Raw genomic sequence first — 72,089 nt, forward strand, 5'->3', positions numbered from 1 at the left:
CAAGGCAACGATAAAGAAAATATATCCATTTCCAAGGATTGATGACCTACTCGATCAAATGCAAGGTTTAAGATTTTTCTCAAATATCGATCTCAGGTCAGGATATCATCAGCTGAAGGTGAGAGAACAAGATAATTATAAGACTACATTCAAAACAAGATACAGGCACTATAGTTTCTTGGTTATGTCATTTAGACTAACCAGTCCTCCAACAACATTTATGGATTTGATGAACATGGTTTGTAAACCATTCCTCGATAAATCTCTGATAGTGTTCATAGATGACATTCTGATTCACTCAAGGAGCCATCAGGAGCATGGCAAGCACTTGTGAGAACTGTTAGATGTTTTGAAGAATGAGAAGTTGTATGTAAATTCTCCAAATGTGATTTCTGGATTCGAGAAGTCCAATTCTTGGGTTATGTGGTTAACCAAGACGGAATAATGGTTGACCCAACAAAGATTGAAGTTGTGATGAAGTGGGAATGACCAAAAAGTCCCACGAAGATTTGAAGCTTTCTGGGATTAGCTGGATATTACCAAACATTTATCCAATGCTTTTCTTCGATAGTTGGTCCATTGATATCTTTGACCCATAAAGGAGCGATGCATATGGAATGAGAAACACGAATAATCATTCGAGAAGCTAAAGAAGAAGTTGTGTGAAGCACCAATAAATTCTTTACCTAATGGAGTTGAATAATTCGCAGTCTATAGTGATGCATATGGAGTTGGGTTAGGTTGTGTTCTGACCTAGAGAGATAAGGTGATAGCATATGCATCTCAACTATTGAAAGAGAATGAAAAAACATTCCCCTACTTATGATCTGGAGTTGGCAGCGATAGTATTCGCATTAAATATATGGAGACATTATCTTTACAACATGAAGTGCAAAATATTCACTGATCACAAGAGTCTCTAGTATCTCTTTGATCAAAAGGAATTGAATAGGAGACAACGACGCTTACTATAGTTACTTAAAGATTACGACTGCGAGATACTTACCATACTGGTAAAGCAAATGTTGTAGCTGATGCTCTAAGTCGAAAAGTAAACATGGAAAGAAAAGGCCGAGAACGTTAAGAATTGAAGTCGTCTTAGCGATTATGGAAAGCAACAAAAATCTTCGGAAGAAGCTTTAAAGAAAAATGACCGAAAGGAAGAACATTTAGGCAAAACATTGGTGTTTGGTATGAATAATCAAGGATTGAAGGTATTCCAAGATAGGACTTGGGTACCTAAGATGGGAGAAATAAGAAATCTTCTGATGGAAATAGCTCAAAAGACCATGTACTCAATTCATCTCGGCAACACTAAGATGTATAGGTATCTGAAACCCTACTACTAGTGGCTGACGATGAAGCTCGATGTTGCAAAGTATATGGTCGAGTGTGTACCATGTGGGAAAGATAAAGCACAACATCAAAAACTATATGGGAGTTTAGAACCTTTACCTGTACGCATGGGTAAATGAGAAGACATCACCATGGATTCTGTGACTGAATTGCCTAGGACGAAGAACGGTCACGACATGATTTGGGTAGTCGTGGATTGTTTCATAAAGAGTGCACACTTCATAGAAACCAATGAGAGATGGTCTATGAATAAGATCGCAAATGCTTACATGAAGAAGGTAGTAAGACTTCATGGTGTTACTTTAACGATTGTATCAGATCGTGATAGTTGTTCACATCGAGGGTTTGGAGGAGCCTATAAGAGGAAATGGGTACGAAATTGTGTTTAAGTACAGCCTACCATCCACAGACTGATGGTCAGAGCGAAAGACTGATTCAAACACTGGAAGATATGCTAAGAGCATGTAGCCTAGAATTCCAAGGTAACTGCTATGGGGAACTTACCCCTGGTAGAGTTTTCCTATAGCAATAGTTACCATTCGAGCATCAAGATGGCACCTTATCAAGCTTTGTATGGACAAAAGTGTCGTACATCGTCTTGTTGGCTTACGACTAGAGAAAAGTAGTTTATATGCCCCAAGATAGTCCATCAGATTGCTGAAAAGTTGAAAGTGATTAGAAAAAGAATGTTAACAACTCAAGATCGTCAAAAGAGTTATGCTGACAAGAAGAGACGATCGACGACATTCGAAGTTGGAGATTTGGTTTTGCTGAAAGTCTCACTGTTGAAGGGACTTATAATATTTGGAAAGAGAGGAAAGTTGAGTCTTAGGTTTATTGGACCATTCAAGGTTCTTTAGAGGAATGGGAACCAAGATTACAAGACGGAACTACCTGAAGAATGAAATGCTATTCATAACACTTTCCACGTGTATTATTTGAGGAAGTTTACGGGAGAAGTGCCCGATATATTTCCACTTCCAGAGTTAAGGATGGATGAAAATATGAGGCTAATCGAAGAGCCTGAGGCAATTGTTGACCATAAGAGAAAGAAGTTGCGAAGCAAGTTAGTTGACTTAGTGATTGTGTGATAGAAATATACGAATGGGCCAAACCTCACTTGGGAAACAGAGAGTGACATGATGAGTCGCTATCCACATGTGTTTGTTGATGCATGATTCCGGGATGGAATCATCCTAAGGAGGAGAGAATTGTAACGTCGGTGTTTCTAGGCTAAACATTATTATGATGATGTAATAGGTAGGGTCAACAATTGTAACCTATTTTGAAGTAATAAAGAGGAATTATTTGAATATTATGTTAATTATGTGATGTTACATGCATTATACTCATTTATAAGATATAATAAGTTAAAAATAAAAATAAGCATCAAACATAAAATAATAGATAGATCCAATATCTATGAAGAAAGTTGTAGTGGTCATGGCAAGGACTCCGGAGATATAAAGAATGCATAAATCCGAGTTATAACGAAGAAGTTATGGCATGTCGAAGTTTTGCGACAAAACTGACACAATGTTGTGTGATGCAAAAAGTGAGTTTATGATAAAGTATTTTTTAGCCTTAGCAATCTAAACGAAAGTCGTAGTATACGTTAAACTGAGAGCGTGCATAAAAAGAACGTCCAAATCTGACTTCGTATGAGGAAGTTGTGATTTTGCTAAGATTTGACATAACAGTATATAGCCCAAAATTCGAATCTTAGATCGACTGATTTTTAGCTGACATAACCTAAACGAGAATCGAAGATCTCGTTAAAAAGAGCTCAATGATAAAAAGACAGACGAAAACGGAAGTTGGTTAACAAAGTTATGAATTTTTAACGGTATTTACCCGTCTAGGCCTGTTAAAATATAACTTTAAAAATAAATTCAAAATTAACTGACAAAGTCTAAAAGAAAGTTGTAGAGTACGTCTCCACCTATGTGTGGATATAAAGAACATAGAAAACGGAGCTTGTATGCGAAAGTTACGGAATTTAGAAGTCGAGATGGGCTGTTGCGAGGGTACAAATGTACGCCCTACGTACATAACCTGTACGCCCCACGGTCTCGCAACGCTTGGATCCGGAACAACCACCTTGTCCCATTTGAAACACAACATGTGACCCTCCTCCATGCAGTACGCCATACGTATCGAAGAACACCTAATGTACTTGCAAGGGTACGTCCAACGTAACCGAGGACTGAGGCCTATATAAAGGGTGTGAGGGTCTCCTTCATTTCTCACACCATAACTATTCTCTCTCTTTTTCTACCCTCTCTCTAAAACCTTCCCAAAGCCCTAGTAACTTTTAAGTGCTAGAGGAAAGCCCTAGAGCGCCACAAGGCTCCGAGAAAAAGAGCTTTTCGACTCGGAAATTCATCCCCCGCAGAGCCCGGTTCTTTGCCAAACCTCTTGGTAAGTATCTTTTGCTTGACCTACTTTAAGTATAGCTTATGTTTAAGTTTATTATTATTATTATGAACTTATAAAAAATATAAATATTATAAAATATAATATATAAAGTGTTATTATAATATCTTTTAACTACTTGCGGTACAGAGAATCTGGTTTGAAGGGCCGCATAGGGTTGTTGGATTTTAGAAGTGCTATAATGCTAAAATGGGCATGCCCTCCGGTGTTTGATGTATGACCTCTATCTGTACATAGTAGTTGAAAAGTATCATTTAACACTTATAAAACGATATCGCTCGTAAATAATCGCGATAAATATTAGACTAAAATCTAGTGGTAATAATACTAGGTTTTGTCGAAGGAAATTATATTGTTAGAAGCGAAGCACTGTCCGAGTTGGAATCACCACTTTAACAAGTGAATGCATAGTTACTTTCATCTTACACATAGATATGAAGTATTTAATATAAATTGCGTGCTACATGTGCATATTATTTGTGTTCCTTGTATATGTTGAATGAACGATTTATACATGTTTTAAAATGATTTAAACTTTATATGTATTTTATATCTACGAATATGTTGGGTACAACAGGTGTAGATGAAATAGTTGATGTGTGATGAATTAAACTGATGAGATGCCTCGATGTTTAAGTTGACTTAGTCATCTAGCGGAGTATAGATGACGACCACATATTATTGTAGACAGTACAGTGGAACGCTGACCGACTCGCAACCTGTAGGTGATATTGAACGATGTGTTCACCAGTGTACTTCATCCCCCTCATGGTTGCCTTAATGACATATACTGCTGACGAATCCCCTAAGCAGTATTGTCATCCCGATGATGATCCTTAGGCTAGGTCTCCTAATTTAAATGTTTTAAGGACAGAAAGTAAGGATAATGGGAATGAGTAATCGAGTTTATTGATGTGATGAAATTAATAAACTTAATAATTATGGATTGAAAACCCTATATAATTATAAAGCTCCCAAGCTTGACCCACTCAATTTCTTGTATACAGGTAGTGGCACGAGAGCGTAGTTGTGATGATCTGATTAGGGATTATGGATTATAGGCCAGTAGAAATAAATAGATGTTGTAAGGTTTATGTTGTTTCTATTTATGCTTTTGAGCTGTATTGATAATGACATCTCGAGGTTTTTAATATAATTAAAATATATTTCTTAAGAAATGTTTTGATAAATTTTTATCATATTTTTTGGAACAAATTCCGCAACATATTTCTTTAAAAATGATACTCTGATTTTCAAATAAATCATAAACAAATCGGTCTTTTCTGACGTAAAATTGGGGATGTCATAACTATTGAAGATCAATTACCGGATCGAATCTTGTATCTTTAGTCATTAGGATTTACTAACGGGCCAAGGGACGTAGAAATCGGCAAATAACAAATAAAATCCGTTGCACGACATATCAATTAACCACTTATGAAATATGCAATAAAGTCTAAGAAGAGTATCTTTAGTCATCTATTTTCCATCTTTTATTTCTTTATTTGCTTATTTCGTTTTGTTCATGGTTTAATAAATTGCATCTCTTATTTTGTTGTCTTTAGTTTAACTAATATAATTGGATTTTCTAACACTAATTCACATTATTGTCATATAGTTTTACATCATTTCTTATCAAAACTATATAATATGATATGACTGTGTAAACTTGTACATATATGTTTTAGTCCCTCGTTATGATGAAATTAGTTATAAATTTAAAATTGAATGTAACATATCATATAAGTTAGTTTATCTATATAACAACTAACTTTTTATCTGGTACCCAAAACATAACATTTATATAGTAGAATTGACGTTTTAACTATTGCGTATTCATACAGATTTGATCGAAAATGAAATTTAAAGTTATATTTATAATTTCTCTGAAAATATTATATTATTTAAGAGTGTTATTATATGGTAACCCTTCATGCATATAAATTGTCTAATCATAAGGATACACATATTATTCCACTCATAGCTTTAGATACACGAAAAATTTTAGGGGTAGAATATTTCATAGTAGTGTTTCTTTTAAAGTAGTGAATAATTTATTTAAACGTCTCTATTATTGCATAGCATCACTTTGACATATTTATTTACAAAATTTCATAATAGTGTTTCTTTTAAAGTAGTGAATAACTTATTTAAAAGAAGGCACGTTTAAAAATATATGTTCCTCCACTTACACCAACTAACAACTGAACCACTTACATCAACTATCAATAATTTGAACAGTGTAGCCACCTTTGAAGTTCATCTATTCTTGGACCTACCTCGATTTCGACCTTACTCAACTTGTACTCAATTAAAAAATTTATATATTTTGGGGTTGTAAAGAGTATGGACATAACATAATTGTTTACTTCACATATATTTAGAAAATATCTATTTCACTCATCTATAATAACAAAATATTTCATCCCTCTTACTATATATATATATAATTTTTTGATAATATTATTTATATTGAAAAGGTTTGATAATATATATATATATATATATATATATATATATATATATATATATATATATATATAATTAAAAATTTGAGAGAACCCGATACCTCCTATTTATTGTTTTTCAAAACAAAAACGTTCTCAAACGCTATGTCTAACCAATATTTAGGTTCAAAGACTTTTTTTTTTCTGGAAATGTGCATGTATGCATGTTTCAATGTCCATACATGTGTATATATACACATTTCATATTTTCTTTCTAATTTTTTTTTTCAAAACCAACAAAGCAATGTAACTCTAATATTAGCGTTTAAGAGAATTGCAACTCCAAAATGTCAAATACCAAAAAACACATAAATGTGCATGCAAAAACATTCATAAATGCACATTTCCACACAAAAAAATAGTTCGTCAAATCTTTTTTTGAGTCTGGATCTCACGTAGACGTATCATTTTCAGTCCCATGTTGGTATTGTTTTTGAAAAATGCTGAGCGGATTAGTAGTTTTCAGGTCCTTGCAAATCTTTAAGTTTTCAAAAGAAATTTTGTATGTATGTGTGTGTGTGTGTGTGTGTATATATATATATATATACAGAGAGAGAGAGAGGGACAGTTTTATTGAGATTCTGAAAAAAAAAGACATATTGAGATTCAAGCTCAATCACATATTTCTCATTTGCAATCCTAACGCACCATCGTACCGGTACATCGTGATAATGCCTAACCATAAATGATTATATGATGAAAATGTAAAATAATATATGCTTATACAAGTTTATACATATATGTCTAATCATAAATAATTATACATAAATATCTATTCACACAATGACTAATCATATATCATTATGGTATTTGGTGACATAAAAGATGGTGGTGCCATTGATTGGGTGGTATAGGTGACAAATGTTGTAGTGGTAGAGTTGATAGGTGGCAGAGGTGGTCGTGGCGGTGGTGATTGTAGTGGTAGGGAATGTGACAAGCGAAAAAGGAATAGGTAACACTGTATTAACATTTATTATTATAACTCTCTCGTCGTGTCGATACACTGGAGCTCTAGAGCAGAAAATAAAAGGTTACATTATATATATATATATATATATATATATATATATACATTATTTATTTTTTATTATACTTAATCGAACTAGTTTCATTATGTACGCATGTTAATTGAACATGTCTTTAAATTATATGTTTAGAAGAAGAAAAAAGTATATACAAATAAATATATGAAAAGACTTCAGGTCCACGTGGTTTCTAAATTTTTTCGATAGAGTCCCTAAGTTTAAAAACTTCGTTAAGGGTTTCTGTGGTTTTAAAACTTTTAACATATAGTCCTTTTTTCTCACTTCGTTACTTTGGGTCCATTAAATTCCATTTGATTAAAATAATAAGAGGGAATATATGTCATTTTACTTGTAACCTGCAATTAATCCAATGAAATGGTTATGCCCAACGTAATTGATCATCTTCACGACAACTCTAAAAACCATTCCCTATTCGAAGAAAATACATACATTTTCTTCATCCAACCTTTCGATTATGGGAAGCAAATTTGGATTTTGGGATTTATTAACAAGGATTTGACAATGGTCCTCATAATATGGACTGTGCAAATAAATATTACAACTTGAAGGAATTGCAAGGGACATACGTTATGGTTCTTCATAAAATTGAGCTTTTGTTTCTTAGTAGGTATTCATCAAAGAATATCATTGTGTTTACCCTATCAGTTATTGTGTTAGTAAAAGGATATGAAAATCATTCATATTGAAGATACACTATAGTTGTGTCTTCACCAAGCCAACTGTAAGAAAATACATTAATGGTATTGTATCATACATAAACGATGTTGACACTGATCTATTTTCAATACATGAACTTGATGACATTGTTTGAGAATTTGGGTACCAAAATGAGCACACCTTATACTACCATTTATGTATCATTTCTTACTCCTTAGACTATGGCTTATTTCCTTTAAGGAATAACTAAGATATAGTTAAATTGGTTTCATATGTCCCTAAACATAGATTTATAAGAGTGTACATTGAAAATGGACAAACCTAGATGCCAACTTATGTTACTTCTCCCTCCAAAGTTGTTATTGAGGGGATGGACCCTAACATTGTGTCACCCAAACTAAATAACAGGTTTCCTGGTAAAAGTGAACCGGGATCATGTAGTAGAAAGAATAATTGAAATGAACAATTCAATTATGTAGTTGAGTAGTGATACATAATAGATATGGATGTAGGCCATGATTATTCAAAGACTATTGTACTATATATAATATCAGTTGTTATCCAATAAAGTCATGTTAATGATGCTCAAGAAGGAGTGAACAAGGGTGAAATTGATTATAGTAAGCGATTGGTTGAGGAAGATGAAACTGAAATTGAGGAAGAATGTGTGCAAGGGTAATTTAGTCAATCATGAAGTTGAATCTCAAGAACCTGTTGAAAGTTACCATGTTTATTGTAACTTCCAAAATATAGAGGAACGAAGTCAATAACCTGATGGTGGAGTACATGGTTGGGGATTTGATAAATTTGAACCATTTTTTTAAGATTATACAGTGATGGTGACTTTGATGTTGAATACAACGTTGAAGATGTATTTGAAGTTCAAGTAGGAATAGATATTGTTAAGGTACTAGTTGATGATGATAGTGGAAATGGTTATGATAATGATAGTGGATATGGTTTTTATGATAGTGACTGCAATATAGTGGAGTCAAGAATACTATATAATGTGGATGTGGATATGTGTGAGTTTCATAGTGTTGTGGATGTAGATAAAACATGAAATTTTGAAGAATCATACCACAAATTCAAGGGATGACATAGTTGATGAAGATTTGGAAGTTACTTATAATGATGTTTATCAGTTTACAGGTTTACATGAAGATAGAAGGAAGAGAATGCTTAAAGAGTTAAGTAGATCAACTACATGCTCATATGGGAGGTTCACAAAAAACATTTAGTTTGGGTCAGACATTCAAGACAAAGATGGATATTAAAAACATCGTGAGTTTACATGATGTAAAAACTATAAAGGCCCTTTTGAAATACCTATATGCCATAGAGTCATTATATATTAATAATTGCTAATAACACATGATTATATAAGGTCACGCCTTATAGAAAGTTACTAATAATTAATTATTTAATAGAGTAATTTAATTAATAAATATTATCAACATCTTTATTTAATTGGAAAATTATTATTTTATGAAAATAATATTTTAACAACTAATTAGGAATTATTGTTTCTGGAATAATAATATTAAAAAGTAACAAAAACTAGTTATATTTATATGGTATGAATAAATAGGTTATGTACAATTTATTTGGACACTTTGAGTAATCATCTATTTGGTATATAACTATCTAGTTAGAAGAAAAAAGTGAAACTCACTTCACCATCTTGTATCTTATCTTCTAACCATGACTTTCATGACTAGTGGGAGGTAGAGCATGGTGTTTAATTTTTTCATCATATACTTCTTCATGACACTGCCTTGAGTTGATTAAAGGCATGTTGCATTAGTACATATAACATAGTATATTAAGAACGATATGTGAGAAAAACTATTTAGTTTTTTCCCTTACTAATTCTTCTATTTTTTCCCATAAGCTCTTAGGGTTCTATGGTACTTTCCTTCATATCTCTTGCATTGTGTAGTGTAGAATTAAGTGTTTAAGTTGCTTCTTATTTTAAGGATTATTTGGTGTGTGTTCTTTAGGGCTTAAGAACAACTTACTACAAGTGAAGACTAGCATTTTGAAGTGGTTTACTATCTTTTTGTGGATACCTCTAAAGAGCTTCTAGTTTGGAGTATTTTGTATATTCATCAACATCCAACATCCATGAGAATCAAAGTCTTCAAAGGTTGTAATCATTTCTTTCGATGATTGATTTAATCATTTGCAAAATGATGCTTGGTGGGTTAAAATGGTTTTAAGTTTGTTCATAATTTTAAAGCTTTCGCTTCCCTTTTAGTGTTTTAAGAAATCGGTCTTTGAATAAAATGCTATAATTAGTATCAATGCCATTTTTGCAAGCATGGTAAGATTAATAGATTATGTGGTATAATTTTTTTGGAAAACATGAATGACTTTCTTTTTATAAGAAAATTTCATATATATTTTCTAGGACAACTTTAAAATGTTTATAGTAGTTATTTTTATGACTGAAAGTTTACATGCATCTTTTTAATCATAAAAGTTGTCTTAGGAAAACAAATTGTGGTCACACACACACACACACATATATATATATATGTATATATTATATATATATATATATATATATATATATATATATATATATATATATACTAGCCATGGAACATTGTGTTGACTTATCAAAATGGTTGTAATATTTATTTATTTATATGAAATATAATAATTAAATAGATAGTTTTTTATTTTGTTTATTTTTGTAACTAATTTTTTAGTTGTTAGAATAGTTAATTTTTATAAAAATGTAAGAAGATGAAGATGAAGACCATTTTAGAGGATCAAATGTCACTCTATGATTTTTATAAAATTTATATAACTTTCATAAAATTATTCTACTTACTGAAGGATATGACAATTATTGCATGTTGAAGATTCACTATATTTGTATCTTCACTAACCCACCTTCAAGTAAATACGTTGATGGTAGTATATCATACATACACGATGTGGAGACTGATCTATTTTTAATACATGAACTTGATGACATGGTTTGAGAATTTGGTATCAAAATGGACATACCTGATACCACCATTTATGTATCCCTGATTACTCCTTAGACAATGGCTTACTGCCTTTAGGTAATAACCAAGATGTACTTAAAATGGTTTCATATCTCCTTAAAAATAGATTCATAAGAATGTACATTGAAAATAGACAAACATGGGTACTTACTTATTTGAGGTCTCCCTCTAAAGATATTATTGAGGAGCTGGAACCTGACACCGTGTCAGCATAACTGAATAGAAGGAATCTTGGTAAAAGAGAAGTGGGATCATGAAGTAGAAAGCTTGATTTAAAAGAAAATGTCAAGTATGTAGTTGAGCAGTTATATGTGATAGATATGGTAAAAGCCATGATTATTCCAAGACTATTGTACCATACATAATGTCACAGGTTACCCAACAAAGTCATGTAAATGATGCTCAAGAAGAAGTGACCAAGAGTAACTTGGACAATTATAACGCCCCGGTTTTCAGGCATTTTCAAATTCATCTCTTGGTTTTAAAGTATGCCATTTTGGTCCTTGTTTTGGGAGGAAGTGGTTGCAAGAAGCACTAGTGGTAAAATCGTAATTTTGGGAGATGGTTTGTATGCTAAGTGTACATGTGAGTATGCTAAGCATACTAGGATGTGCCCTAGTACGTTCGGTGTACACATATGTACGCTAGGTGTACTCTTGTTCGAAAGAAACCCTACATTTTAGGGTTTATGGGGTATTTAAGCACCTTTATGGATCATTTAGCCTCATCTTTTTAGCCTCCAAGCCCTTGAGTCGTTTTTGGCAAACCCTAACCCCATAAGAGAGTATCTTGAGCTAAAAGTGTGTTATTTATGTGCTTAATGAAAGGGAGTTGTATCAAGGAGATTATTAGTTGAAGCAAGCTTGTGGATTTTATATCATCACCTTCCTGGGAAGCTTCGAAAGGTAAAAAGTTGCTACCTTTATGTTTTGTTTGTTTGGATCTCATTTTGGTAGCTTTATGATGTTCTTTTTGTCCCAAAAGTCCCATTGTTATGCATGTATGGTTTTAGTCGTTTTGGGTTGTCCTTTCAGACCCTTAGAGGGGTTCTAAGCCATAAAAACGAGGTCCCTTTAGCTAGTTTGACTCGATACTTCTTGTAGAAGGTCTTAATGGATTAAGACCTTGCATTAAGGACTTTTTGGACGTGGAAAGTCATAAATTTGGGAACTATATGACCCTAATATGCCTCTGGACCTTGGATCTGAAGTATGAGCTCAAGTTCTAAATCCATTAAGCACTTATGAAGAAATTGAGTCTTGTGTGGGTAAACACCAGGTAGGGACGTGTATGCCCCACATACCCAACATGATGCTCCGATGATGGATTCTATGCAACCTTGTGTATGCTAAGCGTACTTTCGGAGTACGCCCCGTATATGCGACAATTTCGGGCCTATTTGTGTTGGGTTTCGGCTTTGGGCTCGGATTGTCTTAAGCCATGTTAGTCCACCTAGATTTTATGGTTTGGGATTTCGTTTTGTTGGACCTCTTTGGATAGAGGATCACAAAAGGAATTTGGCTCAATTTGGAATACCGGGCCATATTTGGGCCTTAGATGTTTATTTTTGGATTTTAGGCCTTTAGTCATCTAGTTTGGGCCAAGCTTGTGAAAGGGTAAAAAGGTATTTTTTTCCTAAATTGGAATCATAGTATGATTCAAGAACTAGTTGTTGATGGGTTTTCTTTGTGGTATCTGATAGTGTGTGGATTTTTGCTGATCTGCAGTGAAAGATTATTTGTGGGATCGACTGTTGATGGAGAGTTTTCTCGATGTTGGTGGTTCAGTATCTGTCAGCCAACAACTAGGGATCATTTGTATGATTCGGCAGTGTGAGGTGAGTGGTCCTCACTATAATTACGGGTCAAAGACACCAATGTCGGCCCATTGAATTCATATCATGTTATGCATGTTGCTACGTTGTTTTGATCTGTTAGATCGGTATCCTGATAGATAGGATGTTGTTATGTTGTGGTGCTTTTTAAATTTTTTTGGATTAGGTGTCTAAGCCCACAACTATAATTGGGATGTACTTGACCCGATAGTAGCATGGTCCTTTTGGGTCGCCTTCACATTGGTGACTAGACAGGATGCCTGTTAAGGAGAGAGGATGATTTATTATTAAGAATAATGAATTGGGGCATAAATATGATTTATTAATATATTATAAGAATAATATATTAATTAGAAGTCACATTATTAACTAGTATTTAATCAGAAGTTAATTTGGAATTAATTTTGGGATTAAAGGAACTAATTAAAAGTGCAGGGGCTATTTTTTTAATTATTTGATAGTTGAGGCTTTGGGCAATTGGATCACCTTATTAAGCACGAGGCCAAAAGTCCCTATAAGGCTCTAGGAATTTTCGTCCAAGGCTAAAGGATAGGAGGTCCATGGACTTTCTTAGGCCCTAAGATAAGGAATTAAGGTTTACACCTTGAAACCCTAACTAGCCTTAAGTATAAATAGACCCCCTAGGCTCTAGTTTTGGTCCATCCCTTGGAGAAACCCTAGAAGAGCTTATTTCTAAAGCAAGACATCATGTCTCCTTACTCTCATATTCATCCTCTGACTCAAGTGTGTTTGTGAGCCATTAAAGGTACTATAGTTGTGGTACTTATTCTCTAGACCAAAGGAAGTTTAAGAAACTAGTTGTTATTACTATATAGCAACAAAGGTATGTATTCTACTATTGGATTTGTAATTTTTGAAAATAGTAGATGCATGCTAGGTTTTCTTTTGTGTTAATATGTTGTATGTCTAATAAAGAAAGCATAGATCCAAAACTAGAGTTGCATGCACACATAAAATTGTTTGTACAATGCCTATCAGTGGTATTAGAGCATTTGGTTGTTGTTTTCAATTAGATTTGATACAAAAGTATGAATTTGATAAATTAGGTTTAATGGAAAATAAACCCTAGGGCTTGGACTTTCGAAATTAGGGTTTCAAAACCCTAGTTTTCGAAATTTGTTAGGGTTTCTTGAACCCTTTCCTTTGGCCTCATATTTTCGATTTTAGGGTTGGTTAACCCTAGGGTTTTCGAAAATACCCTCCTCCCTAAGATTAGATTTCAAAAGTTTATGGATTAGGATAATGTTATCTTTGGTAATTATATCAGTAATTGTTTAAGTAGATAATTAAAGATTTTGAAATAACCCTTCCTGAAATTTCAAAACATAGGGGATAAAGGGATTAAGTTAAATTAATTATTTAATTTAATGGATAATACTTTAATATTTAGTAAGTTAAATTTGGATAATTATTAAATCAAATGTTTTAATATTTAAGATTTTAAAATTAAAAGGTATTAATTATCGAAAATTTTAAATTTGATTACAAACCCTAGTATTTTGAAATATTTAAAATACACCCTTATACTATTATAATATTAAAAGCTATATATATATATATATATATATATATATATATATATATATATATATATATATATATATATATATATATATATATATATATATATATATAAGAAGAGTCAATCTTACCGTTAGTAGGCCTCATTCACGAAGCCGATCTATAAGAGGATATAAGGAAACTGCCTATAAAATGACAGTTGAATAGGTGTCCACTCTCACCCACCGCTTCCTTGATTGGTTGAGGATCGTTAGCCGAATGGGTAGGATATGACAAACTAATTCCTTATTAATAAGTATAATGATATGATAAAGTAACTAAATGTTTTTCATAAATTCCCAATCTTAGTTACTTTAGGAAAAATGTGAAAATGATGCTATTCCATGAAATTGCACTTTGCACCTTGCCAAGTCGTTAGTGGAGCATATGTGGTTAACCGTCATACTAATTTGGGACTATCAAGGGTGAAAAGGGGTAGATTTATGTTTATCATAGATCAATGGAGCGTGTGTGGTTAACCAACACATTGATTAGGTGATAAATGAGATCGAGAGTACCAATCACAGGGTTATTCACACCTTGTTAATTATCCTCGGTATCCTAGTCACAAACTTGAAGGGCATAATCAAGATCGAAATATGTGACAACCCGATATTTCGATTCTATGTAATGACTTAAAAAGCCAAGTATTGTAACCACTTTTGAAAATAATGAAATTAACTTTGAAAATAAAATGTACAAAAGTCTCTATTTTGGTTACCTACTATGTTAGATATCATTAAACCGCGAGGGTACATAAAAAGAACGTCCAAATCTGACTTAGTATAAGGAAGTTATGATTTTTCCAAGTTCGGTATAGTGGTAGACAGCTAAAAAGTCGAAACAGAGATCGAGTGACTTTTGGCCGGAATGACCTAAATGAGAATCGAAGGTCTCGACAATGGTATTTCAACGGTAAAAGTCTGGAAAAAGCAGACATCGGATAAAGAAGTTATGGATTTCTAACGAACTTTTCTTACCCTAACCTTTTAAAAATAAATAATAAAAATAATTTCAAAATTTGTTGACGGAGTCTAAACGAAAGTTGTAGAGCGTAGTCTCACCTACACGTGTATATAAAGAACGTCGAAAACGGAGTCCGTATGAAGAAGATATGAATTTTTGAAGTTTACTAAATAATAAAAATCTAAAATTTAAATCAAATTTAAGTATTATCTGAAGTGAGAGTCACCGGCCCAATCCAAGTTACGCCGGGCGTAACAGCGTACGCCCAGCGTACTTGAGGACTAGGCCTCAGATCGTCCACGTCACCCCCTATGCAAAGCTATGCCCCGTACCATCCAAGCTCCGAGGCAATCGAGCATGCGGTCACGCATGACGCACGTGTACACCCAGCGTAACCACGTACGCCCAGCGTACCGAGGCGGTTCCCAGCCCCTATAAAAGGGATGCGAGGGTTCTGTGGAAAATGCTCATTTCCTCTCATCTTTCTTGCGTTTTTACCTCGTTTTTCTTGCACGTGATATCACGAAGCCCCGGTTTCCATACTCAAGCCCCGAATTTCATTTGTGCTCTCGAGATTCCCGAGAATCCTGAGAAAATCCGCTTTCTCGAGTCAAAGTTCTGCTCGGTTTTCATCTCGCCTTCTTCGATCTTTCAAGTGAGTTCATACCCTTATAAACTACACTTTTAAATGTTTGATAAATGATTTCTATACAATATTAAGGGGGAAGGGGGGGGGGGGGGGGAATGCAAGTAAAACACGTGGTTATTATCGTGTGTAACATAACGATTCACTATATAAACTTTTTATCTAAGTAATCATATGTGATTCATAAACTAATAAATGAGTATTCTCGTATAATATACATATTTTTGATAACACCATGTCTTGTGGGAATAAAACGTGTATATATATATATATATATATATATATATATATATATTTATATATATATACGAATCAAATGCTCCATTTTTACATTAAGTATATGTGATCAGTTATATCACTTTACATATTATACTTTACATAACGAGTGAGCATTACACTAAGGTTTACTATATGAACGAAACACACTTTGAAAAACTATAATAGGTATAGTTTACGAGAAAATCACGAACAACTACATACTAGGAATACTATATCAAAGAGATATTTTCATATACAAGAACAAATGAACATTTTTTTATACGTAAATCTGTTTTATACTAAATTTTGTGAGACATTTCACGTGCTTTCGAGTATGCATTTTAAGTCCTGTATTATATACCATAATCCCTTGTAGGGGGAGCATGATACTTGTGTATAGATCTGTACAGGGTTGACAAACTCACACCTAAGCTGTTAGCTACAACTAGGCCAACCGGCCTGGGGTGACAAACATCATAACTTTCCAACGCCTGAAGAACGTTGTTATAGGCATCCTGGTCAAATAGTATGGTTATAAGACTCACATGGAGTATTAAAAACACATTGATTTACGCGGTTTTTCAAATGCCTTAACAATTTACACATAACACTACTTTTTTAGGCATGAAAAGCACTATAGCATTACAGTTTTGAAACAATCAAACTACCATCTACTATAGTAGAAAATATGAGATTTTCTTGGAACATTTAACATGAACAAACCATTTTCATTCTTTTTCATATAAACATTGTCACTAAATAATTATGAACTCACCAGCTTAAATGCTCACATACTCTTCCAAAGCCACTTGTATTTCTCAAAGATTCAATAATACATGTAAGCTGCAGCTTTTGAAGAAGGGACGCTGCGACGTTAGTTTAATTTCATTTTAAACATCATATTGTAATGTCTTTTGAAACAAGTACCTTTCAACAATGTAAACTTTTAAATTATATATGTTATGGTCGTATTGCTTTCTTTACTATGTATTCAATTGTTACGATACTACATGTCGACTGGATAGGTTACAGGATGACACCCATCTCCGCGTCGATGCATTCCAATCACAAATGATTGCAGCCCTCACGGAGATGAGGGAACATCAAGCTGCCTTCGATAGGCGTCTTATAGAAGCAAAGCAATCAGACGCAGAGTCAAGCTCCAAGCGCAACCTACGTCGCAAGTAGTGCTTGCTAAAACCCAAAATTTTGTTATGGATTAGGAACCCGGCTAAAAGTCTTACTTTTCTTTAACTTCTGTATCGCAGATCCTTAGAGGGGTCGAAAATTTTCCTAACTCCAAATGTAACTCGGCATGTGTTTAATATATATGAAAAAATTACATTGTGTGTAAATTCCTTAACTACCACTCAGATTCATAAGTTATCTAACACTATGCAAAATTTTATTATGAGTCAAACACTAAACCATGGGTAGTTCAGTCGAATTTATAAATTGATAAAAATGACAAATTTATTAACACACTAAAAACTTATGTTCTTCATTCTATTTCTTTATCAGCACAATGTCGCCCCGTAGATCTACACGCCGTGTCAACAACACACCACCTCCATCACCACCCCCTCCCATAACGGAAAATGGCGCATTGATAGCTGCTGTAACGGGTGCAGTAACAGCGGTAATGGTCCAAATGAGCAACAATGGTTCTGATGGGGGAGTAAATAGTTCTACAAATGACCAATGTCAAGGTCGCCCAGGGGATTGTACATACAAAGATTTCATGAATAGCAAACCCATTACTTTTAATGGGACCGGAGGGATAATGGCTCTATCACAGTGGATAGAGAAAACTGAAGCGGTTTTTAAAATTTGTTCTTGTCCGGAAGGGAACAAAGTAAAGTTCGGTGCCTGTACTTTCTCTGAGAGAGCGCTGACATGGTGGAATGGCCATGTCAAGTCACTAACTCTAGTAGTGGCTAACTCTATGGGCTAGGAGAACCTAAAACAAATCTTACTGCAAGAGTCCTGTCCACGGGGCGAATTGCAAAAGCTCGAAAAGGAACTTTGGGGCCTTACCATGGTAGGCTCAGATATCACGACCTATACCAACAGGTTTAGTGATTTGGCAATCCTTTGCCCAGAAATATTTGCTCTAGAGAGCAAGAAGATCAAAAGGTACATCTGGGGACTGTCACCCCAGATTCGAGGAGGTGTTCTAGCTTCCAAACCAATCACCTTCGATAGCGCCAAACCGTTGGTACAAGCTCTCGTAGACCATGGGGTTTGCCAAAACTTCGCAACTACCGCACCGGAACAACCCCGAGGGAGCAACAACAACAACGACAATACCAACAACAACAACAACAAGAGTTTCTTAAACAAAAGGAAGAGTCAACCTCCACAGGAACCTTCCAAGAAACAATAGATCGTGGCAGTCCATGACGCTACTGCCCCCACTGCTGCTCTAATTACCACTACACCAACAAAGCCATATGCTGGAAACCTGCCGAAATGCAGCAAATGCAATTTCCATCACAACGGAAATTCTCGGGAGATGCATTGCAACAACTGCAACAAGAAGGGGCACACTGCCCGTTTCTGTAGAGCACCAGCACAACCGATCACCCAAGTCCAAGGAGCCGGTGTAGGCCAGGCATGTTATGGATGCAGTGAGGCTGGATACTACAAGAGAGACTGCCCTAAGGCAAGGAATGTTGGCGGCATAGGAAGAGTGTTGGCAATAGGGAAGAACGAAGCAATAGCTGATCCCATAGTGGTTACGAGTACGTTTCTCCTCAATAACGCTTATGCATGCATACTCTTTGATTGTGGTGTGGAGAGGAGTTTCGTGAGTCATAAATTCAAGCATATACTAAAATAGAACCCTAAAACACTCAATAAGATATTCACAGTAGAAATGGAAAACGGTAGAACAGAAAGCACAAATGATATGTCCATAGGCTGCACACTAACTCTAAACGAACATTCATTTCAAATCGATCTAATGTCGATCACTATAAAGAGATTTGATGTCATCATCGGTATGGATTGGTTAAGCCTACACCATGCCGATATTCTTTGTCACGAAAGGGTCGTTCGCCTGAACCTGCCAAGCGGCGAAACTCTTGTCATTTATGCTGACAAACCCGGTACCAACTTACAAATCATCTCTTGCGTCAAAGCCCAGAAATACCTACGTAAGGAGTACTATGCCTTCTTAGCCCACGTGGTAGATAAGGAAAAAGAAACAAAGAGCATCAAGGACATTCCAGATGTCTGCAATTTTCACGATATCTTCCCTGAAAATCTCCCAGGAGTCCCACCAGAACGACAAGTCGTGTTCAGAATCGATTAAATTCCCGGAGCTACCCCAGTAGCTAAGACGCTGTATCATCTGGTGCCTACTGAGATACAATAATTATCCAACGAATTAAACGAACTGCTCAACAAAGGTTTCATCAGGCCAAGCTTCTCACCTTGGGGAGCACTGGTCTTGTTCGTAAAGAAGAAGGATGGATCTTTCTGCATGTGCATTGATTACCAGGAACTTAACAAGCTTACTATCAAGAACCGATACCCGCTACCCCGCATTGACGACTTGTTCGACCAACTCCAAGGAGCGAGTTATTTCTCAAAGATCGACTTAAGATCCGGGTATCACCAACTACGAGTCTTGGAAGGAGATGTTCCCAAAACAGCTTTTCGAACTCATTATGGTTACTACGAGTTTGTAGTGATGCCCTTTGGATTAACAAACGCACCGGTGGTGTTAATGGACTTAATGAACCGAGTGTGTCGTTCATTTTGGACAAATTTGTGATCATGTTCATAGACGATATACTCATTTATTCAAAGAATAATGAGGATCATAGTCAACACCTACGACAAGTCTTGGAAACGCTAAAAAAAGAGAAGCTATACGCAAAATTCTCCAAGTGCGAATTTTGGATTCGGAAAGTAGATTTCCTAGGTCACGTGGTTAGCAAAGACGGAATACACGTGGACCCTTCCAAAATCAAAGCAATCGAGAATTGGTCAGCTCCAAGAACCCCAATGGAAATTCGACAATTCTTGGGCCTTGTTGGCTGTTACCGTAGATTTATACAAAATTTCTCGAAGATTGCTAAAACACTCACCACGCTGACATAGAAGGGTGTAACGTTCAATTGGGAAGGAAAACAAGACACTACATTCCAAACGCTTAAACAAGAACTATGCATCGCACCTATATTATCCTTTCCAGAAGGAATAGAAGACTTCGTAGTCTACTGTGATGCATCTAATCAAGGTCTTGGATGTGTTCTAATGCAACGAGGTAAGGTCATCGCTTACGCCTCAAGACAACTCAAGACGCACGAAGTCAACTACACTACCCACGATCTTGAACTAGGAGCAGTTGTTTTCGCACTAAAAATTTGGAGACACTATCTTTATGGCACGAAATGAATGATCTTCACCGATCACAAGAGCCTTCGGCACATCCTTAACCAAAAAGAACTCAACATGAGGCAGAGACGATGGGCTGAACTACTGAATGACTACGAATGCGAGATTCACTATCACCCAGGAAAAGCGAATGTAGTAGCTGATTCCCTTAGTCAGAAAGAATACTCGGGTCGCCGAGTGAAATCCTTAACCATGACGATCCATTCACATCTATCAACACAAATCAAGGAAGCTCAGAGGGAAGCCTTGAAAACAGAGAATGTGGCAGATGAAGCCCTAATAGGAATGGACAAAAATCTTGAAGTCAAGGGTGACAGAGTTCACTACTTCATGGATCGGATCTGGACACCGAAGTTGGGTGGATTCAGAGATGTAGTCATGAACGAGGCTCATAAGACTCGATACTCCATGCATCCAGTTTCGGACAAGATGTATCTAGACCTCAAGAAACTATATTGGTGGTCGAACATGAAAGCAGAGATCGCTACCTATGTGAACAAGTGTCTGACTTGCGCTAAGGTCAAGGTAGAGTACCAAAAGCCATCGGGATTGCTGAAACAACCCGAAATACCCGAGTGGAAGTGGGAATGGATAACAATGGACTTCATAACCAAATTACCCAAGACATCAGGTGGACTAGACACCATCTGGGTAATCGTTGATAGGTTAACAAAATCCGCGCACTTCTTGCCAATAAGAGAAACCGACAAGATGGAGAAGCTAGCTTGAACCTACATCCGAGAAATTGTGCAAGTACATGGTGTACCAGTATCCATTATCTCCGACAGAGACAGTAGGTTCACCTCGCGATTCTGGCAATCGTTACAAAAATCTCTAGGAACGAGGCTTGACATGAGTATTGCCTACCATCCACAAACCGACGGTCAAAGTGAGAGGACCATACAAACCTTGGAAGATATTCTAAGAGCTTGTGTAATCGATTTTGGTAAAACGTGAGATACCCATTTACCACTAGTCGAATTTTCATACAACAATAGTTATCACTCCAGCATTAAAGTTGCTCCACTTGAAGCCCTCTACGGGCGGAAGTGCAGATCACCATTGTGCTGGACTAAAGTAGGTGACACACAACTAGCAAAGGGACAAGTACCCGACAACACTCTCACTGGCCTAGAAATCATAAGAGAGACAACCGAGAATATTGTACAAATTCGGGAACGACTAAAAGCTTCAATAGACAGACAAAAGAGTTATGCAGACAAAAGACGGAAACCCTTGGAATTTCAGGTAGGGGACCGAGTGCTATTAAAGGTCTCACCCTAGAAGGGGTTAATACATTTCGGAAAACATGGGAAACTAAACTCGAGGTATATCGGACCATTCGAGATCCTTGCAAGGATCAGCCCGGTAGCCTACAAACTTCGTCTACCTTAGGAACTCAATAACGTATACCTTACCTTTCATGTGTCAAAATTGAAGAAATGTTTGTCCGATGAGACCCTCGTCGTCCCTCTAGACGAAATCGAAATCAATGAGAGTCTCCATTTTATAGAAGAACCAATTGAAATCATGGATAAGGAAATTAAAAGAACAAAACAAAGTTGCATACCCATCGTGAAGGTTCGCTGGAATGCAAAGTGAGGACCTAAATACACCTGGGAACATGAAGATCAGATGAAACACAAATACCCACATCTTTTTCCCTAATCCACAAGTGTTTTTCTTACGTTAAATTTCGGGACGAAATTCCCTCTAACGGGGGGATGATGTGACAACCCGATATTTCGATTCTATGTAATGACTTAAAAAGCAAAGTATTGTAACCACCTTTGAAAATAATGAAATTAAGTTTGAAAATAAAATGTACAAAAGTCTCTATTTTGGTTACCTACTATGTTAGATATCATTAAACTGTGAGGGTACATAAAAAGAACGTCCAAATCTGACTTAGTATAAGGAGGTTATGATTTTTCCAAGTTCGGTATAGCGGTAGACAGCTAAAAAGTCAAAATAGAGATCGAGCGACTTTTGGCCGGAATGACCTAAATGAGAATCGAAGGTCTCGACAATGGTATTTCAACGGTAAAAAGTCTGGAAAAAGCAGACATCGGATAAAGAAGTTATGGATTTCTAACGAACTTTTCTTACACTGACCTTTTAAAAATAAATAATAAAAAATAATTTCAAAATTTGCTGACGGAGTCTAAACAAAAGTTGTAGAGCGTAGTCTACGCGTGGATATAAAGAACGTCGAAAACGGAGTCCGTATGAAGAAGATATGAATTTTTGAAGTTTACTAAATAATAAAAATCTAAAATTTAAATCAAATTTAAGTATTATCCGAAGTGGGAGTCACCGGCCCAATCCAAGTTACGCCCGGCGTAACAGCGTACGCCCAGCGTACTCGAGGACTAGGCCTCGGATCGTCCACGTTGCCCCCTATGCAAAGCTATGCCCCGTACCATCCGAGCTCCGAGGCAGTCGATCATGCGGTCACGCATGACGCACGCATACGCCCAGCGTAGCGAGGCGGTTCCCAGCCCCTATAAAAGGGATGCGAGGGTTCTGGGGAAAATGCTCATTTCCTCTCATCTTTCTTGCGTTTTTACCTCGTTTTTTGTGCACGTGATATCCCGAAGCCCCAGTTTCCATACTCAATGCCGAAGGTTGTTTTTGCTGCCGAGAATCCCGAGAAAATCCGCTTTCTCGAGTCAAAGTTCTGCTCGGTTTTCATCTCGCCTTCTTTGATCTTTCAAGTGAGTTCATATCCCCTATAAACTACGCTTTTAAATATTTGATAAATGATTTTTATACAATATTAAGGGGGGGGGGGGGGGGGGGAATGCAAGTAAAACACGTGTTTATTATCGTGTGTAACTTAACGATTCACTAAATAAACTTTTTATCTAACTAATCATATGTGATTCATAAACTACTACATGAGTATTCTCATATAACATATATTTTTGATAACACCATGTCTTGTGGGAATAAAACGTGTTTATATATATATATATATATATATATATATATATATATATATATATATATATATATATATATATACATATACGAATCAAATGCTCCATTTTTACATTAAGGGGCTGTTTGTTTTTTTTTGTGAAGAGCTGCGCAACCACTTTTGTCTGCGCCGCGCAGACATATGCCCTCGCAGAGTGTTTGTTTTTTGGAAGTGCGCAGACCAAAAAACGTCTGCGCGAGGTCTTCCTGGCGCAGACATGAGCCACTGTCTTCAAAGGTCTTCAGACCTCATTTTAACCAAAAAAAAAAAAAAAACACCCGTTTTTTTTCTTTCTCTTTTTGCTGAAAATGCATTTTTAATCGTTATGACATGAAATTAAGTTTGAAAAATTAATTTATTTCAATAGCTGTAGACGTTAAAAACAAACAGTTTTCTTATTGCAGACTGCAGACATTTGGTCCACCTCTTCTGCCGCAGAGGCTTGCAGATGTGGTCCGCAGACTGCAGACATTTTGGTTACAAAAAAACAAACAGCACCTAAGTATATGTGATCAGTTATGTCACTTTACATATTATGCTTTACATAACGAGTGAGCATTACACTAGGGTTTACTATATGAACGAAACACACTTTGAAAAACTATAATAGGTATAGTTTACGAGAAAATCATGAACACCTACATACTAGGAATACTATATCAAAGAGATATTTTCATATATATACAAGAACAAATGAACATTTTTTATACGTAAATATGTTTTATACTAAATTTTGTGAGACATTTCACGTACTTTCGAGTACGCATTTTAAGTCCTGTATTATATACCATAATACCTTGTAGGGGAGCGTGATACTTGTGTATAGATCTGTACGGGATTGACAATCCCACACCTAAGCTGTTAGCTACAGCTAGGCCGGCAGGCCTGGGGTGACAAACGTCATAACTTTCCAACGCCTAAGGAACATTGTTATAGGCATCCTGGTCAAATAGTATGGTTATAAGACTCACATGGAGTATTAAAAACACATTGATTTACGCGGTTTTTCATATTCCTTAATGATTTACACATAACACTACGATTTTAGGCATGAAAAGCACTATAGCATTATAGTTTTGGACCAATCAAACTGCCATCTACTATAGTAGAAAATATGGGATTTTCTTGGAACATTTAACATGAACAAACCATTTTTATTCTTTTTCATATAAACATTGTCACTAAATAATTATGAACTCACCAGCTTAAATGCTGACATACTCTTCCAAAACCACTTGTATTTCTCAGGGATTCAATAATACATGTAAGCTGCAGCTTTTGAAGAAGGGACGATGCGGCATTAGTTTAATTTCATTTTAAACATCATATTGTAATTTCTTTTGAAACAAGTACCTTTCAACAATGTAAACTTTTAAATTATATATGTGATGGTTGTATTGCTTTCTTTACTATGTATTCAATTGTTATGATACTACATGAAGTCAACCACCCTCGAACGATTCCGCCGTTCTGGTTTAGGGGTGTGACAAAATATGTCATTGAAAAGTTCAATGAATCCCAAAGGAATCTAGGAATTTCAATTCATTTAAAATTTAATATTCTTTTTCATTTTTCATGGTGGAAATTGGTAAATCGTCATTTACCTACCTTCAAATATTTTGCAATTGGATTATGCATTTCTCTTCCGAATTGTGAAATATTGTGTTGGGTCCTAGCCTTAATATTTCATTTAGGTTTTATATTAAGGAATCTTATCTAATCTAAACTTTTTCTCTTTTCCTTTTTCAGATGTCTACTTGAAACAACACTTCTGGCTCAAACGCTTCTGGCTCCTTTTTCCTCATGAACTTATGTGGAGAGTGATCTTCGATGGATCCAATTTTAATGATTTGGTTTGTAACATTCGCATGGTCACTCACTACGAGAACAAGGAGTATGTCCTCGACAAATAGGTAAAGGAGATTAATGAATAAACTGCTACTCCTGAGGAGATTGTCGAGTATTGGGCGCAAGATAAGGATGCGACAAAGGTGTCGTGTATCATGCTTGCCACTATGACTGCTAAACTCCGAAAGTCCTATGAGGACCACTATCCTTTCGAAATGCACGAAAACTTGATGGAAAGGTACCATAAAATTGCTCGGCATGAATGGTACAAAATCATTGCCTCTATGAGAACAACAAAGATGAAGGATGGAGACTCCATCACGACCTACTTGCAAAAGATGCAAAGGTTTGTGGACTGCTTGTTGAAGTTGAATGTCAACTTCGATGAAGAGTTGGCTATTGACATTATCTTGCACTCTTTGCCACCTTGTTATGATCAGTTCAGAATGACTTATCATATGAACTAGGAGGAAGTCACTCTAAGCACGCTTCAAGGCCTACTAAGAACTGCTAAGAGTAGTTTAAAAGGCAAGTATGTTGCACCTACTCCTACCACTGCTGCCGCTGTCTTGGCAATTGGACAAGGGAAATGAAAGAATAGGAAGGATCCTTCTAAGAGTCACAAGGGAAAGTCCCATGATGGATCCTCTTCTAGTGGGACCAAAGTTAGTTATGCAGCTCCTTCTAGTCTTGCTATATGTCTTAACTTGTTCTAGTCTTGCTATATGTCTTAGCTTGTTCCCCTCTATTCAGTGCTGGTTCGAAGACTAGGCAAAGATCGGAGACTAAACATGAGTCATCAATTCCTTTGACCATTCGTTTTAAGCCTCCAATTCTTTTAGAAATGCTAACGAGGTTCAATGATGCCGAAAAAGGGAACCAGCTGAAAGGTTCTCAAAGGCAGGCGCATAACATAATCCAAAGGATGCAGAGTGCTTCCACTGTCATGATAAAGGGCATTGGAAATGAAGCTACCCTAAATACTTCTAGCAAATTAATGAGGGGACTATAAATCCCACCTTCGTATGTATTTACACTATTTAATCTAACAACTCATCAAATGATATTTCTTGGGTCCTTGATACAGGATGTGGTTTTAACATTTGTTCTGATTCACAGGGTCTAAAAAGAAGTAGGGATGTGGAGCACAGGAATATGAACTTGATCATGGGGAATAGGAAAGAGTCGCATGTCACTAATATTGGAGTTTACTTGTTATTTCTTAGTAGCGGGTTAGGGTTAGATTTAAATTATTGTTGCTACTCGTCGGAAATGGATAGAAACATTATTTCTTTTCATGGTTTGTACAGACAAGATTTTAGATTTTCATTTAATAATGAAATTGGTTCTATAAATGCTTTCTATAATGGTATATTTCATTTAATAATGAAATTTGTTCTATAAATGCTTTCTATAAGGCGCAATTTGTTGCGAAGGGCTTTACTCAAACTCCTGGAGTTGACTATGACGAGACCTTCTCACCAGCAGCAAAGATTATGTAATACCCATAAAAATTTAAACCAAATTTTAACTATTCAACACATTTAAAATCCAAGAGTTATTACAAATCTTTGTTTTCAAAATAATATTTATCAGAGTTTTCCCAGAAACATAAACAAAATGTGAGGAGCTATACGATCACGCCTTTGCCTTGCCATGATCCCCTGATGTACGTGAAACAATAAAATGAAAATGTAAGCTCGAAAGCTTAGTGAGATCCCAAAAAATACCCATACTCACACAATACGAATATAATCATAAACAACATATAATGGGTCCAATCAACCATCGGGTTGGAATACCCCAGGCCCTCAACCTTTCAGTTGGAATGCCAACATACTATGGGTCCAAGTATCCCCGGGATGGAATACCCTAGGCCCACAACCAATAGGTTGGAAAGCCCACATACTATGAGTCCAATCATCCTCAGGGTGGAATACTCCAGGCCCTCAACCAACAAGTTGGAATGCCCAGGTCTATTGGCTTCCGCACAATGCAGAGAAGTCTCAACCGATAAACAAACATGTGCACATATAACAGATAATCACATAACAGTCTATAGACAACAAACTGATCTACCAGATCATACCACATATCATATAATATTATCTTACCCTCTAGGATGTCTAACTAACAGATCATACTAGCATAACATAACCCATAACAACTCAAAGGGCTGGACTTGGTGCCGAAATGCTGGAATTCTAACCGATGCCTCACTGGAAATCACGAGCTAATACACATAATAAATACTAGTTTATTACCCGCCATCACTCCCTTGGCTAAGTGTCCATATAATTCATAAAGTCCATTTCTTTTTGTCGGGCCAAGGCCCAACACCAAGTCCATATTTTTAAGTTCCATACTCTAAAGTCCATTATTGGCCCAATTTACCAAATTGGGCCCAACCTCCTTATTGGGCCTAACCCCATGATCCACTATCATATCCTGGCCCAAAGTATCCTATTTGTTGCATCCAACAAAGGCTCAAATCCATTTAGCCCATAAACCCTAAGCCTATTTATCATGAGCCCAACAGAGAGCGTACGCGGGGCGTACCTCTCTAGTTACGTTGGGCGTAAAGCCGTTCTACGCTGACTACCATCAGGACAGTTGACATCGTACGCTGGGCGTATAGAATTTACAGTGGGCGTACGCGGGGTTTTACCAAAACCCTAATAAGTGCTTAATGGCTTAAGTTCTTAAGTCCAAATTCTAGATCCATCGACCAAATATGCCATGGGACCATAAAGTTCTAGAATTTATCACTTTGGACGTCTAGAAAGTCCTTACTCATGGTCTTAACCCATTAAGCCCTTCTCACTTCATGCATGGGACAAGCTTAATTGTTGGGAACTGATTTTTATCACTTAAGACCCTTCCTAAGGTCTAAAAGGACAACTCATTTCGTCTAATATATCACATGCACCATCTTGGGGATTCTTGGGACAAAAGACTTTCATAAAGTTAAATGTCTATATCTATACTAGAAAGCACAAAGTTTCAAGCTTTTTACCTTATGGAGCTTCAATGGCACAATACAACCTCAGATCTATAGCCTTGCTTTGCTCCTCTAGCTCCTTGGTGTAATGTCTTCACTTCCCAAGGTCCAAGATGCACACCAACTCACACTTCTCACACACACTAGTGTTTGGGATGTTCTTCAGAGGTAGGGAGGCTTAGGGTAAGCAAAAGAATGAGCCATAAGGATGCTTATATATCCCCCAACCCCGAATATTAAGGTTTTCATCAGACATAAGTACGCCCAGCGTACTAGGGCACAACGGTTAGACTCAGACAATTATCGCATGAATATAGTCACATGCACAACAGTTTAAACAATCTTAGGCTAAAAGATTCAATCCCACAACGGTTAGACTCAGACAAGAGCTGAGAAATAGGACCAAACCCCTCAACCTAAGATCCTTTAAATCATGTAGCATGTGACTTAGCGTATCCACTCAATAGCCAGTTCACACGCGAAAGAGTCACACAACAGCCAAACAAGGGGACTCTATAGGAGCTAAGGCATTACATAATTAGGCAATTCTATAATGCAATTCCTGAAGATTCCTAGCCTATCACTAGCATGTTACTCTAACATAACACAATATCAAATAATAGTATGGTATTTTAGGGGTCTACTTATTGGCTCCGGTTGATCGTACACATCGCATCCTCCTTAACTATGTTGAAAACCATTAAAAAATCATTTTGAAAATCTTTTTCCTTAGTTTGAGACTAGATTCACACGATTGTTCCTCTAATTCACTCAATCCAAGGCTCTGATACTAACTTGTAACATCCATAAAAATTTCATAAAATTTAAAATTTTCAAAACAACCATTTTTCTATAGATGTGTTAACATAAATCGTTGCTCCCAAAACATTATTTAAAAATCAAAATCTCTTTCAACATAGTTTTTAAAACATTCACATTATCAGAGATTCCCAGAAATTATAAGTCCAAAATGTGAGGATGTGTACGGTCACGCCTTCACCTTACCACGTTCCACTGAAGTACCTGAAACCATAAACCGAAACTGTAAGAACGATGCTTAGTGAGTTCGCCCAAAGTACCAAAACCCTAATAGATAACATTAGCATGCATTGGGTCCATAGCTAAAAGGCTGGATTACCCGCGAGCCTACAATATGAGTTTGGCTTGACTATCGGGCTCACATATCACATTTGGCTTGCTCCTAAGCCCACACATAAGTATGGCTTGCCCTCAGGGCCCATAACTTATTTCAGGCTTGCTCCTTGTACCGATCAATCATCGGACTGAATTATCAATGTTCAACCCTCAGTATGAGTTTGACAGACCAATCGATTCTTTACCTCATATCTGGAATGCTATTGAGCCCTCAGTATGAGTCTAGCATGCCCCACCCAGTCCTTAGCTCATATCTGGATTGCTCCAATTCCCTCAAGCTCTTAGTACGAGTCTAGCATACTTATCGGTCCCTCACTCGTATCTTGAATGCTATTGAGCCCTCAGTATGAGTCTTGCATGCCCTACCCGACCCTCAACTCATATATGGAATGCACTAGGGTTTTTTGGCTACAACACGGAGCAGTACGACCTCAACCCAACACAACATGCCGACATATAATAGATAAACATATAAATAGTATACAGGCAGACAGACAGATCTACAGATCATTACTCATAGCATCATCCTATAAACTAGGATACTGATCTAACATATCACTACAGAACAATAACATACTATCACATAACAGGATATCTAATCCAATGGGTCGGCCTTGGTGCCTTCGACCCAAAAGTACAATGAGAAGAACTCACCTCGAATGCAGAAGCTCACTGAAGAAATCCCTAGTTGTTGCATGCCGGCTTTGCAAGCTATTAAAACCAACACACCCAATTAGCAATTGGTTTCCACGCTATAATCCATAATCCTTACTTGGAGTAAAATGACAATTTTACCCCTAACTCCACATGAACCAAGACATAGGCCCAAAACCAAATGATCCACAAAGGCCCACTGATTGCCCAATTTTTAAAATTGGGCCCAACACCATATGATTTTTATCCTAAGCCCATAATTTACTTATTACAATTCAGATTACCATCAAGCACCGCTTTGGACAAAATTGGTCAAATACATAAATAGAATGTGAAAGTCAATGGTCAAAGTGGACCTAACTCATCGAGTTATCCTTCAACTCGTTGAGTTTCTCCATCAACTGCATAGATCGGGAAAAACCAAGTCAACTTGCCGAGTTGACCACAAACTCGCCAAGTTCCTCTATCAGTCTGAAAATGTCGGGGAAAACCGAGCCAACTCGCTGAGTTTATCTAACAAACTCTTCGAGTTCACCAGAAACTCACCTCTTAACACATAAAGCACATAATCCATGAGGACATGACTCCAAAACATAGATATGGCTTCCTTGAGCTGGAAAACCATGTAAAGTTGCCAACTTTATGTTCATACATGTGTAAATGAAGCTCTTAAGCTTGGAATGGACTTAATAGATGATCTAATGCATGCATAACACCAAAATCATCATAAAGTTTGCACCTTTAAGCTCAAGGGTACCAAAACCAACTCAGATCTGAAGGAAAAAACCCTAAGCTAACTTTCCTCCATCATTATCCCTAAAAAGATTCCAAAACACAACAAAACCCAAAATAAAGAGATCTAATCATCCATAAGTCAAGGTATGAACTTTATACCTTAAAGTGAGTGCAAGAAATGAAGTGATTTTGGATCCAAGACTTCCTTCTCCAAGCTAGAAACTTTAAGATCTTCTAATTCCTTCACAGCGTACAAAAAGAACACCAAACTTCCTTCCAAGCCTCCAAAAACTTGACAATGGAGGCTACAACTTGTTTTAGGGTTTGAACGACAATGGAGGCTGATAAGGAGGCCAGAAGAAAGACTTAAGGACTTTAAATTGGGTACAAGACCCTAAAAATTAGGGTTTCCTTCCCAGCTGCCAACTTGTCGGGTTGAGGCTCCCCAACTCATCGAATTAGTTCATTAAACCCTCGCAATCCATCAATCTTCAACACGACGAGTTGGTCCCTCTAACTCGTCGAGTTGACCTATAATTAGGGTTTTTCTCAACAATTCTTCTTCAATATTTTGAATGTTACAAATAGTTTAATTTAGTCTCAATACAAAGGTACTAAAAAAAAATATTAGAAAACATGTTGAAACAAGTTATTAGATCAAACTTGTGTACGGTTCAAATAAAGGTTATATAAAAGTAGACAATTACTTGATAGGTTGTAAAAGTTAAAGAACAAATTGCTTAATATAAACTCTAAATTTTTAATAATCAACTGATAAGCTTTAATATTAAATTTGTGAAGACATATGACACGATGATTTTTCTATATTGCTTTAGTCATAGGTCTAATGAGTATTTCTCACAAATAGAAGTGTTAGAGAAAAAGCTTGCAGGATTGCTCATATTCTTCGGTTTGCTAAATAGGGTCATTGAAGGAAGAGTTTAAAGCTACAAAAGGTCTTCATCAAGGTGACCTCTATCTTCTTCTTTTCTTTTAGTTATGGAAGGTCTACATTTAGCTATTGAAGAAGTGAAAGTATAGCACCCATGATTTATTCCTATATTACTGGTATTAGAGAATCATAGGAGATGAATGATTTTCTTATTTTCATGAAGGCATTAGGGTGTGATATTGGAGACATTAAAATCATGAAGGTAAGAAAGGAGACAAATTCAAGGAATTGAAAGGATATCTTAAAAGTGTTATTTTGTAAAAATTATACATATCTGTTGCCTCGGAAGCATTCTTGGTTAGGTTTATTTACCTTTTCATTTATTGTCGAGTATGGGTTTTGGTTGTACAAGTTGGAACAACTACTTTTACTATAAAATCAACATTGTTCATTGTAGGTTTCGTCTTAACCACAATCAACACCTAATTACCACGTGTTCTTTTACTAATAAAGTTTGGCACAATGTGATTACTTGGTAGGGAAACTTGATTTTCTTTCCCATGTATATGATATCGTTATACTCGTTGTTCGAAGATGCTAGAATGGCAGCTTCTAATCAATAAAGGCTTGCAGTTCCATTTTTACTACTTCATGATGATTTGATGGTACTTGAACAATTTAATATTTGTAGAGAAAAAATCTTGTAAAAATTCAATTTTAGAGCTATTGGAACTATTTCTTTGCATTGATTATTCTCTAGACATAGGAAGTTTAATGCTTATTATGTTGATTGGTTAAAATTACTAGCACGTTTTAACTCCTTGCTAGGAGTACTCATCAATATATCCTAGCACTCATCAATATATGTAATTAGTTGTTAAAATATTCATGTGTCTTGCGCAGAATAAAACTTTATCGTAAAATTTTGTAAATATATATGTTGAAAATAATAATAAATTAATTTTATAATAATAACTCTTACACTAAATTGATTTATAAATTGGTAATTATTTTGAAGTATATTATAACATATACATGTATCTAAATCATATCATCCAATAATATTTAGTCGTAGTTTGTGTTTTAATTAAACTATATGTGGTTTTCATATTTTTTATTACATAATTGACGAATGCCCATTTGAACTTTAGGTCATAGTCTTTTCGCTTTTAACGTTGATTATAATTATATTTTAATTATTATCGTACAACGAGTGAGATGACAAACATTGAACAAGTTGCGCCGTTAAGTTTTTTTATATGACAAAGTCAACAATTTTGAAGACTACATCCATAGATCTTGGAGATATAAGATTGTCATGCATGATCCTTTGTACTCTATTAAGAAGCTTCATTGTATTTGGCGCGAGAAAACCAACCTTATTAAAATGAAAGTGATATGAACACGTGTTGATTTTCCATACACGATTTCTCATGTTTGGTGAGAAAATTAGTATTACAATTTAACATTATGGATATTTAATATAAATATTACTTATCTAGTATTCTTTCTTGTTAAAAATTTAGACATGATGGTTAATTGATATATGAATCATTATTTGTAAGGTAAACTAACGTAATTTTTTGTGTTAATTATTTAAAATTCACTTATTTGTAAAAAAATATCATAATAAGAATAGTTTTTTTTTTTATATATTTTTTTTTATTTAATTTGACGGGTCAGTCTACATTTATAATATTTTGATTTTTTTTAACTATTTTGAAACTAATATTTGAATATATATATTTTAATTTAGTTTTATATTTGTATTTATGTTTTGAGTTTAACATAATATTTAAATTAGAAAAAAAAATTGTAAAATTTGTCCTTATGACTAGCTGAAAATTATCACTTTGTTTCAAAAATGTTTGGATTAGCACCAGAGGTCCAAACTTTTATTTTGCTGCAAGTTTAGTTCAACTTGTTTTAAACATTTTATAGTGGCGACTTTGCCCTTATTTTTTATTTTTCAATTTTTTTTTATTTATTTAATCACTTTTCTGATTAAAAGAAAAATAAAAAAGAAAAATTGTCATTTTTATCTTTAGATATTATTAAAAGAGAATCCTTAATTTACCAATGAAACAATCAGGGCACTTGATTGCATTTCAATCTTATGTTTTCCACCATTAGATTAGATTGTTGGCATCATATTCTTCAAATAAAATTAAAACACAATTACATTTAATTATAGAATCTTTAATAATTATAGAATCTTTAAATTCAATAATTACATTATCAATTACAACATATGATTCTATTTATATACGAGATACTAGTTTCTCTAATTAATATTGTTCTTAATTTGACTCCATTATTTATAGCTTCTGGCTTCAAGAATCAATCCCGTTTAGTTTTTTTTTTTTTTTTTTTTGAAAAAACTCATTAAATAAGCATATCAATAATTTGCTCATTAACCTATAAAATCTAATCTAATCCTATTAAATTAGCAAAATATTTAAGAGTAAAAAATAAAATCAATATTATTTATAATTTATCTCCCGATATATCCCATGTAAAATAAATCAATTTGAGATAATGATTTTGAATTTAAAACTCATTAACTAAGCAAGTCAATAAATTTGAAATTTTGATTTAATATAAATGATATCATTTTTTTTCCAGATAAATAACCGAAAATCTCCAAGATAATATTTTAGGATCCTATTTTTTTTTATTTTTTTTTATTTTTTTTTTTTGTAATATAATGATTTCCTTATTGAAACCAGCCTATATATACGATTACAATTGAAGATGTTCTTATTACAATTTTGGATTGAGTCGTATGATTTACAGTGTTCTTCAATGATCTTATTGTATAATTCTTTTTTATAGGTTCTTTCTTTACCCTGTTCTCCTTCTTCTTCTACAATTTCTTGTATTTACTTTGTTCTTATTATTTGTTATTACTGTATTCCAGTTGAAAGGTCTTGAAAAAAAATTAACCAATCTACTTTAAGTATATTAGTGTCATTCATTTAGTTATAGAAACAAAATTATATCCTTTATATTAATTTTTTTAATATGTTGAATGTTTGTCAAGAGAAAGCCATAAAAATCCTTTTAACGTATGATGGGAAAACTCGTGGAACGGACCAAAAGCAAGATGAAGAAGTTTTTTATTGTTACACTTCAACTTGCATGAACAAATACATATATATTGGTCTAAGTTTTTTAATAATTCTTTTATACATATTATTATGCTCTTTAGTTGAATTTTATAATTTTATATTACTGTATTTTTTTATATCAATGACTTTAGTTTCAAAATCGACATTCAAGTACAAGACTTTACCGGTGTGGTGTCACTTACGTTATTTGACCGTGACACAAAGAAACTTCTGGAAAAACCGTACAAGAGTTGCTTCAAAAGTTTAATGAGGTTATCGATATTAACTTCATTTCTATAAAACTAAATTTTTACCTTTTGTCTATCTATTTTTATAACCATTTTTTAATTTATAGGAGGGTAATATGGAGATTTATCCATTTGCTTTTAATGTACTAATCGATAAAAAGTTGGTGTTCAAATTCAAATTTCACATTATAATTTGAAGAATAAAGTTGACGGTTGTGCAATCTCAAACTTCACTGTTGATAATACAATCATTGTTGAATTGGAAATTTTTTTAACATCGAACAAGAAATATTCTTTTACGAAGAATACTACAAACATTACACTTATTAAATTTTGTTTTTTATATTTCAGTTGACCAACTAAGTATTTCTATGTACTACAAATGTAGGTGTCAGAATCCGATTCGTTTAATGTTTTATTGACAGAAGTCGGATCTCAAGACACATTAAATTAGAAAGTTTTAAATATAATATAACTAAATCTAATATTTTAAAAACTTTAAAATATTATTAACTTTTAGATTGACAGATGAATTTATTTTCTACATTTAGAATGTTGTTTCGTTTACCGGTGATAACACCACACTCGCTTCGAATTTTGATAAAAACACTGCAACAAGTCTACCAACTAAGTGGACATCCTTTAAAAAATGTATGGACATGAGAATTAAAACGTCACCGATAAGATGTTTACGATGTTGATAATCTGACAACCATATCCTCAAACAAACGACCATCAACATCAATGACAAATCGTACTTCTAGAGAAGATAAGCCAAAATTGTTAATTCCAAAGCAAGATAAATAATATATGATTTTCATGATTTTGTTTGAGTAGTTGAGTGATTTGAATATTATTCATTTCATATTTTGTTTACATACTATTTGGTTTTGGGGTTTGATTTTTGATGATTTTATTTCATACTATTCATTTTTGGGTTAGAATTTTGATCAGTTGAATATATTTTGGGTTTTGTGAAATGTTGAATTATTCATCTATTTTCTTTTTAGGTTTAAACTCAGATAAATTTAGAAATTTAATCATATTTTACTCTATTATTTCGTTTGAATGTGAATATTTCAACATTGTTATAATGTTATTCATGACAACCTCAATATAAATATTAGAAAACTATCACTTTTTAGGAAATTGTAAAATTTTATAAATCTTTTAATTCGTTATAAAACAATTATTTATATTTCTTGTGAAATTATTTATAAATTTATTAGTAATATTTACCATTGAAATATTATTATTTTTAGATATTAATGATATCATACAATTTTATAGATTTAAATAATAAAACTCAATACAATGATGTTAGAGAGAGACGAAAACTAAGACGTTTACATTTACTAAATAGAAAATTGATATATGTCTAAAAGAGAAACTTTATTCTATCATCTAAACCTATAAAGACTTTTGATTATGTTTCACTTATACATTTTCCACCCTTAGATCAAATTGCTTATATCATATTGACCAACGTTTGGTCAAACACGTTGTTTATTAATGTTTCCGCTCAAACCTTCACCAATTTCCTTTATCCCTAAAATAAAATTCAAATTTCAAACTTCAAATCATCTCCAAATTTAAAGCTATAATGTATGCATTGGTCATCCTATATATTTGCAAATCAACGTGATATATCTTTATAATTATTCTATTTCTTTCTCAGTGTAGATCGATGGTACCAAAATTCATCAAGGGAAAAACAGTCATCTTGAAATTAAATCTTATTAACATAGTAAACACCTCAAGTTTTGAAAGCAATAATCGGTTTGATACATGTTAAATTACAATTGCTCAATTTCCAACTATCTAACTCAATAATTATATGTATTTATTCTTAAACTTACCCTTTTTTTATAATGTTATTGATTATATTTACTATAATTAAGTTTAAATTGCAGAGAAATTTATTGGAAAGTGATGGACAATAGTTGATGTTTGTATTGAAACTTGAGGATGATGCAAAACTCTAAATACCTTAGTGGTAATATACTACGTACTTAATAATTGAGTATTTAGAAAAAAAAATATTTTCCATTAACTTTGATAACAAATTTGTTGAATTAAGCATATTTTTATGCTTACAATATTGTTTTCTCTGCTCACTTGTACTTATCATCTTGAAGATGAGAAAATATTAACGATGACTATATTGAAAAGTGCCAAAAAGATCATATTTTTCATACCTTTCTGACATGATCTTCAAATGTTCTTTGCTCAATTCTTTGTTTCTTCAAGAAACTCGGATTTCTTTTAATTTTGATAAAAATTGTTGAATTAAGCATACTTTTATGACTATAAATTTGTCAATTTTCTATTAATAAATCAAGTGTAAATGAATTTGAACAATTGTTAAATTTCATATTCTATAATGTAATTAATGCACTAATTAATCAAATAATAATACATGTCGAAGTGGTTGGGTACCTCCAAGACAATAAGCAAACATGCAAATTATAAGCAATTTCACAATATTGTATTTTTTTTACTAGCTTTAAAATGACAATTACTTGTTTCACTTGCTTACAATTATTGATTACTCATATAGGTTTGTAATAAAATAAGATTTTGATAAATTGAAAAAATTGTTCAACAAAACCTAATTGGTTATATATCAATTTAAGCTTCTTTTTGTGTTGTCATGTTTATTAATTTGGCTATGTAGGGTTCATTTGAAGTTCTATTTCTCTACAAGAATGTTAATTTTCACATTCAAGTAGAAGCAATCACAATTGGTAAGCATTCCAAATGATTTTTCACTTACATTAATCAAAACTGTTACTTCAAATGGTGCGTTCTCAGAGAAGTCACACCGGTTGTCACTATACAGATCTTCTAGCGGTCTATAGAAGAATCCTAGCGGCTCTATGAATAATTTTGCTGCGTTTTCAATGAAGGATCACTCTATCAACATTCATTCTCTAAAGTTCTTTCTCTTATTTTTTATATACATGTGTGTCACAACAATAATGCAGAAAGAGGTCTTAGTAACCATTAAATATGAAAATGTAAGATATTATTTCAGAATATTATATAAAGTATAAATTATGGATTTGTGATATTTATTTCTAAGAAAAATATCTTCTTTGATTGCTAGGTTATATATATCTGGGTTTTCTTGTAATTTGATTTTGACAAGTTTGATATAAGTTTAATAATTAAAGTAGGTAGGAAAGATATGTGCTGACGATTTTGAATTTGTATTGCCCTCCACTACTAGAAAAACAGCCTTTTACGATGCTCATTGTGCGTCGTAAAAGGCTTAGACGACGCGCAAATGCGCATCAATGAAGACCCTGTCATAAAGAGAGACGATGCGCATTTACGATGCTCATTTACGACGCGCAATTACGACGCGCGTTTACGACACGCAATGCGTATCAAGGAAGACCCTGTCATAAAAGAAGACGACACGCATTCGCGTGTCGTAACCTTACGACGCACGTGTTAATGACATGCAATGTGTATCAAGAAAGCCCCTGTCAAGAGAAGCCATGTCATAAATGAAGATGACTCACATTTTTGCGTATCGTAAATTTAAATGCTTAAAAAAATTATATATTTATTAATTTTTAAATTAAATTTGCATTTAATTTCTCATAATATAAATAAAATACCATATACAAAAAATACAATCCATTGCATAATATAAAATTAAATTTCATACTCAAAAAATAAAATAAATTGCACAAATTATAATGCCATACAAATAATCATTCAAATGTTAAACAAAAATAATACATTGCTAACATGGGTTATAATGCATGCACCATTCAGATCACCATCCAGACCTTCACCCAAACACATGACCAGTGATATACAAACACATGACCAAGGGCTGCATTATAACAAGATCTTCTAGAGCTTTTACTTTGTCTAGTGATAAGGTGTTGTATAACATATCAACATCCTTAAACTCATCAAAATCCTCCTGCAGATGAAATGGTTTGTGGTGGTTTTACTTTTAGATGCTTTGTGAAAAGTGAAAACCACAAGATTCTTTTATCCTGAATTTGACAAGGTGGTATAGTGGAGAGAACCTCAAAGAAACTATTGAGTAAATGTGAAAAGGAAAAAAGTATATGATGACCTGATTTTCGTTCCATGTAGTCATCAATGAAGTCCTTAATATCATTGACTTGTTCAGGGCTCAATTCATCATTATCCAACCTTGATTTGAGATTCCGGCTCAGACACCTAACCAATAATAAGCATTGTCATATATAATGTCTAAATGGGTAACCAACGACTAAGACATGCTTGCGAGGGAAGAGTAAGAAGAAAGGAATACAAATGGAAACATAAATGACCTTGTTACCCTTCGAAAAAGATTTGTTTAATAATATATTAACTCTTAACATATTAAATAAAAACAATAAAAAATAAAACAAAATAAAATAAAATAGAGCTCACCTTTTTGTTCAACAACTTCAATAAATTGATAAGCTTCTTCAAAGATCTGACTGATGTCTGCTTCTTCTTCATCACCTATATGTTCATGTTCATCATCACAACCCGTTTTTTATTAAATAAAAAAAGGAAAGATTAATTAATCACTTACAGAAAAGTTTTAATACTCAAACAAATCTGCCCATTGAGATTCAGCCTGCCCGATTTCATTAGAACACAAACACAATATATATGTGTAATCCCTAAATGTTGCAGTGTTTATACAGATCTTGTAGCTAGTGCCCCTCCAATGAATAGGGTATTTGTGATCAGTGAAGATTTTTCTGTGTTTCCAGCATCATATATTAATCATATCCTCTCAAGAATATGCTCAAGCCTAAGCTGTAAGTTGCACAAACAAAGTTAATAATAATAATTCAGATGCTTCTTGTTAATATGGAAATGCTGATATTTTTACCTTCAATTCATAAGCATCAACAAGAGAATTACTCTCACTGCCCTCAAAAAACCCTGAAGTGAATTTATTCTCTTGGCACCACCACGGTAACCACCACCACCACCACGTCCACGGTAACCGCCACGACCTCTTCCTCGTCCCCGCCCTCTTCCACCAAAACCACGCCCGTCATCCCATCCACCACCATATCCTTGCCCATCTTCCCACCCACCATCTCCATTGTACTCAATCCCTCCATTGTTATAATTTCCTACAAAAATGTACAATTCTATAAAATATGTGGGAACAGAAAATGTGTAAATTTTGAAGAAAAATAAAATAAAAATTATATATATGATTATTCATAAAGCTAATATATTTTGTCTCGATTTGGTTAACAAATTGACGTATATGGTCCAAGTCACAGAAACTTTATGTATGGCTGTTTGCATCTATATATAAAGAGAATAATTATTAATTAACATTACAATCAACACGAAGTATGTGATATCCTTCACGGATCTATAATCCCCTTCTGAAACCGAACTAGCAATCAACACCTAAAACAAAACAAAAAAATGGTTAAGTCAACTATCTGACAAATAGTCAAACATTTTCCTTAAACTATTTGTTAAGTCAACATTTGGTCAATTTATACCTTACCAGATGCTGCCAATACATCTGTAATAAGAGAAACAGCCAACCAAACTTGCAAACATATCTGATGAGCAGCCATGGCTATAGGACCTTCCCTAGCCACCATTGATTTTGCTAAGGTTGTTGTTGTAAGTACTGCAAAATAAATAAATAAATGCAAATTCAAAAGTGAAAAATAATAAAACAAATAAGTTACTCACCAGATTTCTTATAGCAACATTAGAATCAATAGTGTAATTTGGATATTGATGAGCGTAACTTGGATGGCTACCTTGAATCCATGAATTTGTCTGAGTATTGTAATTTGCAGTTGGGTAACCACCAGATGTCTGATAATCACCAGGATTTGTAATAAGTTGTTGAATAAATTGCAGGCCCAGGATAGGACCCTGTATTCTGAAATGAGGAAATAGGTTGATGAGGAGCACCTGTACTTTGATAGGTTCCCTCTTCAGATGTTATGATATTTACATCACCAACAATATTACTTGACTCTGTGCAATACTCAGAGCTGTCTGGTGATGCTTTATATAAAGCAGGCTGCCTACATATATTAAAATTTTTAAAAGTTCAAAAATTAGAGATTTTGTTTTTAAGAAGTGAATTAAAGAAATGAAGTTTAGTTTATATTTATTAATTATTACCTCCAGTAATCGTTACTACTTCCATTGTTATAATTTCTTATGACATCAACCAAATCTTTAAAATTTTCAAGCCGGAAATCAATATTAGCAATGTCGAATCCAAGATTCTCACTTTCTTTAGTGTTCTTAAGAAAATTCTAAACAACCTGATTGTTGTATATGATTTAATGTTAGCAATCCAGTTTTATCATCATACAAATACCTTTCTCAGTCTATCCATTCCTTATAATTCAAAGCCTAGAGGCTCACGTTTTTACCATTCTCCAATAACACTGAAATATCATCAATCTCTGTGGAATTTAGTCGAGCAGTTAGCAGGCATACATCCTCATCCTATAAATATATTGTAATGTTACTGTTAGACTGCCTTGTCTTGGAAAAAAAGTAAAGTAGAACCAAAACCCAGATTAAGAACATCAAGAAAAATCAAAATTAGAACCTAAAATCCTGAAAAGTATCTCTTATCAGGATAGTTCTTTCCAAGATTTCTCAGCAGATTCAAGTTTCTTCAGTAAAATCACCACCAAAAACATAGATATCAATAGCATAAACCAAATAATCAATAAACCCTTATCTTGTACGTCTAAAAGAATGTCAATGTTCAAACAAAACTAAAATGATAAAAATGTCTTTGTTTATCGTCTTAATTCTCTATTGGCTTGAATGAACATCAAATCAGACGTAAAATCATCTTCTATACTCTAAAACGTAATTAATTTAGAAGAAGATCTTAAGAATTAGAGAGATTATAAATAGAGGTTAAGTTAATTAATAACAAGAGATAAATCAAGTTTAATCAGAAGGGAAAATTAATTAACGACAACATACCTGGGATTCGATCCCTATAACAATTGGCTCCAAAAAACGATTTTTGGAGAGACGGGTATGAAATGGAATGCAAAAAAGTGAATCTCCATCTGAATCCGAACCCCTCCTTTTGCCTCTCAATTTGATCTCCAGCGCCTACTCTCTCTCTCTCTCTCTCTCTCTCTGAACTCCTCCTTTCGCTTCTCTTGCATTTTTTTATTTTTTTTTATTAAATTCAACAGAAAAAGACCATCAATAAATTAGAGAAATAACTTAAACAGACATACAGGGCCATATTGTTGTCGGTCGTGGTGTAACTTCCCTTTCCATTGCATCGTCGTCTCCCCTTATTTAAAGCAGGTAAGTATTTAGAGTATAGATGACCATGTTATCGCCAGAAATCGACTGTGACTGGGTGGAATTTGCAAGGTTCTCGTTATACATTGCAATTTGTACAAGCCAATGAAGCACGGCTAAAACGATAGGAAACATGTGAGGCGTTCCAGGGGATTTTAAGGCTGACTTGTTCACAAGGGTAAATGTTGATTCAAACCCTAGAAATCGCTCCAAAATGGTTAGCTATAGGAGGGGGAAAAGATGTACAATGTAAGATAGAGGAGGTTGCTTCGAGCCCTAGAAATCACACAACGTCGAGAATAATGAAGAAGCTAAGGGGCGTGTTTAAGATTGATGTATGTTCTTGTTCTGGATGTGTAGCTGAGAGGCATCGTGCTTGAAGGTGGTTGCAATCAACATTTGTTTGGTAGACAATAGGTGAAGCGAGGAGTTCAATCGATGTTTTTAGAGTGAAATCGGAGATTGGAGAGCCGAAGAGGAGAGAATCACAGAAGCATGAAGTGTGGATTATTGTTTAGGGTTCAATGGTAGTGAAGCGGATCGGAGAGGAAGGAGAGGGGAGAATCGATTTCCAAGATGAAAAGATAGAAAGAAGGTAGAAAAGAACAAGGCGGGTTTTTAAAATTTTGGGGATTTCATTTTCGCTTGTTCATTAAAATTATAAAGCGACATTTATAGAGGACGCGCATTTAACATACAGCGCCCTCCGTGTTTTTAATTTTTTTTCTTATGACATTAATTTTAGAGCGCGCAATAATGCGTGACCTAAATCCTTAAATTCTCTGAAGAGATTACACCTTTTTAGTGTCACTCTCTTTTGCGTAACATAAATCAATGAGTTTTGTGGTTTGCACGTCGTAAAAGGATCTTTTTCTTGTAGTGCTCCAGAAACCAGCTGTAGCCTCATAGACCGTTCCTTCATATCTTGGTAGGTCTTAGCATTTCCACAAATTTGGTTAAAAGACGTCATGGATGCACTTCTTGAATCAATCCTCTTAACTGAATTCCATGTGTTAGTTAGATGCAGTGACCAAAATGCAAGATTTGTGAAAATTCATTATTATTTATTAGTGGTAACCTTTGACAAATTATGAAACTAATATTATATTTTTGTTCATACCATGTTTTTTTTTCTTGTAATAATTTCTTTGACCAGAAGATATGTATATGCGATTGGGTGTAGCCTAAAAAATCATATTTTAATTCTTATAAGAAAAAAATACTTTATAAATTTACCAAATTAAAATATCTGAATTTAATGTTTATTGTTATGACAATGCACTTAAACTGTAATGTTTATCGAATTTCTTTGCAAAATTTAATGTAGTTGGTACGTATAACAACTTATTATTGCTTTTGGTTTTATAGGGCCAATATGAAAAGAGTCATGTGAGCTTCCATGGAGGTTGGTACACCAGACAAAGTCAATTCATAAAGCTATTACACAACATGTTTTAATCAAGAAGTCGCATCATGTTGTGATAAAACAAAGATCACGTGGATCATTTTTGTTAAAAATTATTGTATTAAAAAAACAATTTGCTCTAATATAAATATTAAATATTTTTATTTAATAAGTTTGGTTCAAAAAGTTTAAAAATGAATCTAACTAACATTTTTTATTAAAATTTCACCTAAGATAATACCACCTATTAATGTAATATGTATTTAATTTATGTTCCCCACGATTAACGCGGGTCATAATCTAGTTATTTTTTATAACATAAATAAAAAACCCACCCTGCCCTCACTCTCAAGAAGAAACTCAAAACATTTCATCGATTCTAGCCTTTAAAACATACACACAGATATTCATAAACACTTAAGAACACTTTTATACACATTTAAGAACAAACGCTTATTACCAACATTATCTACCACCACCACCATCGGCTACCAATCTCTTCCACCACGACGACCACCACTTCTAACCACTATAATCCACTTATGTCGGGATGATACCACTCTTAGAAAACCCACCGATGACCACCCCTTCCCTACTCGATCTATCTTTTTCTCTATCTCTTTATTATCTCCCAAATCTGTTAAAGAGTTGTTCTTAACTGAAGTTTTTGATTGGCAGTGTCAATAGCTAGGGTTTTGCTAAGGGTTTCCTCCCCACCATTTCCATTGGGATTGATTTTTTGAGCGATTAGAGGGTGGTGGTGGTGGTGTATGTAGGAAAAAGATGGGTATGAGAGATAGGTCTTTATAATAGCAAGGGTTTCGCAATGAATCTTTATAAAAGTGACAACGAGGGATTTCAAACCGACGGTAAGAGAGATATATTTGAAGCGACAACAAAATCCTAATTAGATCTTCATAACAGTGACGATGAAACCATAAGGTTTGATGTGGCTCCAACGACCTCAAGCTTCATCTTTATCCTTCTCCAACGACGAGGTACGAGCTACGATATATAGAAACCCTAGTGTTATTGAAGAAGTGCTTGTACAACGACTGATACATTCTCACTTACCTCTACCCATATCGCAAGTCTAAAAGCGGATAATAACGATGCTGCTGGTAGCTATATTTGAGGAACAAACAAAAGAGGGGGGGGGGGGGGTGCTCTAGTGGTTTGCATATGGTGAAGATTTAATATCACGTCTGAGTGGCAAGTTCTACGTCGACTGGGTAGTGGCTACGTTAAGAAGATGGTGTCTCCAGCGAGATATTACTGCCTGATATGATTTTATACCAACAATGATCTTATAAAACGGAATTATATTAAGAGAGAGAAAGAGAGAGAGAGAAAGAGAGAGAGAGAGAGAGAGATGAAGAATGTGTGTGTGAGGGTGGGGTGGGTACTTTCTTTTTTCTTTTTTGATTTATGTTATAAAACAATTATAAAAATAAAATTGAAATGACAAATTTTCTTTTTTATTTTTCTTTTACTTAGAAAACTAGTTAAACACATAAAAAACTGAAAAAGAAAAAGTAAGGGCAAAATCATCAATAAAAAAAGTTTAAAATAAATCAGACTAAATTCACAACAAAATGAAAAGTTTAGACATTTGATGCTTGTCTAAACATTTTTTTACCATAGTGATAATTTTCAGCTAACGCTATAGATAATTTTTGTAGTTTTGATCTATTTAAATTAACAAATGAATGTATTATAATAATCATTGTAAAAATCTATTAATAATAATATAATATTTTGCATTTAATAACATATTTTAAATTAATAGATTAATTATATAAAACTGGAAATTGAAAGGCCATTAAGGTTTTAAATTTATGTGATGGTAGAAAAAATATCCCATTTATGATATAATATCTTGATAAGTTACATAAAAAAAATAAAGATTGTCAATATCAAATAATTAGTGATTATTAACATATTAGTCTAGATAAGTAAAAAAATCCATGGCAATGGGGGTAAATAAGACAGAGATTGCATCCCCCATCACCATCACCGAAATTTCCCATTCCCCCACCTCGTCCCTGAAATTTCCAACCTCTCCAAGCCTGTCCACGCCGCCGAATTCTTGGATTACCCCCTGCCCCGCCACCGTTTTTCTGTCACCAGTTGACTTTGAGATATTTTAATATTGGACTAAAAGAAATTGTTTTTTGGACTTAAAGAAACTATTTTTTTTTGGGTTAAAAATAGTTATTTATAACATAATTTAATGTCTTAAAAACAAAAATGTTATCAGGTCTCAAAAATGTAACAGTAACAACTTAAAAACATGATTTTTTGTTGACTTTTGGAAAATCAAAATCATGACTATTATTTATTATATTTACATAATTAATATATATAAATATATAATATATTAACGGGGATTTCATGAGGGTTCGGGACAAGACTGCTTGTCCCCGTCTCCACCATTGAAATTCAAATGAAGGTTAACTTTGCCTCTGTTTCCCGCCCCCGTTCCCGAATTTTTTATTATTATCAAATATTCTTCCTATGGATCGGACCCCCACGGGTTTGGGGTTTTATCGGACTTTTTTACATTCCTAAACTTAATCCTACTTTAGGTTCATCCTCATCTTGGGTGATTCATATTTTCTTTTAATTTAGACAACACCATTATATTGTTTTAAATTATATTTGATATACTAGTTGAAAAGTATTTGATAAAAAATAATGTTAAAAAAACTACCTAATAAGATAATCGTAAAATACAAAATGACATTTTGAAAAATATGTTTTTCATAATTCGTTAAGAGTATATATGGAAGTTTTTTTACACACATAAAAAAAAACTTTTATAATAGGCTAATTTTGTGTGTCACACTTTTTTTTTTTTTTTTTTTTTTTTTTTTAAATTGTGATGTTTGAAAAACCAAAAAATAGATTATAAGACAATTTTTTTTTAAAAAACTACCTTTAAAATGGTCTTTTTCTTAAAATATACCATTAATTATTTATAAACTATAGATCTTCTATCTTATTTTATCTTTTTTAGCTTTATATACTTATAAAGCATATGTTTTCTATCTCATTAATGAAGAGTACACTTCAAAGTACATTAAGATTCTTTATAAACATGTGTTATTTAAAATAGAAACCGGCATATAATAAGTTTTCACTATATCCATAAAAACTTTAACATAACCAAAAAAAAAACGAGGCTAACAACATTTCCAATGATTTTTCTTATCAAAATTATTTGTTTTTCTATGTTAGAGTTATTAATGTACCCTTAATGATTAATAAAAGTAATATCTAGTAATCCAGACATATAAATTTCAACCGATCCGGAGGGAACCCGATTGATCCGTCCCAATCAGAGATGATTATTCCTCACAAAAACATGTATTAGTCGGAGATTCCTATTATGCTAAGACTTGGTATGGGGCCTGGTTTACCAAATTATGTTTGCAATTCCAAGAGTTTGTCGTAATTACTTCATTCGATGGTCTTTATAAGAACTCTTCACCTATCGTTTTGATGCATATTAAATTTTATGATGTAAAACACAGTCTGATTATGGTCAGAGTTTTGATTTCTTTTTAAACTTGATTTATTTATTTATTTATTTATTTATTTATTTATTATTATTATTATTATTATTATTATTATTATTATTTGCATAAGTTGAGTTTATTATGTAGATAGATTGAAAATGAGTCAGATTGATCGGGAAAAAAGTTAAAATCTAAAGAAGAGGGGATTCGATTTCCAACATCTAACGGGGATGGGGATGAGATCGGGAAAAAAGGCAAAATCTAAAAGAGAGGGGATTCGATTTCCCGCATCCGACGGGGATGGGGATGAGGATTGACATTCGAGGATGGGGATATAGATGATCGACCTTACCGCATTTACATCCCTAGTAATATCATGTTCTCATTTTAACCAAAACATGTTAGTTATCTTTCCCAACCATCGTCTATTAGTACAGACTAATAATCGCTTTTACAAGAATGAAATAAAAGAACATTCTAGTTTTTAAAATAGTGTAATTCTTGATAAATTATAAGAGTCGTATATGAATGTAAGATTGCATGGAGTTACTTTTATTAGGATAATTTATAAGTTATGAGGTTAGATATTACATATACTACATAGTTACTATATACTGTAGTGTTAGTAATTTTTGTGTCACCCACCATTTTATGTAATTAGAATAACATGCATACAAAATAAGGATTTAACTATGCTTTAATTCAAGGAAGGTGGTGCAGAGTCCATATTTGTCTATAAGAGGAGTTTGATCATGAACACAACGAAACACAAGGAAAAAAAGTCGGGCTCCCTTGTGGGGTCCAAGGGGTAGAGCGATTGTCAATGGTTTGCTTAAAAGTACCTCGAAGCTATTTGACGGAAATTTAAAGTATGAATGTAATGGAAAACATCATCATAGTAAAGCATCTTGAAGAAACATACATAATTTGGGTATTCTAGAAGGCAACTCAAAGACAGCTCAAGCTACATGACAAGCATCATGTTAACTGTGTAATTTTCTACAAACAAGTTTGAAAACTACAAACAATGATGGAACTTCAATCTTTCCTTGGGGAAGGGGGGATATAATTTGTATAAAAATTAATAATTGGTGACCAGGAGAGTTATAATCAAAATTTTATATTCTTAGCCTAACATGTATAAAATTAAAATATAAGGACTACTTCTGCCAAAACAATCTCCGCCCATGCTACAAAGTCCACAAACTTTTGTTAACCTTATCCAATTTTCGTGTATATATATATATATATATATATATATATATATATATATATATATATATATATATATATATATATATATATATATATATATATATATATATATATATATATATTTCATCTAATTATAACTTTTTTATGAATTCAGACATCTCATATACTTTTCTAAGCATGATCTCTATTTTGTGTCTAACACTTTGGTGTTCCTCATATGTAGACATTGGATTTCTTGGCAACCCAGTATAAATGAAATATCAATTCATATAGTCACTATAAACCAGATATTTACTATAAACAATATGTGAGCTATCTTTAGTAAGCCTATAATTCAATAATTCAAAAGATAAATGGTAGGAAGTAAAAAAGTTGAAAATTAAAGGGTTGAAAGCATAAATTAAGAAAAAAAAAAGAATTTCACATCTCCGTGAAACTCACCTTTCCACCCAAATCTTCCCAAATCTTTAGAATTGTCCAAGGCCAACTCTCATGGGTCCCACAAAGTACACATATTTAGCCAATCTGGACCCACCCATCACGTGTATGTCACGTGGTGAACCTGCAAACACTCTGTTGTTTTTTCATTCTGAAGCTTCTGAGTTGAGTTCTGTTTTCTGCAAGTTAAAAGGTGAAACCCCACACTCATCAAAAAGCCACAACATCCACACAAAACTTTCCATCTGCAACCTTTGAAATGGTAAAACCCTAGCTCCCCACACCCACTACCCCCACCCACACACACTTCACACTCACTATGTGTACTTTTTTTCTTGAAAATTTGTATTTTGTTTGATTGATATTTAAATCGTCTATACAAAAAAAAAAAAAAAAAAATCGTATGATTTACAACATCAACCCTTATTAGAGAAATAGATAGAGTGTTTGGATGTGTGTTTTTAATCATGGTGTTCGATAATCAAAATTAGATATAGACAATTTTGAAATTGGACTCGATTATGAGCCTTCATTGATAATAGAAGTGAAGTATATAAAAAAGATGCCATGATATGCTGTCATGCATATTATATTAAGACTATGTACATACCGAAATGTGTCATATCACATGTGATCATAATGTAGAAATGCAAATGTTTTAACATAAGATTTAACTTCTGGTTTGTTACATAAACATTGACAAGATAATATTGATATCAGAAGCTGTAGATATCTATTTGTCATAGAGTCCTATACATCGTCCTTTCTGCTTTTCAAAGACGAACAAATAGAATCATAAAAGGAGTTATTCAAGTACAATAATAAATTTTTGTAGATAGATAAAGTTTTGTTTATTATTTATATATGGTTAGGATGATATATGAATATGATTAGATCTCATTTGCTTAATAAAAGATGGGTAGAAAAAGTAGTTATAATAGTGAGCCCAAAAATATATTCTTTTTTCTTTTATATTTATAGTAAGTAACAATGTCATTTAATCACATCAAAAAATTGCATAATTTTCACAATTTTCTGTGAAAAACTAAAATATAATACGTAATAAAGATGGATCTAATATTTTCCTTCATTTTACATTCCAATAGAAAAGAGTAAACAACGTAAATGCTCTTCTTTTCTTTCTTGCCCATCCCAATTGAAGCATTTATTGTTGTTAGTGAAAGATTTCCAAAAACAATTACACACACGCTCACAATACTTCAAGATTTTAACAAAATAGATACAAAATGTCTGTTTATATACACTAAATCTATGGAGGGTAAAGATGGACAAAGCCCTCGAAAATGAAACTTACCCTTATTTGGTTGTTCAAAGTCTGCCTATCCAAAAGGTAGATCATAACTTCATAATGTCATTAGTCACATTTCTACCTACAAATCAATGGTAGTAAGCTTATCTTAGCTTTTTAACATGCTCAGCCGTTATAAAACTCACTTTCTTTATCAACATGGAAGCATAATTTCTTTGCATTGATTGTTTTTAACTTAAGTTGAAGCCCTATGCAACAACTTTCATGATACAAGAAAAGAAAGGGGAGAGGGGGTTGGGGGTGGGTGGGGGTGTTTCTCATACATGTTGGAAGGTTGAGAGACATAGTTAAGATTTAACATGCCCTTTTCATCCTTTGAAGAGGGGAAGACACCCTAAAATGTGAAAAGATAAGTGATTTGAAAGAGACCTCTCTTCAAGTTGATGAGATTAGAATCTTTGTTTGGGCCACTCTCAATGACTTGGTGGTGTGTGTTGATTGTATTGCCGCAAGCTAGAATTGTTTAAAATTGGAGATACTGATTTTTACATTGAAAAAAAATATTAATACAATATGTGTTGAATTGTTGAAAGTATGTCTTATTGTCTTTAGTTGAAAACAATGTACGAAAATTTAGCCAACTGCATGTGTCTTAAACATTATATGAGTAGGCATTAATTTGGGTTGATTAGTGTTCAATAATTCTATGGTGGTAATCTATGGTCCATGAACTATTGATAAAGATGATAGACAATAATAGTACAAGTTAATTCATAGTAGCAAGTTTTCAATATGCATATATATTACAAAACATATTTTTACAAGATGCCACTATTCAATATAAAGTTTGAATGATTGTCGTAAGCTAGCAGAATGGTTTCTTCTAGTTAAAGAATACCACACATGGAGTGACATAAGCGGTGAAGTAAGAAAATAAAAACACGTTTATTGGCTGTAAAAACAGTATATAAAAATAAAAGTAGGGTTATTAACACAAAATCTGATAAAGTTTGTTAAAAAAGAATTTATATCCTAAAATCATTTTTAGGTAAGTTAAAATGGAAATTTTCTATTTATTTTTTACTATTGCTTTTGACACTATTTTCATATGTATTTATGTATAAATACGTATTTATACACTAACACTGTTTAATTAAACAATGTATTTATATTTTTAAATGGTTTCAATCATTTTAATTCAATAAACTTTTTCGGATATTTTATTTTAGTTATTATATTTTGTTTAAGCTAAAATTGGCTACTAAGCTTGTTTATTATTTTATTTTAGTCAGTGTAACATGTGATAGTCGATGTCTAACATGAAACAACATTGTCAAATATATAATTAGTCATTGATCTTTACTTAGTGTTTTATTTTAGTCATTGTACATTGTTTAAGCTAACATTAGTCACTGAACTTATTTAAAATTGCCATTTTTTTAGAACAACAACATTATCATTAAAACAACCTAGCTAGTGGCTAGCAAAAAACCATAAAATTAAGGTAGAATTGGATTAATCATTTAAGCATTGCAATTCTTAGAAGCCTTAGTGTTTCTACCTGAAAACCAATTGAAAGAAAAGAAACAATGTTATCAAAAATGATCTCCTTTGGGTAACTTCTTTGACAAAAAATGAGTGCATTTGGGTAGGTCCAAAGAACCAAAATGGTTGTCATGAAAAGCAAATCAATAATCACATATTCCATGTTAGAGGTAGGCCTATTATCAAGCCACTGAAACATGTGTAGTCCGTAGTCAAACCAGGGAACCACCAAATCAAGCCAACTCATTACCTTCTTCCAAATGTCCAAGGAAACTGAACACCGAAAAAATAAGTGAATGATAATTTTTGGAATACTACGAAAAGAAGCACACAAAACTAAGTTCATATATACCCCTCTGTCCACTAAACTGCACTTCATAGGGATACGGTTCAGTAAAACATGCCAAGTAAGAATGTTAACCTTAATATGGACATACTTATTCCAACAAGTATGAGAAGCACCATTAGCAAGACGACTACATCCAAAAACAATCTAGTCGAGTTCACCGAATAAATCCAGATGGTTTCAACCAAGGTTGTCAAGATCGGGATCCTACCTAGAATCGTTTTTGGGTTTGCAAGATCGGGATCGTAAAATCGGGATCGAGATCTTAAGATCCCGCAAAATATAATATAAATTTAATTTATGATATTTAATCATGAAAAATATTTCAAACATTTAATTTTTCGTTCAAAAATTATAAAAACATCAAAATATTAGTCATAAGTCACAATAAAAAATGATAATGATAAATTGGTAAATGATAAAAGACATAAAGTGGTAAAAGAAATTTCATTTGCAAAAAAAAAAAAAAAAAAAGGTAGGATCGGATCGGATCTCGATCCTACGATCCTACCTACGATCTTACAATCCTACCTGCGATCCTACCCCAAATACGATCCTTTTACGATCCGGATCGTTTTTCATACCTAGGATCGTAGGATCATACGATCCTACGATCAGGATCACTATTTTGACAACCATGGTTTCAACTCCCAACCATAACAATCCAGCTTAAATGAGAGTTGAACCTGCTCTAACAAATTCATTAACCCCGAGAGCTGAAACGAATCTTCACCACTTCTACTAGGGTGACCCCAATAAAAGCTCCAACTAGCATATGACAAGAAATCTTTGAATATAAACTCCTACCGCAACATCCATTTTCTGATGTGTAACTACTGTAGCTTTAATCTGTTTAAATTACCAAAAAATGAAAATTTGTGACTTTAACCCAAAAGCATGGGGCACTTCTTATTGGGCACTAGGCGCTTACGACCCAACCTAATTATTACATTTTAGGGTTTGATGAGTAGTTAAATACATATATAACCAATATCACTCTTAAACAAACACAATAGAAAACCTATCTCTCTCACTCTCTCTACCATTTTGGAGCTTGAAATCTCTTTTGGAAGCTTACTCTTCATGTTTTGGTGTGAAGCTTGAAGATCAAGTTGTTTGCAAATTGTTTAGGGGAAGAGATCAAGTGTAGATCTAACATAGCTACCTCATTTATGGATCATTGTGAGTAAAAAGCTTCAATATTGACTTCTAGTTTAGTATATCTTGCTTATGGTTAATTTTTATGTTTTAGGTCCCATTTTGGTGGTGAGATTGGAGTTAAGATGACTCTAGCTCCTTCTATACAATAAGGATGATCATTTGGACATTTTGTAGTTCTAAAGTTACTATCTTGAGATTGTCCTTGGAGTCATGCATGTTTTATGAAGTATTTGTGTCATTTTGGAATTGGTAATCTAGATCTACTAAGTTTTGGTTGGTCTTGAAGGATAAAGTTGGAAGATTTTCTCATTTAGACTTCATGAGAGTTCAGGTGATTGTTTGATTAAATGTGAGGTGACTTTTCTTACTACACTATTTAAGATGTTAGCCGTCTTTGTGACTCTTACATGCATGTTGGGACGGGGCCCATTTTGTATGTTGGGCAGGGCCAATTATATGAATTGGGTAGGTCCCGTTATGTATGATCAGCGGGTCCCGATACATGAGTTAGGCAGGGCCTGTTATGCTAATTAGGAAGGGCCCATTATGTTTGTGGGCGAGGCCCGAATGGTTATATGTTATTTTGAGGAACTCACTAAGCTTTGTGCTTACAATTTTATGTTTAAATGTTTTAAGTACCCCTGTTTCCAATAGAAAGGGCATGGATTGTTCAAACTGCATCCCCTAAAGTTTTATTCTGCACTATCTTTTTATGATTCACAATGATGTTTGAGAATAAATTAAACTTTGATTGTCTTTTGAACAAAGGAATGAATGTTTGGGGTTGTTTAAAAATGAAATTTTTACTTGGTATTTTTGGGATGTTATAAGTTGGTATTAGAGCATTGGTTTGATGAATTCGGGCACACTTCGTACTATGTCTAGACTCAAAATGAGGAGTAATAAAATCTTTTAAAACAAAACAATTTTATTTCTAAAGAGGCTTTTATACAGAAAGGAGATATGATGCGTCCAATCAGCCTAGCTCAAATAAGTGATTCCTAAACTACCCATACATGAATGTTATGTTTTTTTAAGCTATCATAGGGACTTCATGCTAGTATAGGGCTAAGGATCTACTCAAGATGCATGCTAGTATGCTTTATATGAGAGATGCCTTTGTATGCATTTTATGTGATTAGGTACCTTAGAGTTTGTGTTGATATTGGAAATTATATGATGAATGTGCAGGTCCCAAACCCTTTATAGATTTGTAGGTCAAATATAAACAAGAAAGAATAATGAAGAACAAAGAAGTATTGGTAAATTGTTCTTTCACCAAGAAAGGATTTGTTTTCTACAAGAAAATGGGTTGTCACAATGACAATTGACACAAAGCCAATGACGACACCAAGCCACACATTAGGGTTTCACTCTAATGTGGTATATATACAAATCTAATCTATAGAACCCATTCAATCAGTGGATTGTATCTAATCTAAATATAAATTGAACATGTAAATAAGGAGTGGATCAGATCAGATCTTATCCAAATTCGGATATCAGCACAAACACATCAAAAGGTGATCAAAGCATCAATTTCAACATCATAAATATCAGTTTTAGCTTCAGTCATCAGCGTCAGGTTCAAGTTGATCAGCTTTAGTTTTAGCAAATAGTAAATAACCATCAGTGAGTGTTACATACTAACCAGTCTTTAGTAGATGGTGTCTTCATGCCTTTGGTGTTGATAAAGTCTTCAGGGTCTTTCGTTTATTATGGGATGTTCTTCAGTCTTCAACATATGAACTTCAATCAACATATCTTCAGATTAACTAACTAACTATAAATATAGTGTATATATTTTGCATCATCAAATCTATACAATTGAGTGACCCAATAATCTTCCTTATTTGATGACGTCAAAACTAAACTAATAAACCATAAGATAAATACAACTGAAGTAATATACTGATTTCTGCTCCCCTGTAGATTTAACTCCCCCTTAGATAAACAACATCTGAATTTTGCTCCCCCTTAGATTAACGACCTTCTTCTTTCAAGAGTGTCTGCTATTCAGGGAATGATCAAGTAATAACATAGCAGAACTAGACATTTCCTCCCCTTTTTGACAAAATCAATAGGTATTTCCTTCTTTTTGATTTTTTTAAGAAGACAACAAATAACCTAAAATAAAAAGAAAACATCAAACAAAGTTAGAGGATAAGATATGTGTATCACATTATTGTGTTGTTGCAATAGTAGATCATTTACACAAAATTGCAAAGTCTTGTCAGTGTATGGTTTTATACGTTGAATCATTAACTTATTATATTAGAAGAAAAATGGGGAGAGTGGATAGGTGCGTGTAATATATCACGATACATGATATACCCATCGGCACAAAGTTTTCAAGTTCTTGTCAGTGTCTAGTGTTTGACACTAAATTATAAAACTTTTAATAAGAATGATAAGGGAAGGAATGGGTTGGTGCTTGTGATAGGCTACGGTACATAGACTAACCATCGACATAGAATTTTGAACTTTTATCCATGTGTGGTATCTGACAGTAAATCATCAGTTTCTATAAAGAAGACTTGTCAAAGAGAAGTAGGATGTCTCAATCATGTTGAGGTGAAATCAGCGTGAATCATTGACAGTGATAACCCATCAACAAGAAGTGGTTTAATCATTGCATCATATACTTAGTTGTAGTATGGAATTCAAGATTTACCATCAATTTGTTATAGTACCATGTCATACCTCAGTCTAGGAGGTTAAGGACATGATTAAACCTTTTTCATTTTAAGGACCAGACAAGTATCTATTGTGATGATGACTATGCAATCAAGGTAAGCCACTGGGTTATGCTCGATGTTTCAGTAGAACGTAAGACTTGATACATATGAGAAGCATGCTTCCAAGGAAGAAAGTCAAGTAAGAGATGATTAACCAAGAAAATAAACACCCAAGCCTTTCTATAATTTTTTGATTTGGACCAGACAATCTCACTTTGAAGGTTTAGACAATGCTAGACAATCAGCGTGAGATGGTGACTCAATATTCTCAGCAGATGGTCTCACTGATGAAAAACTTAGAGAGATTTAGGCACATACAACAACATGCTTCTTCGGACACTATCTAGTCATAAGTTACATATTTTACTCAAGACATGCAACTGTAAAAACAAGAGAGGTACAATGATTTTTTGAATGAGTGGCCATACCAGATGAAACATATGTTTCACCTTCAAAAATCATTACTACCTTCTTTTCAATTTTCAGCTCAGTTGCCTTGGTGAAACAAGATTGCTCCCCATACTCAGCTAGAGACACTTGTAAACAAAGTGCATGATCATCATGATAGTTTAAAGTGATGTAATGAAATTGAAAATCAGGAACTAGATGTATATTGACACATTAGGTAGACGATCACCAAGACCCACTTGAAACTATATAAAAACATCACATGATCAAGCATCCATGCTATCTCTCAATTATCTTCAAATCAGTGCCTGAAACCAAAGATCTTTGAACACACAATAAATACATAAATATTAGGAGCATTAGGGGTAAATAAGTTCTAATGTTCATCGATAATTTAAACATCAAACACATCGTTAAATTTGTCCCCTGTCATGAATAATTCAGGCCATTTTGTTACTTCATCACATTCTCCGCTTTATATTTCTATCAAGCAAAAAATCATTGTTAAGAAGATCTACATGACACTGGTTTTTGAATGTTTAGATAAAAATAGAATAAACATAAATGACAAAATTTAAAACAACTAAATTTTTAACTATTACGAATGAAAATCTACAGAAGAAAATTTGCCTTAAACGAAAATTAATTACAACTTAAAAAAAAACTTATTGAAATAAAAATCAAAGACAAAATTTTAACGAACTAAGTAAAATCAACTAAAATAGTTTAAGAGAGTCTAATTATGACAAGACAATATATAACACAACCTTTTCAAAAGTTTGCATTTTGACATGAGATGAGATGGAAAAACCCACAAGACTTGCTGACATTGCTTTTCAATGACCCTCTTTTTTAATTTAACTAAAAAATGAATTAAAACTAGGAAACTTAAAATGATTTACCACAATAATTTACATCACACATTTCTTCGGTGAGAGAGACAACTAATATGGATTTTTAAAAGTCCAGACTCTCTCACATAATTAGAAATTAACAAACCACTTTAGGAACCCATTTGAGATTGGGTTTAGAAACATACCTTTCTTCTTTAGAATGCCTTTAATTTGATGAACAAATATCAGCTACAGGATTATGAACTCCCTTTTTATTTTTGTATGTTTCTACGACAAACCTTCCAATACACTTCATATTCCAATTCTTTCGTCTGACTTCTCTACATTGCTTTGTTTCAGGTTATGAATATGATCTCTTGGGAACCCATACTTTCTTCATATTTGTCGGCTTAGAAAATGACTTCTTTGGAACCCATGACTTCTTTGGCTTTGTTTGAATCAACCTCCTTTTCTTTTGGTATTTTTCTGTGTAAAAATCATTATTTAAACAAGTATATTCATCAAGAAACTTGCCAGTATGAGTTCTGATGTTCAGATTTGAAGATGGAGCTTGAGTCATTGTAGCTTGAGGTGGCTTGACAATAAGTACTTTCTCATATTTAAGTTTGTTAGCATGATGTCTGTTAGTGTGAAATGAAGTTGTTCTAGTGTGAGGTGAAGCTAAGGGAGTATGAGCAACTTCTGATTTCTCATTGTGAAACGTATCAACTTGAGGCTTGTTGTTACAGTAGTTCACATGATGTTCATCAGGATAAAACTAGAGTTTCTTGATGAACATTCCATATGTACATCTTCTGTTTGAACACTTATAGATGAAAAGCTTTTCTTCTGTACATCCTTTTCTTGTAACTTCTCCTTCAGATATGATATCTCATTCTCCCTTTCAACCAACTTCTTCTTCAACACTTATATATCATCTTCTATCTGATTTCTAAGTTTCTCAGAAATACTTGAACTTCTGAATCTTTAATAGATCTTAGAATGGATGTTCTAAACCGCTCTAATACCAATTGAAGGCCACAAACACTTTGTACATTCATAGGTCAAATATAATTAAGAAAGAATAATGAAGAACATAGAAGTATTAGGAAGTTTTTCTTTCACCAAGAAAAGGTTTGTTTTCACCAAGAAAACAGGTTGTCACAAAGACCATTGACACAAAGCCAATGACGAAACCAAGCCACACGTTAGGGTTTCAACCTAATGTAGTATATATACTAATCCAATCTAGAGAATCCCTTAAATCAATGGATTGTATCTAATTTAAGTATAAACTGAACATTTAAATAAGGAATGGATCAAATCAGATATTATTTAGATTCAGATGTCAGCATTAACACATCAGAAGCTAATCAAAGCATCAACTTAAATGTCATGGAGACCAGCTTCAGGTTCAGTCATCAGTGTCAGTGTTAAGTTGCTCAACTTCATCTTCATTGGATAGTGAATGACCATCAGTGAGTGTCACACGCTGATCAGTATTCAGGAGATGGTGTCTTCATGATTTTGTTGCTGATAGAGTGTTCATGGTTTTTCAGTTATTAGGGATGTTCTTTAGTCTTCAACATATGAACTTCCATCATCATATCTTCATATTAACTAACTAACGATAACTATAGTGTATATATTTTGCATCATCAAATCTATACAACTTAGTGACCAAATAAAATTCACTAGGGTGGTACAAATTTAAGACAAGATAGCTATAGAATGTTTGATTTAGCCTTATTTCATGTTCTTGTTTGATGGAGGCCGTATGGTAAATCCATTTATTCAAATGTCTATTTTATTGCGATTATGTATGACCTGCATGCACTGGGTGATCGTCAGTGTCAGTAGAGACTCTTACAACATTATTCGAGAGAAAATCCAAGGAGATCCTTGGAAGTACCTTAGTCTTATTATGTATGTTCTTTAGCGATGTAGCCATTTGTGAGTAGTTATGGATAAGTGACTTAGAAAATCTTAGATGACTCTTGAGGATAGTATGGGTATGCGTGGAAGTTAGTATTTTTTCGTGTACTACTGAAAGCACAAGATCTATACTTGAATCAACGGAAATCATGGGGATTTTAAGAAGCTTGAAGTGCAAGAGATTCCTTGTATATATATTTACATTATGTTGTTTTCTTCTTCATAATGATGGTGGTGACTCGTGGTTCTGGTTTTGGATCGGGCAATGGACCCAGTGATCCTGAGCTTCATGAGTTTATCACTTCTGATATTTCCCGTGCTATCCTTGATGTTGATAGGTTTTATAGATTAAAAAAATATGTGAACGAAAAACTTAACCCTAAGTTCACATGGAACCTATTTGATCTAAGTTTTCTCTATTGATAGCAACAAACAATTAAACATCAAGAACCCTAGCAATACCTTACTATTTTCAAAATTCATAAAGGATTTTAAGTTTACATACTTTTGATTATTGTAGTAAATAATCAAACAGTTCGCTTTTGAACAAGCTTCAGAAAGCAAGCACCAGAAATCTCGTGCCCCTAATGGTTTGTACCCAAACCCCAACAATAGAAGACTTAAGAGGAGAGAGGAGGGAAGAGGTGATTTTTGGATTTCTCTTCTTGAGAAGGAGTGGTCGAAATTATGAGCCCTAAGGCTCCTTATATAGTTGAACAATGATACCCAGGATAGCCTTAATTTGTATATAATATTATTATCTTAAATTAGGTAATTATCCATATTCCTGATTATCCTTAAGCATTAATCAAGAAACCTAATGAGGCTTCAAATTTTCGATCATCCATGGATTATTCTAGAATCATTCTCTTGTTAAAGCTACTGAACAATTTCAACTTAGGTCCTTTCAATTTTAATTAATCTAATTAATCCCAAAATTAATTACAGTGAAATTTTGATTAAAAATTAATTAAATAATATTATTTCTAATTAATATATTAAACTAGTAATAAATTAATAAATTAAATATTGTTATTTATTAATCTTATAATAAACCATCAAATCAACCTCTCTCTCTTTCTCTCTCTCTCTCTCTCTCTCTCTCTCTCTCCAAAAAGACATTATGTCAATTGTTAGTTTTGAGGGCAATCCAAAAGGAATCTATTTTTAAGTCAAGTATATATCAATTTAGCTATTGGCTTAGTGTAACGCCTGTTCCAGGTATCATTTGATTCTCTAAGTAATTTAGGGTTTTAGATTGAAACTCGACGAGGTGGGATCTCTAACTCGTCGAGTAACGCGGGACTTAGGATCTACTCGACGAGTTGGAAGGCCCAACTCGACAAATAGACGTTGTAAAGAGAAACCCTAAGTTTCAGGGATTTGTACCGTATTTAATGAACTTATGGCTCATTTTTAGCCTCTCTCATTGTCTTTACAACCCATAGAAATCCTTGTTCGAGCCTTATACCTTCTTGAGTGTACAAGAGAGCTTTGGAGAGTGATTTTGGTGTGGTTGCGAGGGATTTTGAAGCTTGAAGAAGGAGGAGTATATATATAGAGAGAGATAGAGAGAGAGAGAGAGAGTAGTAGATCCGACATCTACTATGTATTAGCGACCATCTCGAGGTATAAAGTCGCTATCTTGATCTTTAATTGCTTAGATCTCGTTTTACGGAAGTAAATGGGCACTTTTGTTGCATAATGGTGTCATTATTGGATTGGAACTTGTCATGAGGATATGGTTCTAGATCTGGACACCTCTAGGTCTTCAATGAAATAAAGTTGCTCACTTTATCTAGTCTTAGCCTTTCTCTATGCCCTAAACTTTGTATAAACCTTAGCTTTGAGTGTTTTACCCTCTTAATCCCTTGCATGCATGTAAAGTTGGCAACTTTACGTGGTAACTACACCCTAAGGGGATGGATCTATAGTTTGGAGCCTTGGATTCCACTGGAAAGGACTGAACATGAAAAGGGATGAAAGGACTCGATGAGTTGCTTAGCCAACTCAACGATTCAGACAAGGTTCACCTGTTTTTAGGATCCTAAGTGATCTTGGTGAGCTGATTAGGGGTTTCGATCTAGAGATTTCGGTTTAGAGTTTCGGCCCTTGGACACTAAAGAACTCGACAAGTTACTCAGGTAACTCGCGAGTTGAGTCGAGATTTCAGTTTTCTGGACTCTGAAGGAACTCAAAGAGTTTCTAGATGCACTCGACTAGTTGGGGTCAACATGGACTATTGACCTTGACCGTTGACTTAGACTTTGAACAAGGTTGACCAAGTGTGACTTTGACGGTATTTTTGGTATTCTGGAGTTTTGACAAAGCTAGTTACATGATGATTGTAGACAGTTGAGTTAGAGATACACATGGGGACTTATTTGATCTAATCTTATCAATGTAACATTTTTGAGAGGTGAGTCGTGTCACCATACCAATGGGTCGAAGGCACCAAGGCCGGACCATTACTTACTATGTGTTGTGCTAGTTGATTATGTGATATGTGGTATTATAGTTGTATCTATGATAGTTGTATGGAAGATCTTGGGGATTCTCGGGGCATGTAGGTGTAAGACCTTGGAGGGTTTCCACGACATCCTAGGTAAATACCTGGGGGGGGGGGGGGGGTCCCGAGGCATTTAAGTGTAAGACCTTGGAGTGTTTCCATGGCATCCTAGGTAATGACCTCGGGGGGTTCCAGTGGCATTAGGGTATAAGACCCTGGAGGGTTTCCAGGGCATCCTTAATCAAGACCTCGGGGGGGTTCCTGAGGTGTAATGCCCATAGATCCGGGCTAGTCAATTTAGAGACGATAAGCATCAAAAATGAATTTTTGATGGAAGATTATTTAGAAGGATTAATCTTAACTAAGTTATATTATATGTTACAAGGATTCCGTACATATAAAGAACGCCGAAATCCGAGTTATAACGAAGAAGTTATGACCTATCGAAGTTTCACGAAAGAACCGGCACGACACAACGCGACGTAAATAGTGAATTTACATTAGAGAGATATTTAGCCAAACCAATCTAAATGATAATTGAAGATCTCATCGATAATAGTGCAACGACGGAAAGATAGACGAAAACGGACATCAGACGAAGGAGTTATGAGTTTATAATGGAGTTTTCCTATCCCGACCTACTAAAAATAATATATAAGTAATATTTTTATAATATATTAAAAATTAAATTCAAAATTATCCAAAAGAGTCTAAACGAGAGTTGTAGAGGATAATCTCACCTACGCGTCGATATAAAGAACGTCGAAAACGGATTTCGTACGCGAAAGTTATGAATTTCTAAAGTTCGGGGTGCGAAACCCCAAAACTGTCAGATACCATGATGTGGCAAGCAGTGCCACGACGTGGCAAGTCTTCTGACACCTCCTGGAGTCCCCCAGATGCAACTTGCGATGACACATGCAATGAAGACCAAGCCCACGACGTGGAAAAAGGTTCCACGATGTGGAAAGGGCAAATTTTGCCTTATAAATAGATATGAAGGGCCAACCGAGTTTGGTTGCTCATTCTCTCATCTCTCACCTGTATTGCATCGATTTATGTGTAAAGAAATACCCACGAAGCCCCGGTATCAACCCTGAGACCCGAAGCAAGTCCCGAAACCCGAAGATCCCGAGAAGAAAAGAGTTTCCGAGCCGAAGCTCTGTCCGCGAGAAACCCGGTGTGTGAAGTGATCCCAGTTTTACCGAAGAATACTACTTCTGCAAGCCGTAGTGCTGTCGGATCATCTTCTGATCAAGTGAGTGTATAGTCACTTTCATCTTACACATAGATATGAAGTATTTTATAAAATACGTGCTATGTGTATATATATTGTTGTTTATACGTGTGAGTGTATAGTCCCTTTTATAACACGATTTTAATACAAGTATTGTGTGAATGTATTAAGTATATGTTTTGGGTGAGTATGTGATCATTTTCTTCTAACATATATATATATATATATATATATATATATATATATATATATATATATATATTAAGTATTTGCTATGAAATACGTGTTATGTGTTTATATATTGTTGTTTATTTGAGATGAGTGTGGAATGGATGTTTTATATAGGTTTTAAATGAGTTAAGCTGTATATATATTTTATATCTTCAAATATGTTGGGTAGAACATGGGTAGATGAATTAGATAATGTGTGATGATAATTAGGTGATGAGAAATAGTGATGATAATTAGGTGATGAGAAATAGGTAATGATAATTAGGTGATGATAGATAAGTGATGATAAATAGCTGATGTGAGATGAGAGGAGATACCATAACCTTGACCGGCGATGTGGCAATTTGGCGATGTAGTCATCTACCAGAGTATAGATGGTGACCACAGACTATTCTAGATGACCCCGTGGAAACACCAGCAGGTTCATAACCTGTAGGTGATGATTTATGAGTTCAGGCGATGTTGTAACTACATATTCATACGATGATACTCTAACCCTTACAATGAATTACGAGTCTAGGCGATGTTGTGACTACGTATTCATGAGATTATAGCCTAACGCTTACTATGAGTTACGAGTCCAGGCGATGTTGTGACTGCGTATTCATGCTTTAGGAACGAATATATATAAAGGAAATGCGATGTAAGAAGATGAGAGGTAAATACCATGTAGGAGATGACCCTTAGGATAATTCCTTAGGAAAGGTATTTAAGAATAAAAGAAGATAATGGGGATGGGTAATTGGGTTGATTGTTTGATGATTGAATATAATAATTATATTATTGTGGGTTGAAAACCCTATATGCTCACCAGGCTCCCAAGCCTGACCCACTCAGTTTTCTTTGCATTACAGGTAATGGCACAAGGGTATAAATTAGTGAACTTGACGAGAGATTTTGGATTATAGATCAGTAGTTATAAATAACTGTTGTAAGGTCTATTTTATACTGTTTATGCTTTTGGTCTGTATCGTAACATGACATCCTGAGATTTTTTTATTTAATGAAAATACATTTCTTTAAGAAATTCTTTGATAAATTTTATTTGATCACATTTTATTTTGGGAACAAATTCCGCAGCTGTTTTCCTTAAAAAGGATTACTCCGATTTTAAAACAAAGCATAAGCAAATCGGTTTTTTTTGGCTGCAAAATTGGGGATGGCACATGAGGCATTAGCCTAAGACCATGTGGGGGTTCCCATGGCACCCAGAGTAAGACCCTGGAGGGTTTCCAGAGCTTCCCTATATGTTTGTATGCATGGCTTATATGGTTTATGTAGCTTTTATAGCTAGTATGGATTATGTGATTATGTGGATTGTGTGGGGTATGCTCTGGGGAACTCACCAAGCATTAGCTTACAATTTGTTGATTATTTCAGGTACTTCAGAGCCTAGGGGCAAGGGCAAGTCTTGATGACGTGACATGCAATATCTCATGCGTTTTCTTTTGGGATACTCTGATATTTGAATAAAACTGTTGTTGTTATGGATTTGAAAATAATTTTTCTTGAGATTTTATGGTTTATTGGAATCGTTTTGGTAAGTTAAAAATGGAAATTTGAATTGAAAATTTGGGTCGTTACACTTAGACACCTAATCCAAAAGGCTCCCACTTGGATAATTCTATAAATACAATTGGAAGTATAAATTCTAAATCGAACAACAAAAGGTGCTTTTTAAAGCATCTCCAAACTCTGATCTGGTTAGATATCAGTCCTAAGATAAGTGATCAAATATTACTTGGTTCTATAAGATATCGTATAAACATGAAACATGGATTACAATCAATCTCTTGGCCAAAATTTTGTTTTCCGATTTCCCGATTTGTGATGACCTCATAAGACTTACTAATTGAACACAACAATTTAGTGTTGGCTGGGACCAACACTATAATGTCAACTCCAAATCACTTAGGGGCCTAAACATATCACTTTCCCGTTAGGGTAAAGGGAACGAATAAATTTTAACTCATATGCTTGTATGTTTTACTCACGAAATCATGCTTGACACTACGTTTTATAACATCATGTTACTAATCCATTTACATAACACCAATGCACAACCGAATTATAAATTACAATTAATATATCTCCATCTTAAGAATATAGGATGGTATCGTCTCAGAATTACTTGTGATATAATCCATGAAGTACTTATCTGAGCATGCGTTTATCCAATACTCAAAATCTCCAATTTTTTAAGTACTCATGAATATTGTAGCAACCATTGCAATGTCTAATCTCCATAGACAATCTACAGTCTATTCATGAAATTCTTGATTCACTACTTACTTCTAAAAGTATGAACTAATGTGGAATTTCAAATTATCAAATTATTCAGGAAGTAAAACATGCAAAATGAAACACAATAATAAATACTTGAAAAAGGATTAATCGTACTCAAAAATAATGTCTATTACTTAATCTCCAAAGTGATTACATTTATTTTTTAAAAGTCTAAAAAATATCAACTAAATACTAAAACTAATATAATCTCTCAAACCTATTATCCTAGCATGCTAGTTATGATTAACCCTACTTAGAGCCTTCATGAAAGGATATGCATGATTATCTTTTGAGGATACTCTCATCACTATAAGATGGCCTTCTTCTACCCAATATCTGATTTATGCTAATTTCTATTTACATGCTTGGATCTACCATGATCCTTTGGTTCTTTGGTTAAAGAAATCACACCTTCGCTATCATAGTAAAGTTCCAATGGCTCCTAAATGGACGAGACTACTCTGAGATCTCTAATGAAGTTCTTCAACCAAGCCACCTCCTCTAATGCCTCACTCAATGTAATTTACTATGATTCTCAAGTTGAAACTGTTGGGTTTTAGCCATAATAACTTTCCTATGTGCGCATGCAAAACCCTATTGCTTGGATCTAGGCTTTCTATCAAACATGCTTTTGAATCCAAGACTTCTAATGGCTAATTAGGTTAAACAATAACATTAATACAGATCTAGAATCATACCTTTGAGTTCCTTGTTGATCTTCTTGTCTTGGAGCTTCTAGAGTCACAATTGTCACTCCTCTAATGGCTTACAAACACCAATAGCAAGCAAGATGATTTAGGAGAGAGGAGAGGGGATGGAATTCGGCCAGAGGTTCCTTTCTTTAGGTTCTGAAAGCTTGTCCACGAATTCCACACCCCAAGGGCCTATTTATACCTTTAGACTCCTTAAGGGTTTCACCCTAAACCCTAATTGGATAATCTTCACTTAAGGCTATCCAAATCCATTCCATAGATATCCTTATGGACTATTTTGAGCTATCCTAAAGCTCTTAGAAACCGTCCAAAGTCCATCCTAATGGATTTATAGTCTAAAGTCTAACTATCAAACAATTGATAGTTTATACCCTCTTATTTAATTAATCTCTTTAAGTCACCAAATTAATACCAATTAATCTATGACTTATATTAATCAAATAGCTAAATATTATTCCTTATAATATTTACTCTCTCTTAACAAATCATCCTTCAAGTTGCTATGGTGAAGGCAACCCAAAAGGACCATGCACCACCGAATATAGTTATAGCCTTAGACACTATTCCAACAGAAACAACCACCATATCCTGCTTGGAACTCTTCCAATTCACAGCTCCACCATTTAGCGGAAACACCTAGAATGACTAAGAACAAAAGTTGTCTCGATTTGTATGAAAGTTTGCATCACTATATCCAATTAATCTTAACATATCACTGCCTCCAAGGACTGAAATCATATCCTACATCCTTCATAGATACTTAAGTATGTTCTTTATTGCAGTGTAATGAGCTCTACCGGGATTGCTTTGAAAACTATCAACCATGCTCAAATCAAAAGACACATCAAGGTGAGTGCACATCATAGCATATATGATCAAACTTACAGCTAAAACATATGGCACTCGTCTCATATTAGTTATATCTTCATCGTACTAGTGCTTTCAGTCTTACTCAACTTGGCATTACTTTGAATAGGCAATTCCCCTTTCTTGAAATTTTTCATACTAAAATGCTTAAGTATTTTATCCAAGTAAGTACTTTGAATAATATCAACAAGTCTTTTCTTTATATCCCTCGGAATCCTTGTCCCGAGAATATAGGCATTTCCCCCTAGATCCTTCATGGCGAAACACTTCCTGAGCAAAGATTTCACTTCTTGCAAGGTTGGCATGTTCTTTCCCATAAGGAGTATGTCATCAACATATAGCACTAGGAAGGTTAGTATGCTTCCACTACCTTTGACATACAAGCATAAATCATCCTTGCTCCTAGAAAAACCAAACTCTTTCACTCTCTCATGAAAACAAATATTTCAAATGCGAGATGCTTGTTTCAATCCATGAATGGATTTCTCAAGCTTACAAACTCCATTAGGAAACTTTTCATGTATAAATCCTCTAGTTGACTCATGTAAACATCCTCATCCAATTTCCCATTAAGGAAAGAAGTTTTGACATCTATTTTCCATATTTCATAATCATTAAAGGCAACTATGGCAAGCATTACCCTAATAGACGTGATCTTAGCCACTGGTGACAAGGTCTCATCATAGTCAACCCCGAAGGTTTAAGTAAATCCCTTTGCAACCACTCATGATTTGGAAGTGTATCTTTCCCTTCCATGTCGGTCTTCTTCTTGAAGATCCATTTGAAGCCTAACAATATTTCGACTAGGTTTATGATCAACCAAATTCCAAAACCTGGATGTTGTACTTGGTGTAAATCTCACTGTCGATTTCCTCTTTCCATTTGGCAGCCTTAGGGATCACCATTTCTTTTTTGTAGTTAGCTGGCTCATCTAAATTTACCAGTGTACCATCACTGATAAACGTGTCACCATATGAAGTTATATGGAAACCATAGAACGTGGGTGGCATAGTAACTCTACATGACTGGCGAAGAGTTAATGAACTATCAATAGGCTCAACATGAGTCTTATTCTCTATTTAAGAGCTAGTGTATTCTAAGTTTCCTTCATTGGTTGATTTTAGAATTTCTTCCAGATCAGTAGCACTCCCAAAGTCCTCTTTGAATATGAGCTCTCTCTCTCTCTCTCTCTCTCTCTCTCTCTCTCCCTCTCTCTCTTTCTCTCTTTCTCTCGTGAAAGACTCCTCTTCGAGCTATGAAGACAACATTCTCACTAGGTTTGTAGAACAAGTATCAAAAATACTTTCACGGGTAACCAATGAAAATACATCTCTCACTTCTAGGTTCTAGCTTATCATGGGTCTCTCATCTAATGAAAGCTTCACAACCCCAAACCTTTATGTGGCTAATGAGGGAACTTTTCATGTCCACATCTCATGAGGTGTGGAAACCGTCTTAGTAGTGACACGATTAATAATATAGGTTTCTAAGGCATACCCTTAGAAAGAAATAGGAAGCGAAGCTCGACTCATCATGGAATGCACCATGTATAAGAGGGTTCACTTTCTTCTCTCACCCACACTATTAAGTTGTGATCTCCTAAACGGAGTCAATTATAAAACTATTCCACATTCCTTGAGATGGTCGTAGAACTCGATACTAAGATACCCTTCACTTCTATCAGATCGACACAGTTTTATCTTCCTGCCCAATTGATTCTCCACCTCATGTTTAAACTCTTTGAAATTTTCAAAGGTTTCAGATTTATATTTAATTAAGTAGATATTTTCATATCTTCTATAATGATCGTAAATGTCATGTAGAATTGATTTCCATCCCTTGTGGTTGATCTAAAGGGTCCACACACATATGTATGTATGAGATTCAAGAAACATTCACCTCTTTCACAAGATCCAGTGAAAGGTGGTTTTTTCATCTTACCCATAGGACAATACTCGCATTCCGACACTCCATCCTTTTGGATTCGGGTGATGCGTTTCTTGTTGTTGTGTCTAAGATGACAAGGCCACAAGCATTCTTTATTTACATCATTAGACCAATTAATATTTAATACTCTATTGCCTAAGCTATAAACACAAATCACAGTTTCATACACACCATTACAAGGTAAATCTTCAAACATAAAAACACCATTCTAATCCAAAATCAAACCATTCATATCATTAAAAGAATAGTGAAATCATTGTCTAAACAATGTATGAAAAGAAATAACGTTTCGCGTAATTTATAATGAACTGTAACAACTAATCAAATCTATCCTAACATCCTACTAAGCATAAGACCATAAGTTCCAATCTTGGTAACAGGAGAAGATTGCCTATTTCCCATCATCATATTTAGTCTTCCATTCTTCACTTCTTTACTTTCTCTTAGCCCATAAAAATCAGACCAAATATAAAATCCACATCCTATATCAAGGACCTAAGAACAACTAAGTTGTGTGTTATTGACTTGAAGAGTGTATATACCTACCGACGATGGCTTAACCTTGCCATCCTTGATCCACTGCTAGACAATCTAGCTTGGGCCTTGCCTTTCCAGTTTGATTGACGTGTAGCCTTCCTCTTCTTTCTTCTGTTTTGCCCAATGGAAAGGAAGGGAGCACTTGTAGCTGAAGGGACTTGATTCTTTTTTCATCGTTGATTCAGTTGTCCGATACAAGTTATGGAGTTGGGCCAATGTAGTCTTTGTGTTGTTGAAATGATAAGTCAAGATGAACTTATAATAACAAGATGGAAAGGAGTTAAGGATTATGTCAATAACCAAATCCTCATCAAATTTCACATTAAGCTTTTCAAGGTGTTCCACATATCTCTGAATTCTCTGCACATGATTACATACAGACTCTCCCTCATATTAAAGAGTCATATTGCATCCTCTGTTCAAGGACATATTCTTTGCTCCCGTATCGAAGAGTCTTCTTGCATTCTCCGCTTAAATGACTCATCAATTTTGACAAGAGCTTTATCAAGGACTTATTCTTTTCTCTCGTATCAAAGAGTCATCTTGAGATTTCACATCCAATCAATGTAGTTTGGACCAACTAGTTTATTTTTAGAGAGGATCGATAATAGAGTGAAGTTGTTGTTGGTGGAAGACTGAGTAGTAGAAACATCTCTTGGTGTAGACATATATATATATATATATATATATATATATATATATATATATATATATATATATATATATATAGGCTTACGTTATTTTTTTTTACTAACTATTGTGTGCCAGAATTCACAGATTTGGACAAACGGATAAAATTAATCAATGAACATGATTTTAGAGTGTATGATATTACAATGGGATAAGATGTATCATATAATCACACAAATTTTAGCAAAAGGGTATTTTGGACAATTAACTACATTTATAAAAGGAAATTTTTGGATTTTTAGGGATAATTAATTCTACTGATTTTAAAAATCTGAATTTTTTTAATTAATTCAGTTTTAATTCTAACGTAATTTATAAACATAACCAATTTTATTCTGTCAGAATATTTTTTTGTTAGAATGTAGCTCTTTCAAATTTTATTCTATTAGAATATTATTGAAGAATAACAAAAAGTTTGAATCCGAGTTTGAAAAATAACAACATTCTAATATATTCTTATACATTCGAATTTCAATACAAATTCATACATATTCTTACAGACTAAAAGCCTTATACATTTTAATATGATTATACATATTCTAAAAGAATATCAACAAAAATGAATAAAATTCTTAAAAATAACAACATTCTTAAATTGTGAGTATGATCAAACTTTATTCATTCTTTAAGTTATTCATATTAGGTCTTCAACACATTCTTCCAGCCATTCTTATCACAAATACAACAAAAACTAATAATGGTTAAAAACATGTTACTTGCAATTAACTATCACTTTATATATTCTAGTAGAATACATAGAATATGACAGAATACATAGAACACATTCTAGCAGAATACATATATTCTATTCTAGCAGAATACATCTTGACAGAATAGATAGAATACATGCAAAAGTATTGTATTTACTTCTAATATAATTTTTTATTCAAAATATACAATAACGATGGACAATAGAAATTGGAATTCAAAATCACAAATTGAACCAAAACAATACATAGACAAATTAATTACCTTTTTAAACAATTACATAATAAATGTATTGCTAGTAATTATGATAGAATGCATACCACAAGGTTAAATTTTTTAGATTCTCTTTCAAGCATTTCAACAAACACTTGTTATGCATTTTCATCAAACAAGCCAAAATCCATCTAAAACAATTAATGAAGTTAGAATAGTAATATGGGTGCTAGGTATGCATCAACAAAGACAATGATCCTTATAAATAGACAAAGAAATCATCAAAAATATGTTAATAACCAATATGCATGCAAACATAAACATTTTAAAGAGGAAAATACAAAACATACATTTTTAATCTTACTAATAATGAATAAATCACAAAAAAATAGTAGCAAATACAAAAATCCAATTATAAAATAGATTAGCAAAAAATTTAACTATTTGATCGTCTAGCATTACTTTTAAAGATAGTGAAGACAAAAACAATTTTAAAATATTTGTCAAACTTATTTACGCATGTTTATAAACAAATCGTAATATATAATATAATTTATTTATTTCAAGAATAGGACTAATTTGTATTACCTAAAGCACATTAGAGAAATTGCTTTTTGTGAAATCGAGTGCCGACAATCAAAGAACAGAGGATGTGGCTTTAAAAAAAATT

General features: G+C 33.9%; 2 long non-coding RNA genes across 2 annotated transcripts; both read right to left on the bottom strand.

Moving 5' to 3' along the window:
• Nucleotides 1–39,048: 39,048 nt before the first annotated feature.
• On the bottom strand, nucleotides 39,049–40,489 carry LOC145038526 (uncharacterized). The gene is made up of 4 exons (XR_013679415.1): nucleotides 40,223–40,489; nucleotides 39,917–40,146; nucleotides 39,769–39,843; nucleotides 39,049–39,552 (listed from the first exon to the last, which is right to left on the bottom strand). It is a non-coding gene; the product is annotated as an uncharacterized LOC145038526 (long non-coding RNA).
• A 188-nt stretch (nucleotides 40,490–40,677) lies between these two features.
• Nucleotides 40,678–41,167, bottom strand: LOC145039037 (uncharacterized). Its single transcript, XR_013679701.1, has 3 exons — nucleotides 41,059–41,167; nucleotides 40,860–40,993; nucleotides 40,678–40,761 (listed from the first exon to the last, which is right to left on the bottom strand). It is a non-coding gene; the product is annotated as an uncharacterized LOC145039037 (long non-coding RNA).
• Between the last annotated feature and the right edge of the window lie 30,922 nt (nucleotides 41,168–72,089).

Source organism: Lactuca saligna, chromosome 4 (genome assembly GCF_052625555.1).
Source record: "Lactuca saligna cultivar CGN05327 chromosome 4, ASM5262555v1, whole genome shotgun sequence".
Lineage (NCBI taxonomy): Eukaryota > Viridiplantae > Streptophyta > Magnoliopsida > Asterales > Asteraceae > Lactuca > Lactuca saligna.